This window comes from Pyrus communis, chromosome 3 (genome assembly GCF_041283825.1).
Source record: "Pyrus communis isolate YQ-2024b chromosome 3, ASM4128382v1, whole genome shotgun sequence".
Taxonomy (NCBI): Eukaryota; Viridiplantae; Streptophyta; class Magnoliopsida; order Rosales; family Rosaceae; genus Pyrus; species Pyrus communis.
The window spans coordinates 22,433,868-22,505,956 of NC_142567.1; the positions used below are offsets into that span (position 1 = coordinate 22,433,868).

A 72,089-nucleotide genomic window follows, 5' to 3' on the forward strand; every position below is an offset into this window, starting at 1 on the left:
AGGTGGGGTATTAAGATGAGTATATCATTTACGGCAAGGAAGTTTTTGAGTTTAACAAATTCACCACCCTCATCAGAATATAAAGATACAATTTTTGTTTTGAAGTAATTTTCAACTAGGACTTTGAATTTAGTGAAAATAGAAAAGACATCAGACTTAAGTTTAATTGGATAAAGCCAAATATATTTGGAATAATAATCAACAAAAATAACGTAATAACATAATTACGAAACCCATCAATAGAAGAATAGGGAGTATGACCCCAAATGTCACTATAAATGATATCGAGAGGACCCTGACTAATGAGAAAAGAGACACCAAATGGAAGCCTATGACTTTTATTACATTGACAAGAAACATAAGTGGACTCGACATGCGACTTGGAGGACACATTTAAGGAATTATAACTGATGTTGTGTTGGAGAGTGCGATGATTGGGATGACCGAGACTACGATGCCATAGAGGTTGAGAGGCCGCCACACCCACCATAGCATGAGGTTGAACTGTTGAATGGAAGGAGGAGTGTGGCCATACATATTCATCATCCTTATTCGGGCCTCGAAGAAGGCTTGCCCTCGTGCTCAGATCCTTCACAAGGAAAAAAATCAGGAAACAATTTAATAGAGGTTTTGTTTTGTCTATTGAATTTGGAAATATAAATTAAATCCTTCTGAATTGAAGGAACGCACAAAACATCAGATAAGGAAAAGTTTGAGGGCAAAGGGGAGGGAAGGGTCGTAGAACCAACATGGGTAATATGGAAACCTGTACCATTACCAATTATGAATTCATCAGGTCCTTCGTAGCGTGAAGGAAAAGACAGGTTATTGACGTCCGATGTAACATGATGCGAGGCCTTTGAGTTAAGTATCCAATTAGGGGTACGAGTGTAGTTGGCAACCGGTTTGTACTGTTGAGGCAATTGAGAGCAGAATTTAGATCTATGACCCTATTGGGCACACCACTAACAAGTCACACGGTACCCTATGCCAGGAGGATTGGGGTGACGAGAGGTGGAACCGTTTGAAGAACCCCGACTTAAGGAACTAAAACCAGAAATATCTTGAAACTTATTATTGTTGTGTGGACAGAGGATGATCAGGGCTGATAATTGTTGCCGTTGCGAGAGCCACAATAGAAAGAATGGGAAATGACAGAGTGTTATGTAGTGTTGGCAGTGGTAGGACTGGATGAGCCAATATGGTATTTGCGTTCACAAGCAATTTCACACTCAATAAGTTTATCATGGAGGTCCTCAAAGGAAATAGGGTTGTCATAGGCACGAACAGCAGCTGCAAGTTCTTTGAACTCAGGTCCAACACAGTTTAAGAAGTGTATGACGAGGTCATCATCACTGATGGGAGCATTAATAAGAGCGAGTTCATCGGCAATGGCTTTGACGACCTGGAGATATTTAGAAATGGGCTTGGAGTCACGACGCATGAGAGTAATGCGTTCTTTAAGACCCATGACATGAGATTGAGCTCGATTGGCATAAAGTTGTTTAAGTTTGTCCCAGGCAACCTTGGAGGTTGGGGCAGAGGCAATAAAAGAGATAACTTGTTCAGAAACAAATACGAGGATGGCATGGAGCAACAGCTGATCTTAGTGTAGCCAAAAATTATACGCCGATGCGACGACGAGGTGTTCGATTTTTCTGGGCAGGTATATGTTCCATTGACATATCTCAAGAGATCATACCCTATAAGGAGACCAATAAATTGAGCACGCCAAGATGAATAGTTCATGGGTGTGAGTTTGACAGGTAATTGGGCAACGGCGTTGATCATAATCAACGATTTGGAGTTGTCAATTGAAAGCAAAGAGTTGGATGGGTGGGCAACGGAACTGGAGTTGGTTGATTGCTCGTTTGACATTGTGATCGCACATGGAAAAAAATTGAGAAACAACTCGTTAGAGCTTAGGGCTCGATGATACCATATAATGTTTTGAGTCTAGCTGAATAGCTTTCATTGATATGTTTACAAGGAATAATACAAGATGATATACTAGTCTAGGAGTGACTTTACACAGAAAGTAATAAATGAAAACTTGTAATTAGCAGTAGCTATATATACAAATTAACAATTAGAGATTATGTAAAAGTCAGCGGTTGATTTGCCTAGCTGGGATGCTTGATATCTGGAAGAGCTGGTGTCATCATGGCTGGTGTGGGAGTGATAGATGGAGATGATGAGACTTCCCTTTTATTGGTCACGTACATGCTATTTTCTTACGTCAAATCCTTGTGGTCATGTACATGCTATTTTAGTAAGCAACTTTTCGTCTCTTTTGGAATCTCAATTGAATCCTGGAAAGCTCATTTTATAGTTCTTGTTCTTTGGCATCCCCTTCAAGTTCCTTGGGTCAAATTGAAGATGGATGGCCTTGTGAAAAGTAACTCGGGTCATGCAACTTGTGGTGGGGTTTTCTGAGATTATACGGGTTATTTTCTTAGTGGTTTCTCCTTGAGCTTGGGGCATCATACTTCTTTCTATGCAGAGCTTCATGTTGTCACCCTTGTTGTAGAGTTGGCTCACGTTCATGGTTGACAAAATTTATGGCTTGAAAGTGACTCTTCTAGTGTGGTATCTTGTTTTGCTTTTGGCTCTTTTTCCTCTCCTTGGTCACTCCGAACTCGTTAAAAAAATTGTGTTTCCTAAATGTAGCACATGGTTTTCCGTTGCTCTCATGTATTTTGAGAAGGGAATGTTGTTGTTGACAAATTAGTCAATTTAGGGCTTGTTTAGTCTTCACTTGTTTGGCATGCCGCTCCTCCTATAAAGATTCTTCCTTTTCTGCTTTCATATTTTCTGGGCATGCCGGCCTACAAGTTTATTTCCCCTTCTTGATGTGTGATTTTAGTTTTTACCTAATCCTTTCGGATTTTTCCTTTTTGTTTTGCATCTTTGCAGTTTCTTACCTTTTGGGTTTTATTTTAGAGGAGTTTGGTCCTATATCATCCCATCCCCCTTTTTCTTGTAGGTTTTTGTAAGAGTGGGAAGGTTTTATGCTCCCTCTCTTTTTCTTGTATTTTCGTTTGAAAGAAGGGTAAGGTTTATACCATCCCTCCGCTTTTTCTATATTTTGATTTTCTTGCTTTATAAAACGTAAGGTTATGCCTCCTTGATTAGTTGTAACTTCATTTTTTATATCAATACAATTCTCTCATACTAACGAGGTTCTGAATGAAAACTTGTTTTATTTTATTTTTTTTTCTATATCAAGCGGTAAAGGTTTATACCACATAATTAATCGGACCAAATCCATTTCCCTCAATATTTTTTTCCAAGATTAATTTCTCTTTTCCAGCTGACCATTCTTATCAAGATGTTCATTAGAAATTAAAGACAGTTAACCCTATAATGTTATATGATACAATCAAATTTAATTATAAAAATACTTCGCATGTCAACAATATGGGACCATATATGTGCATCGATTTTACATAATTTCTACCACCTATATATTATTAATGACTGAATGCTGTTTTTCAAATTTCACATGATTTCTTTTCCTCTTGTATCTTTCCGGGAAGTAATCTGAAATTGAAAGTGTGACATTGTTAGGACTATGTATATGAACATGGCCTACGAGTCAATGTTAATAAGAAATCCTATCCCCTGACTGTGCCCGCTTGGAACTTGGCAGCAGACACGATTTTGCATGGATGATTTGAATCTTAATGGATCATTCATAAGTTCATACCATACACACACTGTGAAGAACTTGTATTGCTTTTCACCTTTCTAACCCCTTTTTTAAAAAGGAAAACTAATGAAAAAGACTTGAAAATTTTGAGTTTTAATGATAAGGACAAAATAAAGGGTAAAGTGAATAGTATCATGATTGACTTTTTAGTGTAAAAATGTGGGTTTTCATTAAACTGAACAGTATCGTGGGCTTTTCGTTAAAATTCCCTTTTTAAAATGACTAAATTGGCTTTTCGTTAAACTTTCACTCTAATTTATATTTGGTTGCTAGAACAATATAACCTCTAATTTATATATATTGATTGAGGTTATTACCCTTAATATCAAGAATAACAACTTCGCAACTAATTTATTCTTCCACTATTGTATTGTAAATATATATTTGCATTAAAAAAATGCTAGTTTGATGATGTGGCACACGTGTGTATATCACATATCCAATTCTAAATATGTATTTAAAGACTAAATTTAGACTAATTAAAGTGAAAGTTTAGGAGCCAAATCAAAATTAGGGTGAAAATTCATGACTGGTTGTGGATTTTATGCCCTAACGCGTAATTAAATCAATGAAAAATCTCACAAAGGGACCAATAGTGCACATTTTGTTATATTTAGAGATCTCAATTAATGAATTTTTGGTTTAAAAATTTGCGATGTTTTACTAAGTAAGGGACATCGCTCTTAAACAGTTGACAATGACAAAATCTAACTTGCATGTTAACAAATTTTTTTGTTTTAATACAACCGATATTACTATTTTAATGGACACTAAAATGTGGAGATTTTACTCGGAACACAGTAAATAGAAAAAGAATGCTCTAACTAACATGACGGTCCACCACCTGCACATGTTAACAAACTTTGTTATCTAAACCGGCCGGCAACAAACGTGTGAGCCAAAACTTTTCACAAGCTGCACGGCATATGATTGCGATACTCTTGTTGATGGATTTAAACTTGAACATATCAGCTTCAACACATTAAATGGTTCTTTGACATTGAAAAGCTACGGTCCCAAAGGATTTTCATTTAAACCGGATCTTTTATCGGTGTAGGCTTGCTTAATTTCTTGGTCCAGTGGCTTAATTATATTGAGATGCCTTGTGAGATAGGGTACGTGGTATTAATTTTGGAAAGATCAAACACGTAGACTTTTTTCTTGTTTGATACGCCCGAAAACACAAAAAGGACTCAGAATTCATAGTTTCATAAACTGATGAGATTTCGTGTAACTTGATTAATTAGTGGAGCACTTTCTTCCATGGTCAGAGTTTGACTCTTATGATCCTACTTTTTTCCGATGTATATAGTAGACTACTACCCCATATGGAAAGATGCATTGGAAACTAGTTGAATTGAGAAAAACCAAGAGAAATACTATCTTGTTTGAAAAAGCAAAATGCTAAATCTAACTAACCAGGACTTGATGGGTTAATGGGAAATCAACCGAAAACGTGCTCTGTGCTCTAGAAAAGAAAAAAACAGTGAAAGAGAACGCGTGAAATGCTGTTCAAAAGTGGCTTGTATGGTGGTCCAGTTGGACCACCTATGGTGGTTCAGCTGTAGACGGCATTCATACGAGAAATTATAGTGTAATATAGTAGTACCACGTATGCATGCCCTCTAGGCTGGGTGACATTTTCATTCTATATGCTTTGAGTTATACTTGTTCTCACTTATGACTTATATAAGATTGTGTGATTAAATCCTGCATGTAATTGAGTTGGGAACGGAATAATAACCCTACCATGGTACTATATTATCCGCGATATTTCTGTTATAGTTCTTTTTTATTAGTCAGAAAGATAGCATTTTATTCAATTAGCAAGAATCGGTTACATCACTGGCAAGAATGGTACTCATTTTTCATACACCATTATCCACCAATGTAAACCAGCATTTTTATTAACAAAAGAAGCCACCGAGCCACTTTATTGCATTCCCGCGAAGCATGAGAGAACTTGACTGAAGATATATCAAATGGTACTCAACCAACTGCCATACATCAAATATCATCACTCTGTCAATGGTACTCAGCCAACTTCCATTTTTCACAAGGTAGAGAAGTTGAGAGAGGGAAGAAACTCTTTAGTTATATTTGTTCGAATGAAATGAATGTCTTACAAAACCTGTTTACAATGGTATATATACATATAATATTAAGCTAACTAATCTAATAAAGCGCACTGATCAAGCTCCTAATTATCAGGCCCTAATCCTTACGCACATCAGCTTATATAGCTGATTGACACTATGGCGGAGCCACGATTTTATGTGGGGAGGGGCCTTTTACAAATGTAAAAAAAAATGATGGATAGCAATTACAAAACGGGTAGTGTTATCCACATACTCATTTTTACTTCTCACACACATCTCTCAAATTTTAGTCGTTGGATCGAATGAATTACAGAAAATCAATGGCTAAATATTAACAAGAGTGTTGAGAGATAAAAATAGGGGTGTGATATCCACACATCCCATTTTACTTCTCATACACCTTTTTAATTTTCGGCCATCGGATGAATTGAAAAAGATCAATGGACAAAAATTATCAAAGAATGTGTGAGAAGTGAAATAAGATGTGTGGATAGCACATCTCTAAAAATAAATGTATGAATAGCAATTTCCTTACAAACTACTAACCAAAACATCATAAGTCACAATAATCATCATTGCCTCTGACAAGTTAAGTAACTTAAGTAAGAGGTAAGATAGTGGATAAATAATAAAAAAGTATAGAAAAAAAGATAGATTTTATAAATTATATTGTTCTTTGTTGAATTTGTTTGAATTCTGGAACGACAATATATATGAAATTTCAAGAAATGGGAAGAATAGTTTTGTCGACTTCTACTCCTAGGTTGCACCGCGAAAGCGGAAGATCAATGATGAACTTTAAAAAAATAAATAAATAAATAAAAATGTTAACCGGTTTAATGTTATTGTTTTTTTAATCATACTGTTAAAGATTATTGATTATAGAGTTTTTATCACAAATGGCTTTTAAGATTGATCAAATTCATCATTTTGGTCCATCACTTTCAATTCAATCAATATCGTCCTTAACATTCATTAGCGCACATCAATTTGGTCATTCCATTAAGATTATGTCAACTATTCTGTTAGTTTGTATGTGGAACCCACAAATCCAATCAAATAGTGACACATGGATTACACAAAATGAGGCTTTTATCGCAAATGGTCCTTAACATTGATCCAACTCCTCATTTTGGTCCCTAAGTTTCAAAAATCGATAAATCTGGTCCCTGACTTTCAATACCATACATCAATTTAATCATTCCATTAAAGTTTCGTCAATATTTTTTGTCACACTAATCCAATTATATGGCACCACATGGATTAACTATAAGAAACTTTTTGTTAAGATTTAAAACTAAAAGTAAAATAAGAAACTAAAAACCAAAACTAAAAGAAGCAAAAAAAAAAAAAAAAAAAAAGTCATCGCCGTCTTCATCAGGGCATACTCAAAAGGAAAAGGAATGCACCATGACACCACTAAAGTATTTGGCCTCTTGAACTCACTCTTCATTCTTTCTAGTTGGTTATAATTCTAAATCCAATCAAATTTGAATTGAATTTGGATTTGATTTTTTTGAATTTAGATTGAATTTTTTTTTTTTTTCCAATTGGGGTTGTGGGATGCGAGAAAAATGTTAGCACGGAATACTCTTTTTTTGGTTCACTCTTAAACAAATAGTTTCTTATCATTAATCCACGTTGAGCCATATAATTGGATTAGTGGGACCACATTAACGGATGGAATAAATCCATGTGCGGTAGTGAAAGTCAGGGACCAAATTTATCAATTTTTGAAACTTAGGGACCAAAATGAGGAATTTGATCAATGTCAGGGACCATTTGCGATAAAAACCCTTATTTTGTGTAATCTACATGTCACCATTTGATTGGATTTGTGGGCTCCACATACAAACTAACAAAATAGTTGACGAAATTTTGATGGAAGGACCAAATTGATGTGAGGTAGTGAATGTCAGGGACGACATTGATTGATTTTGAAAGTGAGGGACCAAATTGATGAGTTTGGTCAATCTCAGGGACCATTTGTGATAAAAACCCTTGAATTTATGTTATATAAAGATAATAAATATTAGAATTAGTGTCAATAAGGAATTAGACCTGGAAGTTAAAACTTAAAATAGGAAAAAAGGGTTGTGGCTTATGTTATCTGAGGGGGAGACGGGGTGTGGAAGGAGAGAGAGAAAGAAGAAATTGTATGATGCTTAGGGATTGTGTGATTCTCCTTATTCTAATGCCTTTATTTACAGTAAACCAAGAGGAGAGGATTAACTTGTTCTCCAAGTACAATCCTATATGAAAAGAATCACTAGAATAATGGATAATCTAGAAACTTAAATCTATCTAGGATTTACACAATCAAATATTAGATAATATTTCATAACACTCCCCATAAAATGTGTAAATACTCAAGTTAATGTAACATCAGGTTCGGCAAAGTTGAAGAAGTCGACTTGTCGCACTGATCTGGAAACACGCTAGTCTCAGACATAGAACTTGCATATGGACATAAGTCTCACAAAGCCCAGCTTCGACAAAACCTAATATGGGACAAAAACATAGTATAAGGAAAACGGTGAGTTGGATGCAAGGCCAATTTAAAAGACTACGAGACGTATATAAGGGTATGACCAGTCTAAGATGGGTGCCTTGTTAAAACGTAGTCAAGTAGCAAAAACCCAAGGGCAAAAATGCAAAATACATTAGGACAAGTGAGTATAATTTGGAATACTCCCCTGAGTTTGACATAATTTCAAAGAGCGTGCTAATAACGTTGTGGCCTATGGAAAGGGTGAGGCAGCAGAGAGAGAAAGGATAAATTGTAGAATGTTTAGCGATTGTGTGATTCTTCCTATGTCTATGCCTTTTTTTATAGTAAACCAAGAGGATATGATCAACTTGTCTTCCAAGTAAGTATAATGCTATACAAAAATAACCACTAGAATAATGAATAGTCTAGAAACTAAATTTATTTAAGATTTATACAATTACAAATTAGATAATATTCAGAACAAAAAGATAGTTTGCAATTCGTTTTGTATTGTTGACCAACATGCGGAGGGTTGTAAAGAAAGAATAATGAAAGAATAATACTAATAGGAGGATGGTTGTAAAAAAATGTCAGGATGGGTCTTGGCCTATCCCTAGTCCTTTCATCCCTCCGGCACTACTACAATATATGCTATCACCGGCGGAGGACAAACCGACGAGAAATCAAATTTCTGTCGAAAATTTGGCACAAATCCGACATTAAACAATGTAATGTCGCTTTTCAATAGCGACACTATTGCTAGCGTCGCGAAAGGGCTTCAGTGTCGCTTTTTGAGCTTAATCCGCCACTACACAGTGTCGCTTTAAAGCGACACTAACCTTAACGTCGGTTTAAAGCGACGCATACTTACACGTGCATCAGCTATTTAATTATAAAGTATGCAGTCTACTGTCGCTTTAAAGCGACATTATATTAAAATTAAATAAATAAAATATTCCTTAAACCGACGTTAGATAACAATTAAATAAATAAAATATAAAATCTAGTAACGGTCTTAACCGACACTATATTTGTTAATAATAATAAAAATAGATGGACAATTGCATGCAATTTCAATTAATTCCAACTAAAGTAAATTATATAATCAAAATTATAAATTTTAAGATCTAAATAAATAACAAAAACAATAATGCCAAACTGTACATCTAACATTTCACATAAAATCCAAAAAGTCGTCCGTCGTAACAAACATTAAATCCGACATTACAAACATAACATAAAAAAACAAAAAGATAGACCAATTATACTGTCGTATTTAACCGACAAGAAAAAGAAGCAATTAAACTACCCAACCGAATCTGCGCCTGAACGTCGTCCAGATCCTTCTGCTTGAGAACCTTCTGCTTGAGATCCTCCTCCTTGAGATCCTCCATCTGATCCAAAAATCCTCGACAAGTCCACATCAAATCCAACACCTGCAAGCATTCCAGAAAACCCCCCAATTGGAACTTCAGGAAAAGATCCACTAGGAGCAGCCATCTCAGGTCGATATACTGGCACTTGACAAAGTGGCTGCTGCATGTATGGCATGGGCGGCTGCTGCATGTATGGCATGGGCTGCGCAGGCATCGGAAACACAGGATATGGAGGTTGCTGATTATGGCCAGCATACGAATATGCAGGGGGAGGCTGACTTTGGCCCGACTGTTGAGGAGGTTGACTGTGGCCTGATTGTTGAGTTCCCGGGCTATACGGTGGTTGTGGCTGAAATCTTTGAAAAAACCATGCAAACAACTGATTTTGCTTGTTCTCTAGTTCCGAAATCCGTTTATTATTATTTTCGTCCCTCATTTTCAACTCATTATTTTGAGTCATCAGCAACGCCATTGAACTCTTAGATGATCTCCTGGAGGAAATTGATGTAGAAGATGAAGAAGATGCATAAGACACCATATCAGGAGTCACACCATGACCGTATCCTCTGACTCTATTATACCTCTCAGGACCCATAGTATCAACATAAACTTGGGTCCTAAGATCTTCATTATCGTCTTGGCCCGACTCAATCAATGTTTGCAGGTTGCTCTCCATTGTTGACTTGCATTACAATTTTTAAAAACAAAAATTCAATCGTAAAACAGAAATATAAGCTATAGATAATAAATACTAATAAAATCAAATACTAACACGAAAAAATCAATTACCCCTGTATGCTCCGATGTTTCATCAATCCATGTTTTATCTTTTCGTGTATGACATTCACGAAAAAAGGTTACAGGATCTGCTTCTTTCCCATGCTTCTTCCGCTTTATCAAAAATAAAATTTCACACAAACAAATTAAGCAAACCTCATACTAAAAATAAATATAATTATTTAAAATTCATCATCTCTTCAAAATGTACAATCCATACATATTCTTCCCGCACTCTTGCAAAGGATTTTGTACCAGTAGTATGGTTCATTGATTTTAATCCCCGATTAATCTTATTTTTTTCAGCAACCTCCTGAAAAAAAACGAACGAAAAAAAAAGAGATTATATTAGGCAACTTTAAAGTTATAACGAAATAAATCGTGTAAGGTTTACCTTTGTTTTGTCTCTATTCCAATATGCCAACAAATCATCCCACTGGGCAGGAATCACATCAGGAGGAGGCTCGCTGCGCACCTCTTCTGCTCTTTTAGTATAATACTTTTTTTTTAACTTATTTCTAAACTCTTTGTGCGCATGCTCTGCAATCTTAAGCGTCATATGACGGATCAAAGGCATTTTTACTATATCTGCATCTTCAAAAAAAATATTTCCCTACATACATAAAAACAAAAAACAAAAAAAATCACGCTAGTCAAATATTAATACAATCATTGACCTATTATTCTATTTTCAACTAAAAATAAAAACATCTATATATACCTTTATTCTATTCCAGAAAGCTTCCTTATCTTCTTCCGTAACCTTACGCCAATCTTTCTCCAACGGCAGATTTCTATAGTCCCTAACCTCCGCTGCTACATGTTTTGAAAAAGCACTAGCATTATCACTAATGCATTTTCCGGACGAATCAAACGAACAAAGCTGTTTCGTCCATTTAGGAATTGAGGGTCCACGCCTCCGTTGAGATGTACCTTGTTAATACAAACACACAATTAAAAACCAGGAAACAAATGTATATTTTCAGTTTAGCAATAATAATAGTTCAAACACACACACAAAAAAATAAAAATAAAAACTGAGATTAATAACAATTAAAAAAAAAACCAGCATCACCCTCGTCCTCTTCCAAGTGACGTTCTTCAGAACGTTGATCTTCACGAGAACTATCCATAGCAAAATTTAATGGAAGGAGAAGGAATATGGCTGAAATGGGGGAAAGAGACGAGAGACAGAACTGGAAGGAATATGGCTGAAGTGGGGGATAGAGATGAGAGACAGAAGTGGGGATAGAGATGGGGAAGTGGGTGGGGAAGTGGGGGATAGAGACGAGAGACAGAGATAGGAAATCAAGAAGATTAAATGTGGATAATTGCATAGCGTCGAAATATAAACACTTTGCGTCGGTTAAAACCGACACAACGTCTGACTTTGACAGCAAGCCTACACAGACCTGACATACTTTGGGCAGAAAGCCTGACATAATTTTCAGACCATTGCGTCGGTTAAAACCGACGTTATGTGGCATAGTGTCGAAATAAGGAAGCATTGCGTCGAAATAAGGACCCATTGCGTCGAAATAAGGACCCATTGTGTCGCTTAAAACCGACACTATGTCTTATAGCTTTTGACTGAGGACAGTACCGTCTGACTGAACCATCATTATAGGCTGACATACTACTGTCTGACTGAACCATCATTATAGGCTGACATACTATGTCAGTACCGTCGAAATTAGGCCACATTGCGTCGGTTAAAACCGACGTTAGACTGACAGATTTTTATAACATCGAAATAAGAACAAGTTTGTGTCGAAATAAGATAAAATTTGCGTCGAAAAAAGAACAAATTTGTGTAGTGTCTCTGACAGAAAATCCATTGTAGCAGATACTCTCGAAATTGTATAATTTTGCATCGGTTAAAGCCACTATAAGCATAATTTGATATGATAATGACTGACAAAGTCTTCCAACCCATTCCCCCGTGCAAAAAAAACCAGGAAAATTCCCTCCCAACATAAAAAAAAAAGTTTTAAGTTACAAAAAAAAGAGAAGAAGGATAAAAATAGAAACAAAAAAATTAAAAAATTTTAATCCAAAATTAAAAAGTAATCAGTTATCTCATATAATATTTTAATAAATAAATTTATTAAGTTGAATCAATTTTTTTTGCACTGTAATTGTTATTTTAATTTGTTTTTATTTTGATAATTTTTTGTTGTTATTTACTAGAATGGATTAGATGAACATAATTTGAGTTGTTTTGAGAAAATGGAATGAATAATATTTATAAGCATTTATGTTAAATTAACAATATTAAATATAACATAAACTTATAATATTTAGTAATATAAGTATATATTATGGATTAGATGAGCATTTCTCAAAAGTTTAACTTTGATAACATTTGGTTGTTATTTACTATAATGGATTAGATGACTTTGATAACATTTAATTTGTTGTTATTTTGATAATTTGATAACATTTGGTTGTTATTTACTATAATGGATTAGATGAGCATTTCTCAAAAGTTTAAACCTTGCCAATGTAATTCAAAGCTTGCATTTTATTCCTTTTACAAAATCATCAATTTTCATTGATCATCACACTTTCATTAAGTATAACGTAAGATTTTGTGGTATCCACTAGTATAAATATTTTAATTTGAAGATCGAATTCATTCATTGTATTCATATAGGTTCAAGGAGTGTAGCTGTAAAAAATCATCAAAATCAGGCTTACAATAACCGTTAAATCGTCATTTTTAGTTGATAACCGTCGATCATGCATGGCCCGTTACTTCATCCCAGAATGTTTGTTTTTTGCGATTTTTTTCGTACACGATCTCGAATTATATACAAACATGTTTGACGGTTGGATCGTTGAAATTAGTTTCGTAGAATGCGTATCCCATCAAAACGATAGATTCACTAAGACTTAAGAGTTTATTCACACTTTCATTAAGTATAACGTAAGATTTTGTGGTATCCACTAGTATAAATATTTTAATTTGAAGATCGAATTCATTCATTGTATTCATATAGGTTCAAGGAGTGTAGCTGAAAAAAATCATCAAAATCGGACTTAAAATAACCTTTAAATCGTCATTTTTCGTTGATAACCGTTGAAATTTTTTGTCCCGTTACTTCATCCCAGAATGTTTGTTTTTTGCGATTTTTTTCGTATACGATCTCGAATTATATACAAACATGTTTGACGGTTGGATCGTTGAAATTAGTTTCGTAGAATGCGTATCCCATCAAAACGATAGATTCACTAAGACTTAAGAGTTTATTCACACTTTCATTAAGTATAACGTAAGATTTTGTGGTATCCACTAGTATAAATATTTTAATTTGAAGATCGAATTATTCATTGTATTCATATAGGTTCAAGGAGTGTAGCTGAAAAAAATCATCAAAATCGGACTTAAAATAACCGTTAAATCGTCATTTTTCGTTGATAACCGTTGAAATTTTTTGTCCCGTTACTTCATCCCAGAATGTTTGTTTTTTGCGATTTTTTTCGTATACGATCTCGAATTATATACAAACATGTTTGACGGTTGGATCGTTGAAATTAGTTTCGTAGAATGCGTATCCCATCAAAACGATAGATTCACTAAGACTTAAGAGTTTACTCACACTTTCATTAAGTATAACGTAAGATTTTGTGGTATCCACTAGTATAAATATTTTAATTTGAAGATCGAATTCATTCATTGTATTCATATAGGTTCAAGGAGTGTAGCTGCAAAAAATCATCAAAATCGGACTTAAAATAACCGTTAAATCGTCATTTTTCGTTGATAACCGTTGAAATTTTTTGTCCTGTTACTTCATCCCAGAATGTTTTTTTTTTGCGATTTTTTTCGTATACGATCTCGAATTATATACAAACATTTTTTACGGTTGGATCGTTGAAATTAGTTTCGTAGAATGCGTATCTCGAGACATATTATTACATGCATGTTATAAAGGCGTGCGTATATTGATCAAGTGCAATGTAACATTCAGGAAACGCAGCCTATTCATTTGTACTAATTATGTTATTGTTAATTATTTTATAAGATATATGTAAGATAAGATGTCTACCTAAAGCACATGTTTACCTTATAGAACTCGACTGATCATAAAATACTTGTTGTATCAGTTTTTAATCAAGTCAATTAATTAACAGTTTGGGTGTTTTACGACTTGAAATTTATGGCGTACAATACTAGCATGCCTTAAATGATATTATTCACAACATTCGTAAAGTTCATGTCATAATACTTGCACATAATCTAGGATTCACGGCATCACTTTTGTGCAAGTTATTAAATAAAAATATTTATGGCGAAAACATTGTGTGTCGTATTTAACAATTTACACGACGTACTTTCCTTCTCTTTTAAGGCATCGTGTTATGTTGTAAAGTGAATTTTATATATATTTAGGTCCCTACCTTTTATGGCACGAATCATCCATTCTGCCAAAACTCATATCGACACCTAAATCTTCCACTCCCAGACACATGAGACAGCCGTTTTTCTCCTAATGTACCTTGCGTCGAAATAGGCTACGATTGCGTCGGTTAAAACCGACGCCAAGGCTGACACACATGTCGTATTGCGTCGAAATAGGCTAGGGTTGCGTCGGTTAAAACCGACGCCAAGTCTGACACATCATATTGCGTTGGTTAAAAGCGACAGAAACCAAGAAAAAAAAAAAAAAAAAAAAAAAACAGAATAAAACAAAGTCTAATTAGATGAACATAATAAAACAGAATAATAAAAAAAAAACAGAATAAAACAAAGCCAAAAGGATTATATGTTATGATACGATATCATAGCATACAAAATAAAACAAAGTCTAATTAATACAAAAAATAATTAATATATTTATTCCCTGTCATCATCTGTTAGCTCTTCATCGGTATTGGCATGATTAACGAACCCGGTAGGCAATGCTAATGATTCAAGAAAGGGAGTCTCTTCCACGCCAACCCTTGTATGGAAATTTTCATTATCAAAAATTCGATCATCCAAGTTCGGCGTGGCATAATCATCAATAGCATCACTATCCTCTAATACGTCAAATAAATCTCTTGGCTGAGTTCGAACAACTACGTGCCAATCTTTTTCAATCGTGTCCTCCACGTAAAATGTCTGTAATGCTTGTGATGCTAGTATGAAAGGATCCTCTTTAAATCCCAATTGATTGAAATTCACCATAGTAAATCCATATTGATCAATCTTCATTCCTCGTGGACTTTCACTATTAACCCATTCGCACTTAAATAACATCACAGCTCGACCCCTATCTCCTGCTTCAGTAGGACCGCAATATTTGACCTCAAACATATCTACAACTCTGCCATAGCAATTTACTTGCCCAATTGCTCCAGGAACATTTGCAGGTACAAAGACACCACAATTTTGATTCTTATGCTTATCATCCACAGATTTTATACGAAATCTAAATCCATGAACAATGTGACTTTTGTATCTACTCACAACCCTACTAGGATAATTAGCTAGCCAATGCAAGTCTTGAGATATCAATGTGTCATTAGCATCATATCTTGAATTCATCTGTAATAAGTATGAAGATAAAAATTGACAGAATAACTATAAACATGTTATAATTAAAATGCAAAACAATAAATAAATAATATGATTGTTATATCAACTCACATGTTGCTTGAACCATTCTGGAAATTCTTTCTTGCTTAGCTCCTTAATTTGTCGCATAGTTAACCTTTCTCGACGATGTTTAGTTTTCAAGAATTCTTCATGTTGCCTACACAATTATGTCCAATTTAGATAATTATTTTTTCAAAGTTAAGAAAACCAATAAAACATTAAGACGTATGATTAAACGTTCTTACCTTCTAAATGGGCTAACTTCATCACAATTATTTAGAATGTATCTATGGCACTGATCAAGAACATTTAGATCGAGCTCCACATTTTCTCCTGAACCCATATAACATCCTTTCGAGTCAAAAATTGATAACCCACCAGATACTCCACGTCCATTACCATCTTCATTTCGGCCTCTACGGGTACGACGAGACTCAACGTCTGTAAGATACATGGAACAAAATGACAAGCACTCATCCACCAAATATGCTTCAGCAATAGAACCTTCAGGACGACCCTTATTACGAACATAGCGCTTCAATGTTTGCAAATACCTACAATTATAAAACGAAATACAAATTATTATAATTATTAATTAAAGTTAAGACTACAATTGTAAAAAAATTATAAAAATTTATTCATTACCGTTCAATTGGATACATCCATCTATATTGAACAGGCCCTGCAAGAGCTACTTCATCTGCCAAGTGAACTGGGAGGTGCACCATTATATCAAAAAATGCAGGAGGGAATATTTTCTCAAGTTGACATAATGTCAAGGCAATTCTTGAATTCAGTTGCTTAAATCCTTCCTCAGACTCCTTCTTACTACATAACTGTCTGAAAATTGCACTCAACTCTAATAAAACCATAGTAACAGCTTTAGGCAAAACCGGACGTATTGCAAGCGGGAGTAACTGCTGCATTAAAACATGGAAATCATGACTTTTCAACCCATGTATTTTTCGTTCATTCACGTGCACACATCGCGACAGATTTGATGAATATCCATCTGGGACCCGAATAGTAGACAATACTTTACAAAACGCAGTTTTTTCTTCTCTTTTCAATGTGAACAATGCTGGAGGTCGAAATGTTCTATTTCCTTCTCTACGTGGGTGTTGACTATGTCTTATGTTCAAGAATTCAAGATCTGCACGTGCCGCCAATCCATCTTTAGACTTTTCTATATCTAGCAATGTTCCCACCACACTGTCACATATATTCTTCTCGATATGCATAACATCAAGATTGTGTCTAATCAACAGATGCCTCCAATAAGGTAGTTCATAAAAAATCGATTTCTTCTTCCACTGACTGTTACTACTTGTATTGCTCGAAGCTCTTCTTCTGCGTTGGCCAACTGAAGCATCTTTGTTTGGTTTTCCAAAAGTAAATCTCAATGTAGAAAGTTCTTCGAGACATTGTAAACCAGTCCACTGCCTTGGTGCACTACGATGCTCTCGACGACCATTAAAAGTGATGGTTTGCCTTCGAAACCTATGATTATCTTCAAGAAAACGTCGATGCCCCATATAACAAATCTTGCGACTCGCTGGCAAGTAAATAGATTCTTTATCATGCATGCAATGTGGACAAGCTTTATAGCCATGTGTACTCCATCCTGACAACATTCCATAAGCCGGAAAATCACTTATAGTCCATAACACGGCAGCCTTCATCGTAAAACTTTGGTTGGAACACGCATCATAAGTGGGAATGCCCACCTCCCACAACTCATTCAGCTCGTCAATCAATGGACGCATGTATACATCAATCTCTTTACCAGGACTGCGCGGTCCTGGTATTAACAAAGACAATAACAAATTTGGTTGCTTCATGCACATCCAAGGTGGCAAATTATAAACAGAAAACACCACAGGCCATGTGCTATGATCATTCCTCATTTTCCCAAAAGGATTAAATCCATCACTGGCCAACCCTAATCGGACATTTCGAATTTCTGACGCAAAATCCGGATATAAATTATCCAAATGCTTCCATGCGGGAGAATCTGAAGGATGTCTCATAAACTCATCCTTAGGACATTCAGTTGCATGCCATCTCATATGTTCAGCCATATGCTTCGACATAAAAAATCGTTGCAATCGTGGTTTTAAAGGAAAATACCACATAACCTTAGCTGCGACCTTTTTCCTCGAGCTTTTTCCTCAGGCAAACAATCCCCTTCAGGCAACATTCTTTTAATTAACTCCAGTAAAGTGGTGAAGATCTCGTCAGGCATTCCCGCTAAACACTTGATCTGATACAATCTTACAACTGCTTCCAATTTCTTAAACTCCTTACAACCTGGCCACAAATCTTGATCTGCCTCTTCAAGCAACTTAAAAAAAGTCTGCACCTCTTCTGGACGCCCTTCCCCAATAGGGGGTTCAGTAGATGGCCCAACACCTTCTTCTGTTAATGGTTGGACAAATACATCATTAAGAAAATCATGCATGCCAATCATCTCATCTCCTGTTTCTTCTTCTCCAATTCCCACATTTTGCTCTCCAATGTTTTGCTCGCCATGATGTCGCCAACAAGCGTTTTTATAATCTTTATCCATATCATACAATATGAGATGTTCAACAATGGTGTTCCTAACAAAAGTATATCGATTACAACATCTTTTGCAAGGACATCTAAACTTATCAGGACCAACACCATTTGCAACTGCTTGATCCAAAAACAAATTAATTCCAGTTGTATACGCTTCAAAATTGCGGGGTATTGTCAACCAACTCTTGTCCATATTTTACCACTTTACGAAGGTAAAATATTACGTTGACACTAAGATGCCTACAATCTTTCAATCCCTATCATGTAGGCATAACTATCAAAATTTTCAATTTCTATCTTTCACCCCTCGAATTCTATCACGATTGCAATCTTTTAATTTTCAACACCTATTATAGTAAAAACAAATTAAAATAACAACAAAAAGTTATCAAAATTATGCTCATCTAATCCATTCTAATAAATAACAACCAAAAGTTATCAAACTTATCAAAATAACAACAAATTCAAATAACAATTAGAGTGCAAAAAAAATTAATTAATATATTCTTATATTCCTAAATATTATAAATTTAGGTTATATTCTTATATGAAAGGTTATATTCTTATATGAAAGGATATTCTTATATTATAAGTTTAGGTTATATTCTTATGAAGGGTTATATTCTTATATTCTTATATTCCTAAATATTAGAAGTTTAGGTTATATTCTTATGAAGGGTTATATTCTTATATTCCTAAATATTATAAGTATAGGTTATATTCTTATTAGAGTGCAAAAAAAAAAAAAATTAACATAATATATTCTTATATTACTCAATATTATAAGTTTATGTTATATTTAATATTGTTAATTTAACATAAATGCTTATAAATATTATTCATTCCATTTTCTCATAACAATTCAAATTATGTTCATCTAATCCATTCTAGTAAATAACAACAAAAAATTATCAAAATAACAACAAATTAAAATAACAATTAGAGTGCAAAAAAAAAAAAAATTAACATAATATATTCTTATATTACTCAATATTATAAGTTTATGTTATATTTAATATTGTTAATTTAACATAAATGCTTATAAATATTATTCATTCCATTTTCTCATAACAATTCAAATTATGTTCATCTAATCCATTCTAGTAATTACCAACAAAAAATTATCAAAATAACAACAAATTAAAATAACAATTAGAGTGCAAAAAAAAAAAAAAAAATTAACATAATATATTCTCTCAATATTATAAGTTTATGTTATATTTAATATTGTTAATTTAACATAAATGCTTATAAATATTATTCATTCCATTTTCTCATAACAATTCAAATTATGTTCATCTAATCCATTCTAGTAAATAACAACAAAAAATTATCAAAATAACAACAAATTAAAATAACAATTAGAGTGCAAAAAAAAAAAAAATTAACATAATATATTCTCTCAATATTATAAGTTTATGTTATATTTAATATTGTTAATTTAACATAAATGCTTATAAATATTATTCATTCCATTTTCTCATAACAATTCAAATTATGTTCATCTAATCCATTCTAGTAAATAACAACAAAAAATTATCAAAATAACAACAAATTAAAATAACAATTAGAGTGACAAAATTAATTAATTCGACTAAATTTTTATTAATTTAACAAAAATAGTAGAATTTTATCTAAGTGCTTAAATTATAATTTTTAAATAAATAAACTTGTGTATTATACAATTTAAAAATTAAAGAAGTTAGTGATACATACCTGATTTGTTGAAGAATTTGGACGTCAACAATTCTTTATGTACTCAACCAACTCAAATAAATTTCCTACAAAAATAAATTGTAACTAAAAATTAAACATAAGAGGAGAAAATAAAATTATTATAAGCAAGAAAAACTTACTGTTGTGAAGAGGAACAAATGAAGTGTGAAAACCAAAGGAGAAAGCTGAAAGAGAGAACACGGGAGACTTTGTAAAAATTGGAAGAACGAACAAGAGTGCAAGAGAAGAAAAAGAAAACACGGGGGAGAGGATATAAAGACCATCAATGTGTCGCTCACAAGCGACACTGGTTTTCAAAATATACGTCGCTCGAAACCGACGCAGGATTTAAAATATTAAAAACAATAATTAGTGTCGCCTAGAAGCGACACCCATATATTAAAAATAATAATTAGTGTCGCCTAGAAGCGACACCCATAGTTCATGTCGCTTAAAAGCGACACTGTTTTATTTAAAGCGACGCCAGTACTTAAAAATATTAAAATATATGTCGGTTATAAGCGACACTAAATTTTTACGTCTGTTTAAAAGCGACAGAGAAATTTTATGGCGCTTATAAGCGACAGTAAATACGACGTCATCTTCAGTGAGTGTCGCAAATCTCTTTTTCGCCACTATATAATATTAAACCGACGCAACAACTGACACTATTAGGTCCTTTTGTAGTAGTGCGGCACTGGTGGCACTGATATTAGCTACTTATGGTTACAAAATTTCTGATCCCAACTTGAGCCAGTAATAAATAGAAATAAATTCCACATTGTACTAAGTCATAATTTTTTAGATCTCATCTTAAAGAAGTTTACCTCCACATAGTAATAATTGTTAATAAGTAAAAATTATGCAATGTCACAAATAAAATTTTAACATAAACTAAAATATTTCTCTAAAGTTGTTGGGACAATGCCTTTTTTGTTAGAGTTGATGTCACGTCTTTAAGTTTGCAGGTACGTAATACCTTCTTAAGATTGACTGAGACACCTTCCTATTGAAGCCAAAGTATTTATAACTTCTCAAGCATGTTTATAAACTTCTAGGCGTGAAATTTTTGTATGCTTTTAGAGATTAAGTGTCTATCTTTTTCCATTGTTACATTTTAAAATTTTGCATGCTTCTTTTGCGTCTGTTTACTTTCCAGGATAACTAGTTCAAAAAATTATATTTTTAAAACTACACCTCTACAAAGTAATAACCTCCTTATAATAATAAAATTACGGGGGACTGAGTTAGGTATTCAAGTAGGAAACAGTTTAGAAATATAAATGTTTTCTTTTTTTCTTTTCTTTTTTTCATACCAGCAAGGATATTTTATCTAAGCTAATTCAACGTGTGAGTAAGAGATTCAAACTCATATCCATAAGAGATAGCACATTTATTCTAGCCACTATGATTATGCACAAGTTTGCTACATTTCCTATTTTGAAGAAGAATGATTTTAATATATGTAAGTTGTGGTAGCAAAAATTCACTGCCTTCAATTTTGACAAATTTGTACCTGCAAGACAAAGTCATGCCGCCCACGAGGTGGGGGTGGTTTGGCCAATTGATTCCCAACGCCTAAGTCAGTTTCTCTAACAATAGAGAATTTAATTGTGTATCAGAAATTGGTGGAGATGTGGTATTTATAAGAGTTAGGTTTACCACATGTGTCAACATCCGATTCACTAAGATGAGTTATCCATAGGATGGATGAGGAAAGAATTATCAAATATACTATTTAATAAATAACTATCGGGATTATCTTAGAAATATTCTTGATTAGATGTGACTGTGATTCCTTGTTTGATGAAGTCTTCAATTAGGAAGGCATAAAAATAAGATTTAGTAATTAATTCTATCTTTAATACCTTTGACTTTTTCTCCCTTGCCATGGGTCGGAGAACTTGATGAGGTTGTAGTCAGCTACTCTTGTTTTCAGGAGGGTTGAACTGCTCGTGGAGCGGAAATGAGCCTTGCCAATTTAATGAGAGCATTCTTGTCTTCTTCGAGAAAAAACCCACATAGCAAGTCCATAATTTTTCGGATTATTTTTTGCCCCGTACAAGTGTAAATTTTTTTTTCCCATCAACTGTATGGTTCTTTTTTCCCTGGTTTAATTATTTTTACTTTTAGTTGCCTCATATACCTAATTATGTACAGTTCTTATATATAGCTTGTATATTTTTTTGGTGTTATTATATATCATGCCTGGCTTCCTGGAAGCTCGAAAAGAAGACATGGCAATCATCAAGTCGCCGTTAGGAGAAGCCTAATGCATAAACGGTCAAATGGTCAAATGGGCTAAAATTCTAAATCAGTGTGCTTTCGACACGGTCATTATTTTGCATGGCATTTTCTAAAATTCTAGTACCAGACGTATGGGACAATGCTAATCATTCGTCTAAATGAACCTAGACAAACTTGGTTAGAGACTTCAGTTTCTTTCCTGCAACCTTATGTTTGTCGGAGCTTCTTTCCACCCATATGTTCGTAGACTAAAACCAACCAGCTTCAAAGGCAACCAAATTGGCACTATGAGATCAGTACTGTAATAGGATACGAGAGGGAGAGGCTCTCCAAATTTCTATTAACGTTGTCAATTATAATTTGTTATACTTAGTATTTATGGCGATATTCCATTCTGATTAATACCTGCATTCTTCCAGGAAGGGAATCAATATATTTTATGCCTTATGAAAGACGCATTCTCACCTTTTTCTTTTTTTTAGTCAAATGATAGATTTATTAGATTAGATGTTAGAACCGTTCAATTTCTTAACTTCATTTGAAGATCATCCCTAGAAAAAATTATTTAGTCATCCAAATGTATCAAATAAATAAACAATTCATATGAATATATGTTAATCGGTACTCACACCATCGATTTGTTCTATACATTTGGATGTATAAATTGTCACATCTCGGCCCGGGATGGATCACTTTCCGGGCCTGCTCCACCACCGTAGCACGATATTGTCCGCTTTGGGTTTACTATTCCCTCACGGTTTTGTTTTTGGGAACTCACGAGCAACTTCCCAATGGGTCACCCATCATGGGATTGCTCTAGCCCCCTTCTCGCTTAACTTCGGAGTTCCTACGGAACCTGAAGCCAGTGAGCTCCCAAAAGGCCTCGTGCTAGGTAGGGATGAGAATATACATATAAGGATCACTCCCCTGGACGATGTGGGATGTCACATAAACGATGCTCGATTCGAAATATTTTTTTTGTTAGAATGATCTTAGAATCCAAGATCGTGAAACAAACAATTTTCTCTGATTGTTAAGTGGAGGGGCTGGTTTGGCAAAAATACATTTTAAAAGGTAGTCACGTGGCCGCTCACATAACAATTTAACGAGGATATTGACAGATTTTTTCACAAAAATACCAAAATAATTTATGATGAATAAATTCAAGGACCATTTTTATCGGTTTTCAATGTTAGAGACCAAAGTAAGGGGTCATAACAATTTCATAAAGCATTTTGGCTAATAAGCCCTAAAATAAGGGGCCTCGTTGGAGGAAGGTTTTAAAAGTGTGGTGAGTTAAAATGGCCACACAAGAGTTTGTAATGGTGAAATTAAGAATGCGTCTTTTGGTTTGTGTGATTTCTTGGGTACGTTTAGTATGTTTGACTTATATACACACGTTATTGATGTTTTTATTAAAAAATTAATCTTAGAAAAGTAATACCCAAGCTAATTATCACACTGTTGTATTCCAGTATCACCCAATAATTTTTCTTTTACTTAGATTAAAAAATTAAAAATTTACTCAAAGTTTTCGTCATGCATACGTTGGAAACTGTTGACTTCCGTTATATGGAAAGAGAGCTTCTCGATGCATATTTAGATTAAAAAATTAAAAGAATTTAAGGTTATCTCCGACAGCACAGAGCATGCACAATGAGAAAACCAGTGAGCTACATTTTCCACTTTTATTGTTGATTTACTGCAAGAAGTAGAATCAATCACTATGTATGAACTGTGGATAAAGAAAAATATTATTGTAGGTATATGCAGAAAATATTCAGGACATACCAAGTCAATAAATGTAGACAATAATTTTAAAATTATTTACTTATATATGCTTCATTGACTTGGCACTTGTTCTTTGATTTGTTAACCCCCCCCGTCAGCCTCATCAATCAGTCAATTAACATATACGACATAGGAACCATACATTTCTATGGAAAAGGATCCGGCTTTGAAATTATTTACATATATATATGCTTCATTGACTTGGCACTTGTTCTTTGATTTGTTAACCCCGGTCAGCATCATCAATCGGTCAACTAACATATACGACATAGGAACCATACATTTATATGGAAAAAAGGATCCCTTTCTACAGGATCCTCGCCATATTATTTTTCATGAGATCCTAGAGATTATGTGATGGTAATCGTCCATCGTACATCGTACGGTTAGAAATTATTTTAAAATTTAAAATTTAAAATTAAGAATAAATAATATCTAACAAAAACTAACCGTATAATATACGATGAACAATCACGATCACGAAATTCCTAAGATTCCAAGAAAAGGATCGCGGATCCTTTTTCCATTTCTATTTCGTTTGTTCTGTAAATATAGTATATTATCTTAATTCGTCAGGAGGCCAGAAATGTCATCTACATGTCGTCAGTTTTGGACCCTTGGATTGGGATCCAAAGGTTTGGAAACAAAATGAATTACCAAATTCCTCATATTAAAGAAATTTAAGCTGGGGGTTGACTGGGGGAGTGATTAACGGTGTTTGTCAATATTGGAACTAACTTTTTTTTTTTTTAATTTTTAAACAAACGATATTATCTACATTAAAATGATAGAAAAATGGGTTAAACCTCATAATGAATTAGCAATAATGTGGTTCAAATTCATCTTTGGTGTGAATCGTTTTTTATAAAAATAAAAAATAAAAAATTTACTATTATTAGGAAGAGGGAGAGTTCAAAACTATTATAATTTAAGAGAGGGAAGTTTTGAACCGACGACGCGCAGGTAGAACCTAACACTTTATTCCCTTGGATATTGGACCACATGCATATTGTAGCCAAATTTTAAGTTAAAGTTAATGAGGGTACGATACTACTTAGTATTATGATTTAGTAGCATTTTCCTTTACTTGTAAGTAAGAAATCTTAAGTTTCGTCTCCTATTATGAATTTGATACTAAATTATCAGGAATGAATCATTGCGTAACGGAACCCAAACTCATACTCTTTCGTGTACAAATACAGCTATATGCTAAGAAACAAACATTTCAAAACAAAATATGTTAAGAAAAAAAAAATGAAGGGAGCGAGTATTAATCAGTCAAAGGAATCTGTATTTGATTTTTGTATCAGGTCAAGGACTCATTCAAGTCACTCTCTCTCTCTCTCTCTCTCTCTCTCTCTCTCTCTCTCTCTCTCTCTAACGCGTCCAAAAGTCCAAAACCATCCGCTGCACTCGCTTCTATTTTTCTTTCTTTAGGATCATTTCAACTGCACCCGCAACCTCTATATTACCTTCATCTGTTCATTTCACATCTTTCATGATATTTGATCACTTGGATTTTTCCAGTCCATTGTTCATTGTCAATTGGGCAACTTAATTCAGAAGCATGGCAGGGGCAACGTCAGGAAGGTCATTAGAGCAAACGCCAACATGGGCTGTTGCCGTAGTCTGTTTTGTTTTGGTCTTAATTTCTATAATCATTGAACATATAATCGAACTTATAGCAAAGGTAAAATCATACTATAAATGAAAGTTCATTAATTCGGGTTTTCGGACAGACTTTCTGTTCTTCAATTAGTTAATTCTCCTGGGTTTTAATTTCAATATTACATATATTCTTTCACCATTTTTGCAGTGGTTAAAGAAGAAGCACAAAAGAGCTCTTTATGAAGCACTGGAAAAGATCAAATCAGGTAACACATGTCGAATCATAGACTAACTGATTACGGAAAATGATTTATGGACACCACTTTTTTCTTTCTGCACATATGCGGTCCATTTTTCGTTTCTTGATTCTTTGATTTTTTTTTTTTTTTCTCCATCAAAAGGCTATAAATAATCCGAGTTGTCCAAGAGGAGAAAATTGGTGTTGAAATCATTTCCCGCTCATTAATTTAGTGAGAGTTAATATTAAGAATATTGAGCTAATACATATGTTTTGTTTGTGTTTTTGTTTGTGGTGTAAATAGAGCTTATGCTATTGGGGTTCATATCCTTGCTCTTAACTGTGGGACAAGGACCAATATCAAACATATGCATATCACAGAAAATTGGCAACACTTGGCATCCATGCGGCAAGAAGCAAGAAAACAAATTGAATAAGAAAGAGAATGCGGAGTATGAGGATGAAATCCCGGGTAGGAGATTGCTCTCACTGTTTAACGAGACTGGCGGTGGCGCACGCCGTGTTCTGGCGGCTGCTAGCACCGATAAATGTGCAGCAAAGGTAGGAACTATACGAATGTCCATCGCTTATATATTTTAATCTACAAATTTTCTATGATTACAAAGAAAATACAATTATGAGGATTGCAAACCAAAGAGGAGTGTATTCAATTGAGATTTTGAGAAATTTTAATTTTTTTAATGAATCTAGGGGTATTGAATCAGGATTTTAAGTTATTCTATGAAATTCAATGTGTATTTAATTAGAATATATAAAATAGTTTATTACAATCCTTAAAAATCCAGATATATTCAATTAAGATTTTAAAGAAGTTTATAACATTCTAGGTGTATTCAATTAGAAATTGATTTTAAAGAATTTGAGAAAGTTTAAGAATTAGAGGGAATTAGAAAATTTTCATAGTGTATTTTAAGCATCCACAAATCTCACCTCTTCCCATGAGATTTCGAGGGAATTGAATCTAAATTTTATACGGAATCTCTACAAATCAATTAAGGGAGGTGTATTCAATTGAGAATTTGAGAGACTTTAATGGATTTATAAATCTATGAATTTTTATAGAGTTTAATTGATTTGTAGAGATTCCATATAAAATTTTGATTCAATTTCCTCGAAATCTCATGGAAAGAGGTAAGATTTGTGGATGCTTAAAATACACTACGAAATCTCTCCAATTCCCTCTAATTCCTCAACTTTCTCAAATTCTTTAAAATCAAGTTCTAATTGAATACATATGAAATGTTATAAACTTATTTAAAACGCTAATTGAAATACACCCATATTTCTAAGGATTTTAATAAACTATCTTAAAATTCTAATTGAATACACCTTAAATTTTAGAGAATCACTTAAAATCCTGATTGAATACCCATAGATTCATCAAAATAATTAAAATCCCTCAAAATCTCAATTGAATACACCCCTCCTAAACTTCATAAAAATCAATGGATTTATAAATCCATTAAAGTCTCTCAAATTCTTAATTGAATACATCTCTTTAAAATTTTCGAAATACCAATAACAGTTTTCAATGCAGATTAGAAACTAATTAGGAATGAAGTAAACACATTAATATTGTTTTTTTATAGTTTAAATATCGATATTGGTTTATAATATAGGAATTAAGGCTCATAGAATGTCAACTCAAATTTTGCAGGGTAAAGTATCTTTTATATCTGCGGATGGTATTCATCAACTGCACATTTTTATCTTTGTGTTGGCTGTTTTCCATGTCCTTTATTGCATCCTCACCATGGCTTTAGGAAGAGCCAAGGTACGTAATTTCTCATCAATTCATTCACGAATAATTAACTATTTCTCTTTCTCTTTTTAATAATTCTTTAATGGTTAATCAATTGATGATGACTACGTGTGAGTTCAGATGAGACGTTGGAAGCGGTGGGAAAAGGAAACAAGGACAGATGAATATCAATTTTCGCATGGTTAGTACTGCAAAATAATAATATTTGAGAGCCAAATTCTAAACAGCAAATTAATTAAATAATTAATTATTTAATTCTTGTAGTTCTCTAAGACCATCTCTAATAGTTGGATTAAAAGTTAAATATTTTAGTATGGAAAATTTAGCTTTTAGCCCGGAAACAACTTTTCTACTCCAACCGTTCTGGCCTAAAATTTTAGTCCGGGATTATTAAAGAATAAACTTTGGCTATTTTTTTCTTAAATTAAATTTAAAAAAAAATAAATATGTAGATTATCGTAAATTAATTTTATGAACATCTTAATCTAAAAAAATTTAAATTCCGATAAATATTGAAAAATCACTAAATTTTCCACAAAGCAAGCCAACTTTTACTAATTTTTCAACCCTGGGCTAACTTTCAATTCACCAACTTTTCAACATCAAATTTTCAATTCACCAACCATTCAACACCAAAGTTTCAACTTTCACCAACTACAATACATGAAATCATTCAGAGTCAGTGAGTTATTTAATTATTTGATATTTGTTTCGTTTGTTGCGTGTATGACAGACCCAGAGAGATTCAGGTTTGCAAGGGACACATCTTTTGGGAGGAGGCATATGAGTTACTGGACTAAAACACCTTTCCTTATGTGGATGGTAAGGGCTCTCTCTAATTCCTTTTTCCTTTATGAAAAATGAAAGTATAGTACTTATCACTTTGCATTTTTTGCATGCATGAAATGCATTATTTTTTCCATATCAGATTTGTCTGCGAAATGATATTACGAACATATTTTTACGTACTTACAAAAAATTGTTACGTTGAAGTGTTTCAAATCATGAATCTATCTAGTCCTAACTTTTATTTTGTCCACCTTCACAACTAGACTAATCCTAGTGGCTTACGTACTTACCGTTCTTGTTTATTGCAGCATGTTACTTTTTTTTTTTTGTTTTTTGGGTGAAAAAGTTAGCATTCGCCACCAGCTTGACTTCGACATTGACATATTTTTATTCATTTTCTCATCAAACACTACACAATCCAAATACTTAATAATTGTTAGATACGTGCAAACTTATGTTAATCTTATGATTTGATCAGTGGTAGTCAATTGAACAATCCTTTTCACACGACATAAAAATAAAAACAATCCTTTTTCAATTTTCATATGTGCACAAGATAATAATATAATAATCTGAGTTTTTTTTTTTTTGTTTTTTTAACAAAAAATAATATCTACATTAAGGGAGTGGAGGGAGTGGGCTAATCTTTAAATGGTATTGCCATAATAATATGGTTCAACTTCACATTTGGCTAGAATTGAGCTTAAGACCTCTCACTTACAAGTGAAGATGAATACTACTAGCCTATAATTTGTGTCTCTAGTATCACAAATAGGCTTATTTTAAAAAATTACAAAACAAAAGATTTATCATCGAAGGCGTCTGAATGTACAAGGGGCTCATTTGAAAGTGTTTATAAAATGACTGAAAACGTTTTTGGTGAAATTAATTTTGGGCTTCAAAACTATTTTCACCAAAATCAATTTTAATCATTTTAAAAACACTTTAAAAACGAGTCCTAAATTGACATGGAGGTTTTCAGTTTAGTAATAAAAAATTTGCAACAACGAAAGGTCAACTGATCTCGCTCTCAAGATATACAAAATATAGTACTGTACACCTCTTCAAATTTAACTTTGATAATGTGCATTTCTATAAAATAAACGTAGTAATATGTAATGCACGTCAGAATTTTAACACATTTTTAAAGAGTGGTTAAGACTATATAGGATGTCGATTATTTGTTCTACTTTCCTGTTTTTGTTTTTGCCTGATTGTTTCAGTACATCTTCAACCATACAAACCCTAATTCACTATAATACTTCTCTTTTCTAAATTTAAATTTTAAGAAAAGAATTCGCGCTGCCTACCTAATTTTGATCAAGTGATTTGGAGATGGGAACATCACTATACAAATGTTTTCTCTTATAAATAACATGTCATTTAATAAGGAAATTAAAGCTGCCAATGAAAGTGACCGTGGCATGGCCATTGGAAATTAATAGAAGTTTGATTGGTTAGGAAATTAGGTGAGTCGTGACCCTACCCCTTCAATAATATTTTATGGAAATTTTGTCCAAGCCACTTGTCCTTATGAGAGTAAAGGCGTGCCATTATATATATAATTATATAAGCGATAACAAACGGAAAGAAAAAGTTAAACTAAGAACCTCTTATACATAGATAATATTTTTAACTAACTGAGTTACAAGTAAGATAATATCATTGTAATTAAGTACTAGTAAAATAAATTTAGATGCAACGGGTGTATACACTAATTCTCTTTCTCATGTACGCTATTAATAGGCAATACTTTATAGCATTCACATTTTTATAATGTACCATTTCACATTTGGTATGTTATCAAACATACAAAAGTATAAAAATATTGTAGGTGTACTGTGTAGTGGTGTCCTAGCGTGCAGAAGATCTCTTCTAAAATTATTTTAACATGCAAGAGACATTCACAAAAGACAAACACCAAGATTAGCTGTCTCTTGAAGTGGTTTTATATAAATGAGTGGTGTGAAGGCGCTTTTTGATGCTTTTGTGGGGTGCCACGAATGTGAGAGATGATTTCAAATCTCAATATCGTTCTGGCTTTTGAATTCAATATAAGGATGCAGACCCTTCTAGATATTCGGAAGTAAACGGAAACTAAGATCTTAATAAGTGTTTCTGGATACAACCTCCCCCGTAAAATCCTGCATTATATATCAGTCAAAAGGCAAAAAAAAAATCTTCAGACCCTTCAAGGTTGTAAATTTCACAAGGTGCATGTGATTTGCTACCTGTCTACCCGCGTGTTGGCGGTGGGGCATGCCCTATTAATCTGAGGGCGTAGGGTTTCCGAACTTGAGAACTTAAGACGTACTTAAATAAAAAGAATAAAATTGTACAGTTTTTTTTTTCTTATAAGATATATGGGTATAGTCATGTTGGTACTCTGATTCAATATTTTTTTCTTGCACTCTGAATCGAGCGTACTTCAATTCTTATAAGTACATTATGAATTGAGTATTTTATAAATAAATTGTTTACTTCTAAAGTTAAAACTCTCAAACACTTTCAAAATCGCTACACTAAGATAATCCACTAGGGTTTAGAATAGATTAGCATTTTAATTAGATGCCAAATATTTGATAATAGATCATCCTATTACGAAATCCATAATAATATTATTCTTCTTTTAATAATGAGATTGTATAAGAAACCTTTGGCTATACAAATTGGCTTCTTTTTTCTAATAGTTTGACTTTTACAAGGGACACCTATATTTGATTTTGTTCATATTTCACGAAATTGTGACCTATAGAAGATCATCTTCTTTTTTGTTAAATATATATTTAGTTTATTAAAGGGATTTTTATTTTGAAATGGGTTTATTTAAGTATTGACTTTAGACTAACTCCAACTGTGGGAGTAAAACTTAAATGGTAGGTTCTAAACTTATCCAAACTTGCTCTAACCCTTGGGGCAAATATGAGTTTTAACTCATAACTCATTTCAGGAGCAAATTTAGCTCAGGATTTCTCATGGGTTAGTGGAGTTGGCCTACCATATATGTGTATTTTTTTTTAGTTTTATATTTATAAATTCATTGAATCCAAGCGTTAAAATCTAATATGATCAAATTCAACGGTAAAAAAAAATAAAAAAATCTAACAGTCCAAATTTAAATCCAATGGCTAAAGTAATTACAAAAAAAAAAAAATTCTTTTATGTGTTTCATAATCTTTTTATACTACTGTTCCAGGAGTTTTATGGTGTCGGTTTAGTGATTTTTCAATATTTATCGGAATCTAAATATTTTGAGGTTAAAATGTTCATAAAATTAAATTATGATAGTCTATATATATATATATATATATATATATTAAAAGGTTACTTTAAGAAGAAGAAAAAAACTATCCTAAATACATTCTTTAATAATTTCGGGTTAAAAGTTTAACTCAGAAGGGTTGGAGGAGAAAAAATATTTCTAGGTTAAAACCTAAATTTTCTAGGTTAAAAAATTTAGGTTTTAACCCAAGGGTTAGAGATGGTCTTAGGGTATTTAAATATTTTTCACACGTTATTTTGCCTTACCCTCCATTTATTTTATACTATTGCAGGTTTGTTTTTTCAGACAATTTGTTAGGTCGGTTCCGAAAGTGGATTACTTAACCTTGCGGCACGGGTTTATCATGGTAAGTGCTTTATTAATGTTATTAGACAGAACAATAGTGATGAAATTCCAAAAGTTCTACACAAATTGAAAAGCAACTATATTGTATGGTACATAGACAATCGTACAATATGTGAAGAAAAATGATGGTGCTACGTTTTGCCATGGGATAATATAAAGTTGTGACAGATAATAATAAAACATGACATACATTAGTTTCGATAAATTGTAAGCCGCAACCAATAACATTGTAAAACAATATTTCAGGCACATCTGGCACCCCAGAGCCATAAGAAGTTCAATTTCCAAAAGTACATAAACAGATCACTTGAAGAGGATTTCAAGGTGGTTGTGGGAATCAGGTTAGTGATTTGGTGTTTTCTTCTAGTTTTTATCCTTTTTATTTCACTGTGAAAGACTCGATCATGTTTCAGATTGGGATTTGTTGAAGTAAACTTTAATTTTCTTAATTTGTTTCAAATTGCAGTCCTCCAATTTGGTTCTTTGCTGTGATATTCCTACTCTTTAATACACACGGTGAGGAAACATATATAATATTTCTCATATATTTCATCACGTCTTCACCTACTAAAATGTATATGTTCACTTTAAATTCTAAATTAATGTTTCAAATTAATTACATCATTTGTCACTGAATACTACGGTCTACTAGTATTCATCTTTACTTGTTCACTTATAAGTGAGAAGTTTTAAATTTGATTCTCGCCAAGACGAATTTGAACCACTTTATTACTAGTTCACTCTCCTACAAATAATATTGTTTGTTAAATAAAAAAAAATTAATTACATTATTTGATTAAGCTTTCTTGAATTTCTTTTGGACAGGCTGGTTTTCTTATCTTTGGCTACCGTTTGTCCCGTTGATTGTAAGTAAAATCTCTCCCCTCATCATAATCTACCAAGTAATTGTAATATAATAGTGGGACCACAAGATGGATAGATAGATCTAACGGTTTAAAATGCACTTGAACTTTCAGATCATTCTTTTGGTGGGGACCAAGCTACAGGTGATCATCACAAAAATGGGTCTTCGAATTCAAGAAAGAGGAGAGGTTGTGAAGGGGCTTCTTGTGGTTCAACCTGGTGATGATCTCTTTTGGTTTAACCGCCCCCGTCTCATTCTCTATCTCATCAACTTTGTTCTCTTTCAGGTACGTGCCTTAACAATTTTAACAGTGTTTTCTTTTTTGAACTAATGACAGCGTTAGTGAGTTTCCATCTGCAATTTTATGAGAGTTTTAAGTACTCAAATTTATATTAACATGAACTTAATTCATTTCCAAGGTTACATGATATATTGAATACATTTGATGAAGTAATTACTTATAATTGATTCATTTCCCTATACTACTTACTAAACTAAACTCGATGTAGAGAATTGTAGAGTAATTACAATTGATCCATTTTCCGATTTCAACTTACTAAATTTAACTCAATCTAGAGATTTGTGGAGATGAGAGAATCTCGCTAACATATACTGACCCCTTTTGCATCATCTTTTTGTCAATTTCAGAATGCCTTCCAGCTTGCTTTCTTTGCATGGAGTTGGGTAAGCTACATCGTCCAAATTCTTAATTAATTTGAGATTTATTAGATAAGTAAATAAAAAAAGTGAAGCAGTATACTAATTATCTGATGAATCTCTTACTTTTTGTCATTTCAGTATGAATTTACCTTGAAATCTTGTTTTCACGAACACACTGAGGACGTGATCATCAGAGTTTCAATGGGGTGAGTCTCACTTCTTCCTTGGCCTTAACTCTTAATTAATTCTTAGTTTCCTAACCGTTTAAATTGTTCTAACACACAACCAATGGTGGTGATTTTCAGGGTCCTCATACAAATTCTCTGCAGTTATGTCACTCTCCCCCTCTATGCCCTTGTCACACAGGTAATGATCTAATTACATGACATGAACATCAATTCATAGATTTAATTGAGCAACCCTGTAGTTTTAATGAGAACCTAATTGATGTAATCTGTGAATTTGCATGATAAAATGACTATTTAGTCGTAATGACATTCAACTTCACTTTATTAGAACAATCCTGAATTCTAGTCGTATGATCATGAATGATTTGTCAATATATGACACTCGTTCTTATGTATTATTGCCCAATTGAATCTGAATCGCACATATAAACCTGTTTTCCCTATATCAATGACTGAATTAAATAAATCTTGAAATTAATATTGACTCTATATGTTGATTTGTGCAGATGGGCTCAACCATGAAACCAACCATATTCAATGAAAGAGTAGCCGCAGCATTACGGAACTGGCATCACACGGCCAGGAAGCACATAAAGCAGAACAAAGGCGCCGTAACCCCAATGTCTAGCAGACCAGCCACTCCATCCCACCACACGTCCCCCGTCCACCTCCTCCGGAACTATCGGAGCGAAGTGGATAGTTTCCATACATCACCAAGAAAATCAAATTTGGAGGGTGAACGTTGGGCCAACGAATCGCCCTCCCCCTCACACCACATCCATGTAGATGACACTTCATCCTCTTACCACCACCATGAGAGGGTTGATGTCAATGAAAAAATCTCGGTTCATGGGGAAGCTACTACAACTAATACTAGTACTACTACCATGGAACCTGCTCAAACACATGTAATTAACATGGGACGGTCGAAAGACTTCTCATTTGACAAGAGGGAAAGTATATAATAGGATGCAAATTTTAATGCATTGTGTATCATCATTAGAGATCGACATTGATTGGTGATAATATATGATGATAGCAAGGACGATGGCGCAATGATTGGAGAAAATGGAGATACTTGAAGCCATAGATTTTGCATCCTACTTTTTATAATAATGTTATATACATATATGTATATATGTATGTATTACTACTTCGTCTATCTTCTTTGATTTGCTTCATATTTGGCAGGGATAGAGATACACATACAGTACATTGTTTCCATTGTTGTTACTGTACTATGTTGTAGCATGTTTTCTGTAAAATAGCAAAAATAAAGTAAGGAAAATTTTCACACAAGTAATGAGTAAATGAAAGGGAAGAGAAAAAGCAGAAGCCAAAAGCAAAAAGAAAAGAAAATAAGTCAGCAAACGTGCAGGAAAGAAAAGAGAAATAAAAGTGAATAGAGCTTACAAACATACATTGCTTTATCACATTTTTTTTTAATATTTCTTTTGTCCTACCATTAATTTTTCCTGCCATAAGTTGCTTATTAATATTTTTTTGTCCTGCCACCAATTTTATTATCTTTTTCTGGACCAAAAGAAAGACTTGTCGTGCCACGCAGGGTTTAACTCACATTTTTTTAGATTTTTTTACCTTACCATCAGTTGTTTTATCACATTTTTTTAATATTTTTTTTTGTAAGAATTCTCATAAAAGCAGTGCAGGTTATGCCAGGTGTACCTCACATTTTTTAACATTTTGTTTGTCTTACCAGCAGTTGCTTTAAAAACAGTTTTAAACGGAAAATTATAATCTGAGTTGTTTTCTTTTTGTAAGAATTCTCATAACCCTGAACAAATATAAAAGTTTACTGCAAGCTTACAGCGAATCGGGTCACATTCTCCTTCCTCTGCAAATAAACAAATCAAAATTCGATGCCGAAAACTATTTTAAAAAATATATATAATTGTTGTTTTGCTTTTCTTTTAAAAAATATGTATACAATTTTACACATTTTCAAATCTGCATATTTTTAAGATCATGTAATTTTTCAATAAATTTATTAGTTTGGCATTCTCAATCTAGGCTTTCAATCCAAAAAGACTAAAATCGTTATCTTCACAAAATCAAAGATTGCTGGTTGTCGTCGCCATAGCGTTTCCAATCATATTGTCATTTTGGATAATTGTACAACTTTATTAATTGCAATGTAAATATTATTCAATCACTCACAACACACCATTTCCATTTTTCACAAAAAGCAGAGACCCATTTTTCATTATTTATTGAGAAAAACTATTTGCAAATGGCCAAAACTGAAATATCCAAACAAAAACCACAAAAAACTCATATGCAAACAAAACATGGTCCCTCCGAAAAAAGAAAACGAAAAACGATTCCATCCAACAAAAGATTCAGGAAAAAGGAAAAAAATGATATACCTTGATGAAGGAAAAAAATGATATACCTTGATGATAAAGAGCTTGCAAAGCCGCAGAGAAAAACTGGAAATTTGAGCAACAACTTTTGCTGCAACTAAAAATTAAAGCAGATCAGAAAAGTACACCAAAAGCTTGAAAAAAATTAAATCACACACAATAAAAAAAATAGAAACTCACCGGTAAACGTTTGATCGTATCCTTAACTTTTTCTGAAATAAAAAATCAAAACACATTAGAGAACCACACATAAACTACGGAAAAAAAAAATAAATTGAAATCCCATGTGGCAAGAAAACCAAATAACTCACCAAGACCCACAGCACTAACCCACAAAATCAGCCAAAAGATACAAAATAGGGAAAAAAGCTAAATCTAGGAAAGAGAGAGAGGAAGAGAGAGCGGACAATAGGGGAAAAAAGCTAAATCTAGAAGAGAGAGGACGAGAGAGCAGACGGGTGGAAAAGAAGAGAACCAAACGTAATGGGGTAAAAATTCGATTAAAAGCAGTCAAAAGGAACTGAAAAACGAAGAGAAAGCAAAAAGCGGCGATCAAAGATGCGTGGAAGTGAAGGGCACAACCGTCCTTTAACTATGGAAAGCAGGAAAGATAACTAACAAAAGGAAAAATTTTAAGGGCAATTTCGCCATTTCACTGTTAATGAACAGTGTTAAGAAACTAAGTTTAAGTGTATATAATTTAGTGCAAAAGTGTAAGAGATTATTTTTTAGGAAAACTAATGAAAATAGTTTAAAAACTTTGAGTTTTAACGATAAGGACAAAATAAAAGGTAAAATGAATAGTATCAGGTTTGACTTTTTAGTGTAAAAATATGGTTTTTCGTTAAAGTGAACAGTACCGTGAATTTTTCGTTAAAACTCCCTTGTTTTTTATGTGAACTGTGCAATGGATTGAACCAGAACTTTCTTTACACATATAATATAAAACTTTTGTTCTTCATTCTTTCAGCTTTTCTTAGTAAGAAAACAACATCAAATACTAAAAGTTAACATGATATTAGAGCAAGTTGACTCATGTGTGAAGTCAAACGGTCATACGTGATTCACGTTACCTGATTTGTAACGTGTTTGACTTAAAAATTCATCATAGTGAGAAGGCGTGCGAAGATACGAAGGTAAAAGAATCATACGTCGGTAAACAGAAAAATCCTTGTGGGCTAAGGATTATGATTTTTTGCTCATCAAGTATAAGATTTATTATTCGCTAGGGATTAGTTTTTATTTTTATTTTTTTTTTCTCTTTTGCTCCAATGAATAAGAGTCTTGTATTGGTTATTTTATAAGTCAGTCACATTGTAGTAGACGGATTATGTAGTTATCTCACCAAATTTATAGGTATTATATGTAGTTTTATATTTTGTTTGTTTGTCGTGCTGAATATAACATCCCACCAATGCCTGAATTCCACCTCAAAGACGACTACATTTGGAAACTAGCACAAAGGCTAATCCTCAATAACCCTAGTGTCAGTTTGTGTTCACACCCCAAGACACCAATTTTGCCGTCGTGGTGACATCCAAAACAAAGTCCGCGCAAAACGACAGTCACAGCTGCCTTAAAACGTTTTAAACCAAACAACCCCTGGTTTTTCATTGTTTCCAGCGGCTAGCTGCTGCTTCTTCCACACCTTTCTGCCCCTTGTTTCTTTCCTCTCTCTTTATATAAGCTACATCCAGTGAACTTTTGAGTTTAAAAAAAAAAAAAAAAAAGAGTAAATATTGAGTTAGGAATATGGAGGTAGCTGAGGGACTTTTGGGAAGGTTGGGCAGGCAGTGCTATGCAGTCTTGTGTTTGGGAGTTGTACTTGTGATGGTCACGCTGTTTCACTACGTCGGCGCTGAGGAGGAATCGAAGGACCCGAAAGAGCGCACCAGGCGGCGTCTTCGTGCCGCTCACGGTCCATTTTTTCGTCCCAGCAACCTGCATATATAGCTTACTTAGGGGTTTTTTTTTTCGGCAAATCAAGCAGTGAATCACTGAATCAGATCTTCATAGGTATTTATATGTTATATATATAAAATATATGATGGCTTTTTGTTCTTGTAATTTTGTAGGAACAAGTCTGTATAGTTTTAACTTTTTCGTTGGTGGTAGTGTAACTATAATTATTGGGTCCTATGAGTAAGTTTTTGTTAACAGAGTTTGTAATATTCCGGTTTAAGTATTGATTTGGTTATGATAAAATCATCATTGAAGCTCTTTTTATGCAGTTACCTGTTACTGTACTCAGTCCCAAGGTCGTTGAAGTTCTTTTTTGGTCCAGAGAAGTTTCATTACAAGAAACAAAATATTACATAAGCCCAAAGAAAATACAGAAGCACCTAATTAGTCAAAGCTCAATAACAATAATTACAATCTAACTCAGGCCCATAAAGATTATAAAAAAAAAATAAAAAATAAAAAAACCCAAACCAAAAGAAAACCTACATCTCTCCAGCAAAATATTATCCAGTCTCCGCCACCAGAACACCAGGATGAAAAGAGACTCGGAGAGACCAATAGGCAAGGATAGGGGCGAAAGCCCAACATACACATTTGGTCAAACGATGGATCCGAAAGGATCCTCAACTCCCACATTCGTGCAACCCAAATTCATCTACCATCCATCGGGTGATGGGGGACGAGCCTGAAAGGGGAAGAAGTAGTGGGTAACTCTGCAGTGAGAGGGGAGATGAAAGTAGAGGTGTATTAGTGTCTCGCTCACCAATCCGAGAACGTTAAACATTTGTCGTGAGTTCGACATTTAGTTTTTGTCAATCATGACTCTAATTCAAAATGTCTTTCGTGCGTACAAAAAAGGAAGTGAAATATTGCATATCAAGAGGTCATAATAGATTGAGAGTCACGTGGATAGCTTAATTTAAAGGGGAGAACGAAGTCTTCAAAGTTGAGAGTTTAATTCATCCATAAAATGGTAAAAAGGTTTCTAACATGCCAAGTTAAGTGAACACCTTTGTAGTGAGTGTGTCGTCTCTTGACACCCCCTCTCACATGTGTTGTTGAGCACGAATGAACCTTGGACCATAAATCAAATACGGATTAAATTGGCATGATTGACAAGGCATCGACCCAACCCAACAAATAATCGTGTAAAACTCATATCAAAATCTGTTTAATTTTTTCTTAATTATAAACCATGCGTTCGAATTTAAAAACTAATTAAACCTCATTCCTACATACTTTTATTTGGTTTCACTGATCGTAATTTAATTGAATCCATATTCAATAAAATAATAAGGATAAATTATATTTTAATCTTTCAAGTTTCGGTGCAATTGCAACCGTATACAATATTTTTAAAACATTTTAATCTAATACGTTTTTTATTATTTCATTTCAATTTCATATCTGTTAAAAATTTTGTTAAGTAAACGTTAAGTAATGACATTACAAATGTGAGGTCCTCATTAATGTTGACGTAGCTGCCAAACTTGTGTCACGTGGACAAATAACTAATAAAAAAATTAAAATTTAATTAGGACATTAAAATATTAAAATAATTAATTTAAAAAAAAAAAACAAAAATGGTTCATCTTCCCACCCCAAGCACCTTTTTTCCATCACCACCAAATTATCTGTCAATCTGCAAACCTCGACCTCGATTGATAAATCTCATTCTACCCTTCCATATCCAGACCCTATTCTTCTTCCTCCTTAGGCCATCTCTAACCGAAGTTAGCCAGATGGCTCGTTTTAGCCATCTGGCCCTCTAAGATATTAATATTTTAATGAACAGTACAAGGCCATATTTGCCTCCATCTCCAACCGAGGGCTAAAGGGCCATAAATCTCGTTTTAGCCCTATCACAAAAAACCGTCTCTAACCGAGGGTCAAAGTGTCATAGGGCCAAACATAATTTATTATTTAAAAACTACAACTTAAATTAAAATCCAATGGCTAAATAACGTCAGCTAGCCATTGGATTTGATTTTTTTTTTGGGCTATAAATAGGGTGGATATTGGGTTATAATTCACACAACTTTGAATTCAATCTATTTCAATTCAAGTTTGCAATGAATTCCAACTTTGGATCCTTTTTGGATTCCAATTGGGGGTCCTCATCCAATTCCAAATTGGAAGAAAAATGGGCGTAAATGAGACGAGAAAATGAGGAGTCTGATGAAGAAGATAAAGCATAGCGCAACGAACAAAACATAGCAACAGCCATGGCTACAACCATGGTGTGTCAGCCAACTGCGCAACAACCTGAATGGGGTGGCTCTGTTGCTGGTCGCTCTTACAAACCACGAAACAGAGCGATGATGCATGCCAATCTGATGAACAACTACTTCAACCCCAATTTGGTATACATAGAAGAGGATTTTAGACATCATTTCCGGATGAGGCGTCATGTCTTTAAGCGTGTACTTAGTGATGTCCAGCAGGTCAATCCATACTTTTGACAGAAATGGGACAGAGCAGGCCGCCCTGGTTTCTCACCTCATCAAAAGGTTATTGTTGCACTCCAAATGATGGCCTATGGCTCCCTAGCTGATTTGATGGATAAAACCCATGGTATGTCTGAGTCTACATGCCTTGAAACTCTTCAACAATTTTGTGTCATAATTGTTCAGGTTTACAAAGATGAGTACCTTCGCAAGCCAAATCAAGAAGATCTAGATCGGCTCCCTCGCAAAGCTAAAAACCGTGGGTTTCCGGGCATGATAGGGTCATTAGACAGCATGCATTGAGATTAGAAGAACTGTCTCACCAAATGGCAAGGAGGCTTCTGTGGAAGGTCGAGAAAGCCAATTGTTGTGTTAGAGGCGGTTGTCTCGTATGACACATGGATCTGGCCTACTTTCTTTGGAGTCCCTGGATCCCAAAATGACATTACAGTTCTTGGGCATTCACCTCTCTTCAATACCCTGACAAAAGGTAAAGCACCTCAACTTGACTACTACATCAACGGTCATCAGTACAATATGGGGTATTACTTGGCATATAACATCTACCCAAAGTGGGTGACACTTGTCCAAGCAATTCCAAACCCTAGGAATGACGCCGAAAATTTGTTTACCTTACACCAAGAGGCATACCAGAAAGATGTTGAGAGGGTTTTCAGTATTCTACAAGTATGGTGGAAGATCATCAGCGAACCGGTAAGAGGGTAAAGTCGAGAAAATTTGGACTCCATCATGATGTCTTGCATCATATTACACAATATGATTGTGGAGGATGAGTGAGATGGGTATATAGATGGAGAGTCCGATGACGACCAAGAGGATCTAAATAGGTCAAGATGGCTTGTGCAAAAATATATGATGGGCCTGATTTGCCTTTCAATCCATGAACTTGTAGTATCTCTATAAATGAGTACATGAGGCTATAGAATGATACGTTCTCGTGCCATAAACAAGTACCTACAACAAGATCTTGTTGCACATCTTTGGCCCAAAAATAGCATGGAGTAGGAGTTTAAGTTTTATATTGTTAAATGTTTTTCAAAATATTGTTTAAGTTTCATGTTGTTAAATGTTTTTTTTTATGTTGTGTAATTTTTATGTTATTTAATGTTGTTTAATATTGTTTAATATTATATAATGTTATTGAAAAAATTGACGGAAAGATTATTGCAAGAGGTAAGAAAATATAATGTGAAGAATTGAAATAGAATGAAGAGAGATAGTATGAAATCGTAAAAATTATGTGAGAAATGATGTAGGAATGGCTTAGGTATTGCTTGAAAAAAAAAAAAAAAAAAAAAAAAGGGAATTTTTAAATTTCATAAACCAAGGTATAATATAAAATTTTAAAAGATGTAGGAATGGCTTAGGTGTTTATGAATGGCTTAGGAAGAAAAAAAAAAAAAAAAGGAATATTTAAATTTCATAAACAAAAATTTGGCCCAATAAAAAAAACAAAAAAAACATTTGAATCCAATGGTAACTAGCCGTTGAATGTCAAATTTTGGCAACCTTTCCTGTCGGTTATATCCAACAAGAATAAGTATTATTATTGTCAGTTATATCCGACAGGATTAATCACAATGGCTCAGCCCAGGGCGGGCTGGCTGGATTGGGCCAGCCAGTTGGCCCTTTGGCCCTTTGGCCCTTTCAGATTCTATGAGGCCCACGAGCTATCTAGCCTAGCCATTGGTTGGAGTGGGTTTTCGGGCAATTTTCGACCCTTTAACCCTTTGGACCCTTTGGTTGGAGATAGCCTTACCTTTAGCTTCTCCGCATTTACAAACTCCGTCAATCCTTGGATTTATCGTAATAATTAAAGATAAACCCTAAAAATCTACCCACCTCCATCAATAACCAATCTCTTCTCTCTCTATCTCTGTAAGTTTTTTGATAAATTGCTCGCCATCTTCCGCCGGTCTATTGCTCAACGGCTCGAACAACCCTAACAGGTTCGGCTTGGCCGAGAACGAAATCAAATCGAACGCGTTCAAGGTCGTCATGCCCTTTGCTCCTCGTCATCGTTGCCAATTTTGGCATCGTCCATAAAAAAATCATTGTCTGAATCACCTGTCTTTGTAACTACTTTAGATTTGACGACATCCATCTGTAGCTGGAAAAGTAAAAGTATTGAGTTGCGTTTCACTCCAGCTCGATCCTGTTAGACCAAGTCATAGTCTACGCGCGTCTTCAAAAGTTTGTGATCAAGTCAAAGTGTTATCCAACAAGAGTTAGTTTAGTTTAAGACTTTTTCAAATATTTCTTTACGGGTAATTCAAAGTTTAATCTTTTTGTTGTATCTTTGAATTTCAAATAGCCTTGTAAATAGGGATTTCAGGTTTCTAATGTAATCTGGAATACAACATAAATACATGCAGCCCATCATTGAAGGGGTAATGCAATTGAAGTGAAACCTTGAGTGTACTTAAGTTTTACATGGTATACGAGCCTTAGCAGTCTAACGACACATTTCTTTTTTATTTTTTTTCTTTTTTTCCATGGAAGATTCTAGCAACGGTGCTGCAACCCCAACCACCAACTCCAATCCCACAAATTCTACTATGAACCCCTTCTTTTCCTTTACTACTGTTATGAACATTAAGCTGGATTAGACCAACTATCCTTTATGGTTGGCTCAGGTTTTACTTATTCTCAAGAGTCGAGACCTGATGGGTTACGTCGATGGGACTATTGTTTGCCCTCCCAAACAACTTTCTGGAAGTGCAACTACCAATCATGCATACACAACATGGGTGCAACACGATCAAATGATACTAAGCTGGATTAATGGCTCTCTCATGCCGTCTGTGCTCTCGATCGTGGCCAGCAAGATGACCTCTCGTGCTACTTGGGAGGTTCTCGAGCAACGTTATGCCTCTACGTCCCAGAATCTCATCTTGTTTCTGCGGAATGAACTTATGCAAACAAAAAAAAGGTGATTTGTCGATTGTTGTTTATCTTGATAAGATGAATGCTATTTCTTATAACCTTGCCCTAGCTGACAAACCTGTGGATAATGATGAACTTCTCTAGATTATCTTGAACAATCTTGGGTCTACTTATGAGATGACAGTCAACGCTGCTCAGGCACGTGATACTTCAATCATGTACCCTACGCTTGAGACGCTCTTACTGACAACAGAGAGGAGAATGACTGAGCACACTGCTCCACTTATGGAGGCTGCTCCTGTTAATGTGTTTGTCACTGCAAAAGGTCATGGTGGACAACGTCGTGGAAATGGATGAGGAATGTTTTCGTCTGGTTGTGGTGGTGCTGCTGGAAACCAGCGAGTTTTCAATCCCCGCAACAATAATAACAACAACAATGTGAGACCTAATTTTGCATGCAATGGTGAAATGTTCAATAGTGTAGGAGAAATGATTACATGCCAAATTTGTGGAAAACAAGGGCATCCTGCTCTAGATTGCTACTAGAGAATGAATGATGCATATGAATGAAGGATCCCAGCCAAGAGACTCACTGCCATGGCCACATCTCCAATCACTCTTCACCGACAAAACAATGGGCAGTGGTTGCTCAATACTGGTGCCAATGCACATGTCACTCCAGACATTTAGAATTTGGTTAATCCAGAGGAGTATAACGGTAATAAGAATGTTGGTGGAGTAGGTAATGATTATGGAATTTCTATTTCTCATCTTGGTTCAAATAAATTACAAACTAAATCTTGCTTATATGAATTGAAAGATATCCTAAGATGTCCCACTGCCTCCACAAATATTATTTATGCCCATAGATTTACCCTAGACAATCACTATTGCATACTTATTTTTCCTCATTTTTTCATTGTGAAGGACCTCAAGACCCGAAAGACTCTTTTCCACAAGAGATGTGAGAATGGCTTATACCCATTTTTAGGTGGCGGTGGACAGTTTAATTACCCTATTTCAGTGTGTGTAGGCATTCGAGTCTCAGCTCAAAAATGGCATTCACGCCTTGGTCATCCTGCCTCGTCTATTGTCAAGTTTTTAATTTCGAATAAGAAAGTACCAATTTTGGCACTTCCAATGTAACGTGTTGTCAGTCATGTCCCTTAGGAAAGAGTACTAAATTACCTTTCAGTATTTCGGAGTCTGTTTCTCAATTTCCTTTGCAACTTTTGCATTACGATGTTTGGTTTTCTCCAGTTAATTCAATTGAAGGTTTTCGTGATTATGTGTTGTTTGTGGATGATTATTCTAGATATTCCTGGATTTTTCCAATGAAAAATAAATTTGAAGTATTTAAAATATTTGTGAGGTTTAAAGCACAAGTCAAAAACATGTTTAATAGTTCAATCAAAACTCTTCAATGTGATGAAGGAGGTGAGTATAAAAGTCATGTCTTTCAAAATTGTCATGCAACTCACGACATTTCACAAAGATTTTTGTGTCCAAAACACCCTGAACAAAATGGTATTGCGCAAAGAAAACATCGTCACATTGTTGAGACTAGTATTGTCATGCTTTCTCATGATATATTCCAAATAAATATTGGGTGGATGCTTGTTTAACAGCAACTTATTTAATCAATAGGTTGCCAAATTGTGCTTTGTCCCATAAGTCACCATATGAAAAATTGTTTGACAAAGTTCCAAAATATGAAAATCTTAAAGTGTTTGGTTGTCAATGTTATCCTTGATTAGTGCCTTATGCGCAAAATAAATTCAACAAAAGTCAAAACCATGTGTGTTTTTAGGTTACTCACTAAATCATCAAGGGTACAAATGCTTGGACTTGTCCATGAGAAAAATATATTTGTCTCGCCATGTCCTATTTGATGAGGATACTTTTCCATTTAAGGAACTCACATCTTCCTGGAGAGCGTTGGACACACAAGTAGTATTACTTCCCCTGACTTATTGTTTACTTTTCCAATTTTATCTCCATCAACACAGGCCAATCCGTTACCTCTTAGTCAGCCTTTAGAGTCCCTAACTTAACCAAATAACATCACATCCAATATTCCTAATCCTAATTCAAATCACCTACTCGCAGCCACTACCTTACCTAATCCTTTAGACACGCCACCCATTATGCCTTTACAAAACTCTAGGCCTACCAACCCATCTTCAAATGAGCAAGAGGTGGTACAATCTCTTGATATGCACCAATCCATGTTAGTTGATAATCACGGTGCTACTTCCTCAAATCAACAACCAGTGCAACCACAAAGAATGACTACTCGCTCACTATTTGGCATTCAAAAACGTAATCCTAAATATGCTTTGCATGTTAACACTGATCATTCTCAAGTTGAACCAACCTGTTTTAGTCAGGCCATCAAGCAATAGTAATGGAGGAATGCTATGGTTCAAGAGTTCAATGTATTGCAGCAATGTGGTACCTGGAAACTTGTTCCGTATCATATGTGAATGAACTTGTTGCCTAACAAATGAGTATTCAAGATTAAAAAACGTGTAGATGGCTCAGTTGAAAGGCATAAGACAAGACTCGTTGCAAATGGGTTTCATCAGAAGCCTGGTATTGATTATACAGAAACATTCAGTCTTGTGGTGAAGCACAGCACCATAAAGCTTGTTCTCAGTCTTGTAGTTTCAAAAAAGTGGCACATCAGACAATTGGATGTACAAAATGTGTTCTTGCATGGATTTTTGAATGAGGAAGTGTATATGCGACAACCTGCAGGTTTTGTTGATAAGTAGTACCCTAACCATGTTTGCAAATTGCAAAAGAGTATATATGGCTTGAAACAAGCTCCCCACGCTTGGTTTCATCGATTTTCGAATTTTTTTGCTCCAATTAGGGTTTTAAGCATCCACTTGTGATTACATTTTATTTTTTTACAATCATAGAGGTATTTACTTGATACTTTTGATATATGTGGACGATATTTTGTTGACAGGAAATAGTTCACGACAAATGGCTTGCTTAAGTAAAAAGTTGGGAACTTTGTTTTCCATGAAGGATTTGGGTCCACTTAATTATTTTCTAGGAGTTGAGGTAAAATATGTGGATGATCAGATGCATTTAAGTCAAGCTAAGTATGCATTGGATTTGTTGCAAGGTACCAAATTCTTGGATGCCAAACCAATTTCAACTCCAGTTCTTTGCGCTCAGAAATTGAGTGCGTATGATGGTGAGCCATATAACAGTCCCGACTTGTATCGAAGTGTTGTTGGAGCACTTCAGTATCTTACCATCACGAGACCCAATCTTTCTTACGCTGTGAATCAGGTATGCCAGTTCATGCACTCTCCAAAGAATACACATTGGACGGCCGTCAAAAGGATACTTCGTTATGTTAAGGCCACGTACAAGCATGGCCTTCTGTATAAACCTGGTACTGCACATCTGACAGCATTTTTAGATGCTGATTATGCTGGGAATCCTGACACTCGGCATTGCACTGGTGGTTTCTGCATTTACTTAGGCTCTAACTTGTGACCTGGAGCTAAGAAACAAAAAATTGTGTCTCGCTCGAGTTCAGAAGCTGAGTACAGTTAGCTAGCTTACATAGCTATAGAACTATCATGGATAAGGTTTCTTTTTTTGTGACTTACATTTACGTCCTGGTTTAGTAATGAGGTGCTTTTATAAAAAATGGGTATAAAAAAAAGCTGAGCTCAAAAAGGTGTTTGGTAAACTTAAAAACAGCTTATTTTCACAGTTTTGGGTGAAAAAAGCTGAAAACGTTAAGTAGCAAAAATGAGCTTATTCTCACACCATAGCAGAAACAGTTTTTTTTCCAAAGCACGGCAATACCAAACCAGCCTTACATCTTGTCTGTCCAACAATTTGGTGCGACAATATATCGTCCATTACCCTAGCTTCGAACCCTATGTTTCATTCAAGAACGAAACATTTGGAAGTTCATTATCATTATGTTCGTGAGAAGGTGGCTCGTGGTCAGTTAGTGGTGAATTATATTTGTTCTCAAGATCAGATTGTTGACTTGTTCACTAAACAACTGTCTTCTACGCAATTCAAACTCCTAGTCTCCAAGCTTCCAGTTGTCTCTCCGCCTGTCAGCTTACGAGGGGATGTTAGACCAAGTCATAGTTTGCGTGGGTCTTCAAGAGTTTGTGATCAAATCGAAGTGTTATCCAACAAAAGTTAGTTTAGTTTAAGACTCTTTCAAATATTTCTTTACATGTAATTCAAAGTTTAATCTTTCTGTCGTATCTTTGAATTTCAAATAGCCTTGTAAATAGGGATTTCAATCTCCTGATGTAATTTGGAATGCAATATAAATACATGCATCCCATCATTGAAGGGGTAGTGCAATTGAAGTGAAACCTTGAGTTTACTTAAGTTTTACAAATCCCAATTATAGAAAGAGGTGAAGCAAAATTGGATGCGAAAAATGAGGAGTTAGGAATTTCTGGTTAGGGAAAGAGGTGCAGAAGTCATGGTGGAAGGGGGTGGTGATGGGAGAAAAGGGTGTTCGTTGGGGAAGATGAACCATTTTTTTTATTTATATATACTTCCAATTCTTTTAATATTTTAATGTCATAATTAAATTTTAGTTTTTTATTAGTTATTTGTCCACGTGGCACAAGTCTGACAGTCACGTCAGCACTAATGAGGACTCCACATTTGTCATGTTCATTATTCATTATTTAACGGTTTACCTAACAGACTTTTTAACGGATGTATGAAATTGAAATAAAATAATAGTAAATGTATGAAATTGAAATATTTTAAAAATGTTGTATGAGGTTGTAATCGCACCCAAACCTGGAAAAGTAAAATATAATTTATCCAAATAATAATAGCATTTTTTGGCACTTGATCTGGTTCTGTTGATCCAACTGTAGCTGTTTTATTAACTTCACTGGCCTTCCTTAGGCGGTACATATTTATTTTTGACGTCATAGTTTAAGTAAGAGCATCTTTCAAATTAATGTTAAATTCTATTCTTTCAATCGAAGTGTCATTTATTGACTGAATTTGAAGATTTCACAGATCTTATTAATTTTAATGGTAGGTTTCTTATTTCACTAATATTTCAACCAATAAAAATTTTGTTTCAACTAATTTTTATAATAAATACAAAATTTATTTAGAGGAATACAAAATTTGATATAAAACTTCAAGTTATCATGTTTAACCATCCATTATAATTTAAATGTTATAATTTGACGTGTCTAACCCAACTATAAAGAAGTAAACAAAAATAATAATTAAGTATCGTCCACATTAATTATACTCCCTACATTTTCTTCATTTGCTCAGTTGCGCTCTCTCTCTCTCTCTCTCTCTCTCTCTCTCTCTGTGTAACTCACGCCCTCTTCGTGTTGTCCTAACAATGGCTCGAGGTTCATCTCAGTCCCAAGCGTCGTCGTCGTCCTCTGCGACTGCGCGCCCCGGCGTCATGGCTCCGCGGGGCTCGGCCGCCGCGACGGCTGGAATGCGTCGCCGTCGTGTCGGAGGCTCCACCGGCTCCGGAAGCATCGGCGGAGGAGGAGGCGGATCAGGTGCCGGAAACAACATGCTGAGGTTCTACACGGACGACGCTCCTGGCTTGAAGATCACCCCGACTGTTGTCCTCGTCATGAGCCTCTGCTTCATAGGCTTCGTCACGGCTCTTCATGTGTTTGGCAAGCTGTACCTCCACCGATCTGGTGGCGGAGCTTGAGTTCTGAGTCCTGGTTCGGATCGGGTTCGGATTCGGAGCTTAATCGGTAATTCAATGACACGAATGCTTTGTTTCGCTTTGCTCTGTAAATTTTCGCAGAGTTGATGTTGTTAGGGTTTCAATTTTGTTTAAAGTTTGGATCTGTTGACTCTTGGATTGTGTTTGGATCAAAATCGAGTAATATTTATCCCTTCGTTATTTTGCTCTCTAATGTTGAAGTGTTACATAATTACATTGAATGATTGAGAATTTGAGGATCCAATAGTTTTGAATTTGTAGAAATTTAAAAGATTAAAAGGAAAACAGAATTGTGCAAACTTGGGAGATTCATGATGAGAGAAAGCAAGTAGACTTTTGCTAATAAGAACTGGTTGGAAAAAAGGGGATCCAAAGAAAAAGGGTATAGAGATTTTAGAGAAAGATGTTTAATCATTTGCATACAAGCCCTCTTTTGCTGAAATGTTCCTTGTTTTGTGCTTTGTTCTTGACGGAGTTGATAATATCATATAAATCGTTGCATCTCCCTTTTGTTTGCATCTCTTTTGTGCATAAAGCATGCATTCTTTGCTGGTTGCTGGTTCATTAAATGAAAATTATCCTGAAAGATAGTCAGTATCTGTTGTATGATCTCCGCTAATCATTGCTTCTTCCTTAGATAAGTAGGAATGGATGTGCACTTCATTTGTCATTGTTTGTACATTGACTATTGTTGTATGCTCAGAAAACCATGCCCTTGGTCCCTTTTGGGTGAAATCTAATAATTGGAAATACAGAATATGATGAATGATGAACAAATGCAAGGAACTTGATTATAACTGACTGTTTGTCGGCTTGTTCCCTGCGAATGATGGGGACTATAGTTAGAAGGAATAACGTTCGTTATTTACGAGGGCCGGGGTGTTCATAAACTTAAACTTCTTACAAAATGAGTGCCCATTACTCTTGATATCTTTGAATCATTTGATTTCTTGATGACTACTACTATAGTTATGGGAGTGAATGCAGAAACATAAATTTTTGACTGGGGCAGAGTTTATCCACAGAGTTCACCGTCTGACACTCGTCAATCCCCTCGTCATCTCAATAGACAGGCCTTGCTGGCTGAGTACAGAGCAAATAGAATACTTGTTACCACACAAAAGTAAGAAATCTTCAAGATGTCGTCTAATTATATGATAAAATTCTGTTAAGTGTGACGTTAAATGCTCTACTAGTTCTCTTAATTCATTTTAGAATGAGGTGAGCTTTATGCTATGCGAGTTCTGTGAACTCTGTTGGTTTTGTGATCTGCGGCAGACTATGTAAGGTTTGTTAGCTAAGCTCTACTCACCTCACATATAGTTGAGAATTGGAAGATTAACTACTGATTTACAAGACTTTTGGCATAAATCTACATTCTTCCATCGTAGAAAGCAAAGCACGGTTGGTTGTTACGATTTATTGAATAGGGATTACTTGCCCATGGATGAATATAGCAATGGTACTTCCCTTCTGATGTTTCAAAAGCTTAAAAACCAACAGCTTCGGCTCGGTTCATATAGTTTAGTTGTCAAGATTTTGTTATTTGGTTGTGTTTAATATTGTCGGTTTGTATCAGTCGCATATTAGGACCTGTTTGTGTTCCAATTCTTGTGTGTTCGATTCATAATGATTCCTACTTGAGGGGGGACGTGTTAGCATTTATCTATAAGATTAGCTCTTGTTGAGAAAACACTAGAGCTGTACGATCTTTATGCAACTATCTGTTTGTTGTAAGATCTTTTTTTCCACTAGCTTTTCCAGTGAGGAGTTTGGATGGTTACTTCACTAATGTGGAAGTGGAGGAAGTTGGGAAATTGTGTTGCTGTGACTAGCTCTTCAATTGTTTGTTTGTTTTGTTTGTTACTCTTTCCTGTTTGCATGATGTTACGTTTAAAATGGATGCTGACTCCTCAGAATTTGTTAGCGGATGAATATCTTTTTGGATTGCACCCATTATCTCAAGTTTGATTCGAACTAATCCATTGATAAAAATAGTTCATTGTAGAAAGTCGAGTTTGACCCTAGTTTTTGGATACGAGATATCCACCCTATTCACGACGGACGCATTTACCCCTTTGACACTAAGGCTTTTCAAATCACCAACTTCAACTACCAATGGAAAATTATAACTGTGGAGCATCAAAGTCCAATTTTTTGCCAAAGAACAAATGAAAACTTGTTAGTGGATTTTTTTTTATTTTTAAAGTCATCGTGCACTTTTCTTTATCTTATATTTTGTGGATTGTCAAGAATTATTGCAAGAAAAATCTCTAAGTTCGTTATTAAACTCGGATTGAATAATTCCGAGTAGACTAAGTAGCGCATCTCTACTCCATGGTGCATCGTGACGAAGTGTGCCGTTTCATTTGCCGAACTCGGGACCTAAGACCATGAACATGCTTGAAAGGAGCTCCCAAGCTTCAAGGTACAACCAAGGATGTGGAAGATGTCCCAGCTGCAAGTGTTGATGCCATTATTTAAACATAAAACACCTATTTTCAGTCAGATTCAATCGTGATTCGAGGAAAATTCCAGAGTTTGGCAAGGAGACAACCCTCCAAAATCGCTATAACATCGGCTTGTAACGCAGTAGAGGCCTGAACTTGCCTTGTCCTGATTGTTATACATGTTTTGCTCGAATTCTTAGCCATAACCCCTACGTGCCCAATGAAGCCCCTTGGTTTCTAGCTCGCATAGACATTTATTTTTACTATTCGAGGTGAGGGAGGGAATCACGATCACATTCCAGTGATCTGAGGCTCAGAGGTTCATCTTGTTAAATTCAACTCCTCTGCCTTCATGAATAGGGTCCTTGCACACAAGATGGCCTGGATGGTTTGCGTTGGGGATTGGGCTATATGGTTGAAAGCTGCCTTACAATGAGCTTTCCAGATGTGCCAGTAAATAAAAGCAAGTTGAGTCATGATTCTAGCTCTATTTCTAACCAAATTCTCATTGAATGTCTTCGACAGCCAGGCAACAAAGGTGGTTACTGTGTCTCAAATAGCTTTTATTTGAGGAAGATCGATGTATCACGGTTTCGACAATTGTTCCTTAATGTTTGAGGAAGATCGATGTATCATCCACAAAGAGAAGGTGGAGAGATGAGGTCCATTGGCACTCAGCCGGATGCCCTCCACGTTTCCTTGCTTCGAGGCATTTTTATTTGACTCAAATTAAAGTTGATTTAGATCGAAGTTTATGATCCATTTGTGAAATACGGACGGCTATAAGGGAAGAGATTTTCATATTTTATTTTATTTTATAAAAATGAGGATTAATTGTGGGGTTCGTACCACATCAAACTTTAACGATTCGAATCATCTATTTTTTAAGTTGTACCTTATAGATTCATCCTCACAAAATATTTGCCCAATCGGAAATATTTAAGACATCTAATTGGCTTCAAAGAAATGAACGAATACTTTATTATATAAGAAACAATAAATTTTGATATTGATAATTAAATAGGCAAATGGTTTCGGATTGAATTGAATTTTTACAAGGAAGATATATGAATCGAGACTTACAAAATAGACTGTTCGGATCGTTGAAATTCGATATAAAGTGGGCCCCACACCTAATCATAATTTTTTTTTCAAAAAATGGGGATCCCGTTGCATAAAGGCCTGTGTGAATTACTATGTTGCAAATGCAATTCGGGGACATGGGGGTGATTGGGGGTTATGGGAGGGAGAAGAGGGACAGTAGGGCTATTTTTAATTAAATATCTTTAGTTTTTAATTAGTAAATGAATCATTTAATTTTTTTACGGAAGTGACTGACATTGTAAACTTTATAAAATATGGTGACCAAACTTGTTAAATTTAAAACATATTGATCAAAATAAATTTTTGGAATAATATTTCATAATCACTAGCGAGTATTCTATGCACTCACTTTTTTATTTGGCCTAATAAAAAAGTCATGTGTTTCTCGTTTTTAAAGTCCAAGAAAAATTAATAACATGTTCATTATTTTCTAAAACAATAAAACATGTATTGATTTATCTTTGGACAAAATTAAAGGTGTGTAATCACTATTGAGTATAAGTATTGTCCTCTAAAATAATAAAACATGTGTTAATTTATTTTTGGACAAAAGCAAAAGGTGAGTAATCACTATTGAGAATAAGTATTGTCGAATTTTAAGTATAAACAACCAATTGGATGTGTACCCGCGAAAAAGACAGTTAATAATTCCATGCTTTCATGCCCTTCCTTCCTACCTGGTTCTCCAAAATGGAAAAATCATTTGAAAATTCAGGCAGAGAGTTAGAAACAGAAAGGTGCAATGCCTGAACGCGACGATCAACAACCTTCTCTTCTGATTTCGAGAAAAAACGAAGAAAGTGAGCGTGATCAACATTCTCTCCCGAGTCGACTCATTATGCAAGAAATACGACAAGTATGAACTCAAGAAGCACCGCGACCTCAACCCCGCCGGAGAAGATGCCTTTGCCTGTCACTACACTCATGTCGACAGCGAAATAAGAGCCACTCTTATGGTTCATCGTTTCACTTTTGGTTGTCAGGTATTGCTGCTTGTGTTTGGTTGCCGAGACAATGTTTGAGTTATTTGTATTGGAAAAATAGGGTTTAATTGCTATAGTAAATCACATAGGAAATCAAGAAATAATTCATGGAATTATATATCAAAGTGATACATGCACATAAGTAAACAATGTTAAATAACATGACATAATGGATCAGAAAAATTTGGAAATACAGTTGAGGCAAATGTTAGAGATTTTGTCCTTAAGACAAGTTTACGCCCAATTAAGGTGCTCATGGGTGATTGGTGCTTGTCTCCCAAGATACAATGACTTCACCCTTGTAATAGTAGCACTCCAAATCACAAGGCTCCAATGAACCACGATTGTGTTGAATACTCTCTCAAGTGGACTCAATGAGACTATCTAACATTTAGTTCACTCTATGTATGATTATGTAAACAATAAAGGGGGTTTGAATGATTATAGAGGGTCTCTCTATTTAAAAAATTTGAGATACCTTTTTAGAAAACATGTGACTATTATTGAAGAATCAAAAGTAGCAACTCTTCATTTGAAAGACACATCTTTCCACCAAAGGCACGACTTCTAAATTCCATTCAATTAATATAATAATAATTTAAATTTTCGAACAATTTGATTGTGTGTCGGAATGTGAAGAAAGCCAAGAAGAAGGAGAGTAATCGGGCTGTGGCGGTTGCGATGTATGTGGAAATTCGTCGGACCATGGCTCGGTTGATGGAGGAACTTCCTAAGCTGCGCAAGTTGGCTTTTAAGTTTCATGTTTAATTATTAACCAAGACAAAATTAGAAAATATATGTGATTAGATATGATTATTTATTTATTTTTATATAGTAGGATTATATAGGACACAAAGAATCATAAGATATGCTGCATCACATATTATGTTTTCCTTTTCTATTAGTTTTAATCGATTGTGTAAACATAAATTTTGAAGGATGAGCATGTGATTCGAGATTTGGTGGGTCAAAATGTATGGGAATTTTGATTCAGCCAATGGTGATTAGCCAAGATGGAGATGGTGTGTACGGATGAAGTGTGTGAGAATACTTCCAAATTTATGTCACATTCTCATCTAATTGCGGGCTTTCTCTCCAAAGTCGACAGTTTCTTGTGGTCGAAAAAAGTCGGTAGTTTCTTGGTTTTGGAAAAATGGTGTGGATTGAGCCTGACTGTTACTGTTTACTGTGTGTCTATCATCGACGCACGAGATGAAAAACAAGAGTGGTTCTTGTAGCAAAAGGAACAAAACAATCATCGTCAACGAAATTGCAGAAGCTACAAGGAACTAGACTAGGAAGACAGAGTGGAAGCAAACGCGCTTGCCTAGAGGCGAGGCGAAACGAGACAACTGTAACCTCGGTAGATATATTCCATGAGATCTTGCATTTCCTCTTTATAATACAACTTATGTTCCGAGACCATTAGCATAAGAGTTGGGACTCTACGAAGTTATGCGTTACGTTCCTAAGCAGATAGAGAACCCCGTTCACATGAATTCTCAAGGGGTTGTGTGAGAGCGAAATTTCTTACGAGAAGAAATACCTCCACAGATTCGTTGATCACAATCCTCACGTTCACGTTCGCCGAATCCTTTGCAAGAGGCGTCCCCGAACAATCTTCCTCCGTAGCTTGTGTGGGCAGGGTACCTGCAAAAGATACTTCGACGTTCAAGTCAGTTGATTGATTTTTGTTCTCTGGTTTCTCTCTGGGGTCTCCTCTCCTTTTTCCCCCCTTGGCTATTTGGCTGCTCTCCATATTTATAGGATTGCATTCTTATCGAACAAGTACCACGACCTCTCTTCCTCTCCCACTTCCTTAGTGGTCCTCCGTAATATAACCTCATGCTTCGGGAACAAGTACCATGTCATGTCTTTCTTTCCCACGTCCTTAATGGTCTTCTGTAGTGGAGGCAGTTACTTCCTTTCCCACTTCCTCAATGGTCTTCTGTAGTGGAGGCGGTTATCTAGACATGTGCGTATGTATACTCCTTGTAGGCTTTCCTTACAGTTTATCTTGCACCACACAATCTCTGGGTGATTGGTATTGGCCCACGAGTCGAAACCGGATTTTATCCTCCCACAGGTTGCATAGAATCTAACAATCAGCTTCTCTACTCTGATGACTTGTCATGAATTTGCTTCTTTTTTCTTTGGGTTTGCTTCTTGAGTTTCTTAGGTAATTTTTTTCTGTCACGCTTCACCAGCTCCGCATTCTCGGAGAAAATAAGATGTTCTGAAAAGGGCTTCATGTATCTTCTTTTTGTTAATTCCTTCTTGCCTATATTATCATTTCATATCTCATGTTCATGTTTTACACTGAACTGACATAACCTTGTAACATTTATCCCGCTAATGATGTTTATGCTGCACTTTTTGGATACTGATGTGGATTCGCTTTGACAATAAAAAGCAAAAACGTAACCAACGTGACCAAATCCAAAAGCTACATAGTGAGTTGCACAGCGTGAGAATATCATCCCGCAAAGCGAGAGCATGAATTGGCGTCGGCATGGTTCTTCAGATACCATAAGAGTGTGCCCAACATATAGCCTTAGTATATAACATGGCAACCATAGTGTGACTGTGTGTGAACATCTTGGACCTATAGACATGCACACCCACACAAACATAAGGGAATTTGGGTCGTACTCTTTAATATTGATTATTATCACCACTATTATCTCTAAAGACTTGTAACAACAAAGTTGCTTAACTTGTATTCGTATTTTGGTTTAATTACAGGTTAAAGGGCTGTCCCCTGAAGAACTAGCAACACGCAGTGATCTGGTTTTTGCACTGCCTGAGAGGATACCAGATGGGACAGAAACTGCAGCTAAAAAAGCTGGGGAATGGGGAACTTCAACATCTCATAAAAATATCAAATTTGACTCATCAGGTAATCAGTATTTTATATGCTTTTTTATTTTTCTGCTGTTATAGTTTTCAATGAATGTCAAGCCATTTAACCTTAAAATCTAGTCCCCAAATGCTAAGAGCTTATATTTGTGAAATCGGTTTCATGTTCCGGAAAATAACTCATAAGACTGTTTATGCCACATTTATTTCACGGGGTTGTCTAAGAATTGATTTTGCGTGTTCTGAATGCTTTAACATACTTTTCTTTCCTTGAATAAATGAGATGTTCAACTGTTTTCTTTACTACTGCGATGAAGTTACTTTAAAAAGACTTCAGCAGCTTATCGGATCATATCTGATGTGGTATTACATTCTTCCATTTCATAAGGCTTTGCTAGCTTGTATCTCTTTAACATCTTCCGTTCAAGTACAACGTTAATTATCTAATCTGGTTTTGGCTACTTGAAGATGATTATATACAGTTTCTTGCTCATGGTGGTTCTTTCTCCCAACAATGTGGAAAATATGTAGTTTAGATTTTATTTATGTCTGTACTTGTCATTCAATGAATTTATTGAGCATCAATTTGCCTTAAATAGTTTTACAGTGCGTTGTTGATCCAAATCCATATTGTTGAGTGCATTTTAGCTCACCCCAATTTATTGCCGTTAAATTAGTTTGGTGAGCATCACCTTTACTTTAGGGGGTGAGCAAATTAAATTGTACTAGGAAAAGACTATGCTATCGAATGTCAAATTATCTTTTTGTAAATGGAAAGAATTTATAACCCAATGAAATTAAAACAAATTGAACATGTATGATAATTACTCATATTATTTAAGTATTTGACAATACTAATTTACTATTATTACACTGAAAAATGTTTATTTTCTTTCTTTTTTTCCCATCCTTGATCAAGCATGAACTTACACATTCTTTTGAGGGTGGTAATAAATATTCCCAACCAGGAGAGCACTCTCCACATAAACAGAGTTAACTAGCAACAAATGTAGATTATTGAACTGGTTATATGTACTGCCCAGTCTTGGAGGCCAAATCGATATCGTGCTTTGTACACCTTGTTTACACTTCATGCTGTACATCCAGAAACTATGGCCTCCTGAATGTGTTCATTCCTCAAGGGCACATAGCTTTCATCAAAGACTTTATTACGAGGAGTATGTAGCTAGGAAGGCCATTTCATTAAACTCCTCAAAGTTGGCTGAAACAGTTGGATTTGCTTTGGGTATGTCATTTTGCAAGTGGTTTGGAATGTAGCAGTTGACAACATTGCCAGCTGCTAGTTTCTTGCTAGGCAGAACGTTCCCATCTTTGTTCTTGCTTTCTAGATTTATGAGTGGAAAGAGATCTTCTTTCGTATTTTCTTCTCTAATCTTCCTTTTTAGTGTGGAATTAATGCCCGAAGAAGAAATTGATACTGTGGATTTTACCTTGTTATTTGAGCCGACTAGATAGCTATCTTTGCTCCCTTGAAAGCTCGCACTTGAGGTCTCTATCGGTGATGGAGGTTGACCGGCGAGGATGGAAGCTAATACTCGACAGTCTTTGTATAGAAAATCTGTGATTATATCAGCACGATGGATTGGATTTGTAGGCCGTACTGTTGGCCCAGATTTTGGTAGGCACCTCCCAAATTCAGTGTTGTAGATGTCTTGAGCGTTGCATGTGTTCTTTGTTGTGCTTCCTCGCTGTTGAACTCGGCATAGTACCCAATCATCCAACTGTTACAACACGAAGCATTTTTTAATGTATTTCCCTTGATCACATTGCTTTGATCAAAGAAGATGTATGAACTGCATAATTTACCGAGTCAAGTGAAAAAAAACATGAAGACGACGACTTAAGTTAAATCAAAGCATGGTCTGAAGCAATGATTTTTAAGATTTAAAATGTTTAGTACCTCTACCATCTGTGTTTCACTTTTAAAAACACATTAGCTATAGTACAAGGCAAGATTGAGTATGTTGAATTCTGAGGGAACCTAGCTAGCTAGGCTAGCACGAGAGTTTGATAGAGCATGAGCGACTCTAAACAGTTTATGGGTGTGGGGATCAACAGTTATCAGGAAGACACGTGGATGACTGATGCTAGCATTTCTCAAATGTGAAACAAAGTACAGTACGTATTGGTTGATTAGTAAGCTTATGCCTTTAAGTGGTTTGTTCCATTTTTTGAGATACATATATTTAATATGCAAACTCAGTATCTCATTCTATCGACTTACTCTCATAGAACCTTTGCATCTCGAGGGGTTAACCGTACAGTGGAGCAGTCTATACTCGTTCATGATCCATTCAGTCTTAACTCCTTTAGGAGCTCGACCGGTGTAAAAGACCAAAGCCTTCTTCACTCCTATCCGCTTCAATCCACAAGAGGTGAGAATTGGCTTATCACTTCCAGCAGCCTTCCAATAACCCACTGCTGCTGTTCTATTTGGCCTCTCCCCATTCGGATACTTCCGGTGCCTCGGGCTGAAGAAGTACCACTCATCTTCTCCAAACAAAGCCTTGCCTGCAAAAATCAAGTAATAAAACAAACAATTCAAAAACATATACACTCGATTATTACTGTGTAATCCAAATCGAAGGATTAACCATGGAGGAATGAAATGAATGAATGCTTCAGTACTGACTGGGTAGCTCCCACGGATTATACTTATACAGATCGATCTCCGTGATCAACTGAGCTGGAAGCGGATGCGAAATCATTTTGTTTCGCAAGTAGTGAACGATGAGTTCTTCATCTGATGGATGGAATCTGAAACCCGGAGGCAATTGCATAGTTGAATAAGTCGTGAATGCGGGTTCTTTCTCCATGAAAGCGCAGTTTTTCCTTGGACGACGAGGGAATACAATAAGAAGCAACGATAATATCAATCTAAAACAGTTGTAGATGGAAAATGAAATGGTATGAGAGGAAGTATATATGTGCATTTTTCATGCAGATGCGGACATTACGTGAGATAGTTAAACAAAAAAAAGTCTCACGTAATTAAATGCATGTTTCAACTCCAAAGAAAGAGACTTCGTGACGGCTACCTGTTTGGATTATTATGTTGGAATTACATTCTTCGGCCAACCTTCTTGGATAATATTGTACGGTCCTCAGGCCCTGGAGCTAATTAAAATTAATTTAAGGGAGCTTTAACGAAAAGCTCTCAGTACTATTCACTTTAACGAAAAACCACATTTTTATTTTAAAAAGTTAATCTTGGTACTATTCACTTACAACACTTTTTTGTCTTTTTCGTTAAAACTCAAAGTTTTCAAACCATTTTCATTAGTTTTCCTTTAATTTAACTCATCAAAATAAGTTTTGGTTGAGTAGGGGTTTCAGTAAAGTGTAGGTTTCCATGTAATTTACCCTAGTTAAAGACAAAGTTATGACAGGTAATTTGCATGGAAAATTTCTTTTGAATAACTCTTTAGATTAATCATAAGAAGGAGAGTTCTCCTGGATTTTACTGAGTTTTGGTAATTATATGTCTCAAGTGTATAGGTGAATAATGTAGCATATTTTGATTCGCTTTTGGAACAAAATCTAATGGTTGGCTGAGGCTCAATTTATAACAGCTTAAGCTATTAGGATCAACGCGTTTGGTGTATAAGCTGCAACTGTAGTAAGCTGAATTTAACTTGTTAAACCCTAGTGGTCAAAATGCAATCACACTCCCATATTTAAAATAAGTAAATAATGGTTGGCTTACGTCCAAACAACTAGTTTCTTATCTCTCACTCTGAGAGGGCGAGTCTTCAGTACGGCTGACGCATATGACAACACACACTTACATCCAACTCATATTATGAATGTTGTCTTATGAGACAACCGTAATCAAACGAATATCACCATGTTAGTGGTTGTTTAATCACTCTCTTGGAATAACTTGTTGAGATTCTTTGTTTATTGCTTGGGGTTACGGCGGTGAAAACACTATTTCCCATATGTTTCAAACCCAATTGTGCTCCAAATTGGCTGGACTCTGGCTGGACTTGATCGGATTATGACAAAACATTATTAGATTGCCAATGCATGCAACATTGTGTGGTTCTAAATCTTTTGAATCGGATTATGAATAGATTCTCTTAACACTTCTATGCTTTTAACAACATAGTTTTCTCCGTATCAAGCTTTATGGAGACGTGTCCACTTTATGTCAAAGACATAGTAATGCCACCAGCATAAACACTAAACAGTATGTTTCTGCCAGTAAAATATATTCCTTGTTCGTGGATGTGATTTGAGCGTCTTACTCTCCAGCCTATATTCATAGAGTACGTGGTGATGTTGATCACGAGTGCGAGATAATGTAAATTATAATTCAGTATAAATATGTGTAGATAATAGATATATCCAACATATTTAGTGGGTGGAGCTGTAAAGCATGAAAACATTTTATAGTATATGAAATTTATCCATAAGGTAGGGAATTGTCGTTTTATTCAAATTTTCTCTTGGTATTTATTTGATAAAGTATCGTTAGTACATACAGAGACAAGTTTTGGTTATGCATTATATGGATGGAAAGAATGTGATGAAACCTAGCTCACTTGCACAGAGGATCACACAAAAGTTGATATGTCGTTCGGCTTAATTGAAAATTTTGAAAATGAGAGTTTCCCCATTAAAACTTTTTTTTTTTTTTTTTTTTTTTTTTTTGGAAAAAACTTTCCGAAGAAAGGAGACAATTTTATTCCAAACTCTAGATTACAAACAGAAGCCCACATACAAACCAGATACATACACACAGATGGGCCTCCCAACAAACCCACCAAAGCTCAAAAAAGAGCCCAGCCCTACAAACGAAACAAAGGAAGCTTCAAGACCCCAGCATCCACCACCTTCAAAGTTTTCCGGATTAACCCAGAAGAAATCCTTCAGCCAACGCCAAATCCAATCAAGCAGCTCCGTAGAACCCAGCCACAGAAGCTGTACCGAGCGCCCCAATCTCAGCCAGAAAGTAGAAGAAGTCTGTGGGATCACCCTGAATGACACTGCCAACGAAGGTAGACAGAGAGAAGGAGAAGGAGGTGGTGTGTTAAACACCCGAGTCGATGAGTCCACCGGAGCGCTACGCACCCTCTCAAAAGATCACAACCATGTGCTTTGAAGTCTGAATGTAGATCGAGTTGAAAGTATGTGGGGAAGACAGGCATTGGGTAGAGACATTTTGGGTAAATCAGGAAGAACCGGGAGGAAAATTAACTAAAAAACTGAGAAACAGAAAGCAAAACAAAAACCTTTCCTCTGACTCGATGAGGGAATCACTCACACACAGAAGGTGGAAAAGACTCTCAAGAAAAGAGAAGGAACTCTCACATTATTTTCTCTCACATAAAACCCATTCTCTTTATTTTTTCATACTTAAACCCTATTTACTAGAGTGCAACTAAGCAAATTTCCTTAAAAAAGCTTGGTATGTTAGTTTTTATAATTCTCGTGTTCCTAAAATACCCTTATAGAGTGTAACATGGGTTAGGTTTGATTTATGATTAATAATAAATTTTGTATTTTATTGTTTTCAATACAATTAAATATCAATTAACCTATTATTTGATTAGGCTTTCTTTTCTCAATTTTTTTTTTACCAAAAATTGTTTTATCGTGAAACTAACTTACCTTATTAGCATGCAATATATAACATAAATATAAATATAAATATTATGGTGTTTTACGTTGCAATATATAATATAAATATAAATATTATGCAAAATAATGGTTGTATTTTTTTTTCTTTTCATAGGAAATAATTTACCTATCTCTATGTTAGTACCCACTTAGAATAGAAATACCATAAAAATAATTTACCTACCCCATAGGCGTGATATTGTAAAGAAAAAATGTATATGATTACTTTGGATTGGACTTGATCCCACCAAATTGAGGCATGACCCGTGCTCAGGAATTTAACCTTCGCACACCACCTTGGATAGTTCTTTCCGTCCTCTTAGCTTTATTGGAGCAGGTGCCCAAGCTTCTTTGGCTAAAACACATCTCCTGTTTGAACCCTTGACCTATTTGAAAATGATAGTATTATTTGTATAGGTAAATTAATAAGTAGATTGGTGAATTAGTATGTACTACAAAAATGCAGATAAATTAGCTTGTAACAAAAGAATATAGGTAAATTAGTGATTTTTTTTAAATATAGGTAAATAGTTTGTATCAAAAGAATGTAGGTTAATTAGTTTCTTTGTAAATTAGTGAATTTTTAAAATATAGGTAAATAGTTTGTAATACGTGGTTTTAAAACAAGAGCTCATTGCTCATTGCTAGCATAATTGAAGGTGAGTATTAATAGTATTTATTGACATATTTAGGTCATTGTGGCATAAGTTGTAAATATTTTATAAGGATGGGTTATTTATTTGCCAACATGGCAAGCTATTTGAATTTTGGGTTTTATTTGAATGTTCAATATGAAGTGGGTTTTTGTCTAGACAATAACAATTACAAGGACCTATATCTAAACAACCCTTGAAAATTCGATGGTATCATGAATCACGATGACTATTAATAATATAGGTATCACATTTATCACAAAAGTTGATATGTCGATTGGCTTAATTTTTTTTTCTTTTATTTTTTTAAAGGAGGACAACTGATGGAAAACTACAATTATCCACCTTTTCCAAGCCCGGAAAGGCTATGAGAAATTTCACCCTGCCCGTGACCACAGTTAAGCAGACTCACCAGTTTGAAGCATCGAACCCGGGACCTCCCACATTTTTTTATTTATTGGGGAGCGCGTCCTTACCATTGGGCCATTGTTGTGGTTGTAAAATCTAAGTTGAGTTTTGATGTGGTTTTAAAATTCAAGTCGGGTTATGAAAATTCAATTGTATCATGAATCACGATGACAATTAATAATTAAAGTATCACATTCTATGATAAATGATCTTTTATATTGTACAAGAATTTACACGTAAAAAAAAAAACTAACTTTGAGAAGACAAATATTACTGGACTAAGAGTAAGTAAATAATGAAAGTTGTTATTAGAACATTTCTAAGAGTATCTCAATGGATGAAAAATGCCTTGAAATTGACATTTTATATATTTCTTATCTTGGCCAGAAAGCTCTCCAATGGCAGAATGTAAACTATTCATCTCGTCGGAAGATATAAACAAAAATATATATTTGCATTTGTTTTTAAATCTTTATGAGGTAGGCTTTGCTAGTCAAAGAGAGAAAAAAAGTAAACAAGATTCCATATTTACATCTCTCCCATGCAATGAGTTATAACTCATATTTACATTATGTAAAGTGAAATGGGGATTTACATCTCAAATTTGCATCTCTAAGGAAGATGCAAAGACATAAATTATTTATATTTTCTAGTTAAGATGGATATTTTGAAGAAGATTTGGGGGGGGGGGGGGGGGGTGTGGAAGCTTGAAGAAGAAGATTCATGGGGAAAGTTTGCTAACCATCCTACATGGCCCACTAAAATTTTAACACATGTCAAATAATTTTTTTTCCCAAACTCCTACTATCTTCATAAACAAACACCATCCATAATCTTTCTCCCTTCTTGCCTATGTGCAAAAAAACCCTCAATCCCCCTTTCGTCTATAGTGAGACCAACCCTCAATCCCTCACTTCTCCGACAAGCCTACCCCCAACCCCTCTCTTCTCATGTGAGTCCAACCCAACCCCTTTTCTTCAGTGAGACTGCCCCCAATCCCTTCTTTTCTCAGCAACCCCAAATTTGGGGGCCTAATCCCTCACCAGAGAGCAGAGCCGGCCTTAAGGGAGTGCAAGTGGTGCCACCGCACAGGGTCCCGATTTTTTATTTTTACATGCATATATGTATATATATTTAAATGTGTAGGTAGTTGACAAACATGATTTGTTAGCGCTACTCTGTTTCCGCCTGGAGAGAGTTTGAATCTTGCCTTGGTTTATTTTCATTTTTTTTTAATTCTTTATAAATTAAATGCGTGAATTTTTACAAAAATGACACCAAGGTTCGAACCCTAGACCTCTTAAAATCAATGGAAAACACTAATACACAACACCACGTGTTGTTTTTATGAAATTCTTTGTCCTATTATTATTTAAAAAATACAACTAAAAGCCAATTACGATTTTAGCATTATTCAGGGTTTTCGACTTACTTTCGCACATGACCCCTAAAATCTCAAGGCCAACCCTACCAGGGAGTACCCAATCCCCTCCGTTGTTTCCACCCCATATCCTCCGTCGACCCAACTCCGTCACCCTCCGTTGACCCAACTCCGTCACCCTCCGTTGACCTAATCATGTCACCTTCGTCGTTCCCACCCCGTCTATGGTTCCATGAAAGGTTTTGTTTTAATTGACACGAAAGAAAATAAGGATGATCAAATTTTCAACCGCACGAGTAAGAGAAAATTGAAAAAGGGAATGTTTGGTTATGAGTATAAAGTGGGATTGGTGTTTGGTTACGAACTTATGAATATTAAATGGACAAGTGTTGAGATATTATTGGTTCATGTAAGGTCAATATATTTTAAATTCTGAATGGTGTGCACCCAACAATCATACTCTTTGAAATTAAACACTACACCTTTTCCTATTTGGCAAAAAGACATGATGCATTGTGAACAAATGTATTCCTTTTCTTAACCGATATCATCTTTGGGTATTTGGTTCTTTGCATCATGTATACCCATTGAAATACCTTTTAGATAACGCATTGTATATGTTCCAACAGATGTGACCTCTTTGAACCAATATGACTTCAAAAGTTATGTACTTTCGATTAACTTAAACATGAGCAATTCTCTCTATATATTGATAACATTGAAAGAAGAGAAGATTCATTCAAAAATTTATTATCTACACAATTTTCTTGCTCTCTCTTCTCTTTCTATCACATTCATACAATTCATTTCTAGTTATTTCTAAGGAAATATAATTTGGTTTTGCTAATCAAATGTTCCATACTTTGTTGTATCCTGGAAGTGATTTGCCAAGAATCCTGTAGCAAACTCATTCTAGTGGGGGAAAATAACACTTTAAAGAAACGATTCAAGTTGTACCTCAAAGTCATTTTTTATGATTATTCTCTATATTTCTACATTTACTCAAACAATATTTGTAACATCCCACATCAACCAATGGAGAGGGGGTGATGTGCCTTATATGTACATGCCCACCTCCCTATAGTAGGAGGCCTTTTGGGAACTCACTGGCTTCGGATTCCATTGGAACTCCGAAGTTAAGTGAGCTTAGGCGAGAGCAATCCCAGGATGGGTGACCCACTGGGAAGTTGCTCGTGAGTTCCCAGAAACAAAACCATGAGGGAATGGTGAGCCCAAAGCAGACAATATCATGTTATGGCGGAGCCGGTCTGGAATGTGACAATTTGGCATCATAGCCACTCTGCTGTTCAATGCGAGTGTGCTGACGAGGACGTCGGGCCCCTAAGAGGAGTGGATTGTAACATCCCACATCGACCAACGGAGGGGGGAGATGTGCCTTATATGTACATGTCCATTTCCCTATAGCACGAGGCATTTTGGGAATTCACTAGCTTCGGATTCCATTGGAATTCCGAAGTTAAGCGAGTTTGAGCGAGAGCATTCCTAGGATGGGTGACCCACTGGGAAGTTTTCATGTGAGTTCTCATAAACAAAACCGTTAGAGTGTGGCCCAAAGCGGACAATATCGTGCTACGGCGGAGTCAGTTTGGGATGTGACAATTTTGTCCTAATTTCATCATTACAAATGACATTAAACTATACAAAAAATCATGAGTTGACAAAAAAGAAAAAAGTTGAGCGAGGATAAATTGGCACAGTAAAATACCAATTACAATGCTTAAATCTAGGTTACTAAAAGATGTTTATAGTATTGATTTTTTATCCAATTTTTTGAGGGATTGGTTTTGTACATAATCTAAAAATGTTGTTCTTTTATTACATTGCTCTTGTATGATATTGGGTTTCTCCAATCCACTGTACAAGAGAGTCATAGGTTCAAATTTTAAGAAATGATGAGTTCAATACCAATTAATTTCCTCACTATTTAGTGTGCATATATATATATATATATATATATATATATATATATATATATCATTGAATCAAAATATGCTACGCACCATATTGATTATTTATAGTACCATATATATTTAATTACTATTTACCAATCATGCATAGGTAATTTTACACAACTTAACAATAAAGGAAGGTAACTTGCTCATATATGTCGACCCCTTCCTTACGTGCGAATGTATCACGTACTGTCTCCCTTACCCTCTTCTTAATAGTAATTTGAGCCCTGTACGTGCATTGGCATGAGGTTCATAATGCTAGTCATTCAGTTGGAAAATAATTAAACTCATGATACCCATTTGGGCTGTCAGAGTTAAACAGAAGACTTTATGCATCAAAAAATAATTCGGAAAAGCTTAGCTTTTGTAATCTTCGATGAGAAGAGCCCGGTGAAACCCAGAGTCTAAATTTGTTTCGATGTATACATGAATTCTCGAATTTCATCTGCTGTTGTATATTGGAATTATCCCTCGTGCATATATACACACATAGGATGATGACCCTTGTTCAAATCGATTAATAAATTATGCAATGTAAGGCGAATCCTAGGTGGGTTTGTCCTTTTATGTCTGAACCAAGGTCTAAGCTTATCTTGTTGATTTTCCAGGTAAATGCATATCATATATATCCACGGTCAATCTGACAATATATTATACAATAATAATTAAATACACACACACACGTGTACACACACACACACACAAACAAATTTAGCTTATCTAATTGTTGTTATAAACGTGCATGTAGCGACACTCTGACAATATATTATACAATAATAATTAAATACACACACACACGTGTACACACACACACACACAAACAAATTTAGCTTATCTAATTGTTGTTCTAATTGTTGTTATAAACGTGCATGTAGCGACACTCTGACAATATATTATACAATAATAATTAAATACACACACACACGTGTACACACACACACACACACAAACAAATTTAGCTTATCTAATTGTTGTTATAAACGTGCATGTAGCGACACTTAAGTTGATAAAAAATGGTAAAATAAGATTACATTGCTAATTCGCCTAAAAAAAGATTACATTGCTAATGAAGATCAATATACAGTTAAATGTTTTATAAATTAATAGCTTTTAGGACCAAGGAATTCTATTAATTTAGTTGAATATTAATAATTTATTAGTTTATTGATTAAATCACTTATATTCTCGATTAAATAATAACTTTTTTTTAATATTGCACATTGTATTTTGTTTCTCGTTTTATGAATTAACAATTCTATATATTTGTTTAACTAAGTAAAATTTATGAATCTACTTGTTTTTTTTTTCAAAAAATATTGTATTGTTTAATGTACTACAATATTCCATTTTATGAACATTTAACCAAGGAAAAGATCGATTTTAATAAACAAAAGCCTTAGTAACACAACCTATCACACATACAACAATGGTTTCTCACCCCAAAGGTGTAAAGAAATCGACAATGACGAATGAAATGGATAAAGCATTGTGCGAGTATAATAAAGAATATCTAAAATAGCACTAAAAACAATTGCAACAGTGAGTGTTTTTAGAAAATTCAACTTACAAATGAGTCAAGGGATGATATCAAATACGATCAAGCGATGATGATATTGAAAATTTTTTGTTGCAGAATGAGAAAATCACACTAGAACTTCTTATCATGTTACGAAATGTTAGAGATGAGATCCAAGGTGACATCAATTTCAGGAAGAAACAACCAATGATTGAATCATATTTTAGAAATGCCTCATAATCGAACCATAAGTAGTATGTATCAAAAAATTATTAATTTATATATTATGTGAGACTTATATGAATTTTCTGTAATGTCTTATCTTATAAATTAGCTAAATATTAATTTAGCATGTTATCCTTAAGGAAAAGATCGATTTAAATAAACAAAAGCCTTAGTAACACACATCACACATAAGCATTGTGCGAGTATAATAAAGAGTATCTAAAATAGCACTAAAAGAACAATTGCAACAGTGATTGTTAGAAAAATCAACTTACAAGTGAGTCAAGGGACGATATCAAATACGATCAAGCGATGATGACATTGAATAATTTTTGTTGTAGTATGAGAAAATCATACCAGAATTTCTTATCATGTTAAGAAAAGGTAGAGATGAGATCCAATGTGACATCAATTTCACAATGAACAATGATTGAGTCATATTTTAGAAAGGCATCATAATCGAATCATAAGTAGTATGCATTAGAAATTACTAATTTATATTATGTGGGACTTATATGAATTTTTTCTAATGTCTTATTTTATATAAATTAGCGAATTATTAATTTAGCATGCAATTCTCAAGCTAGGCCCAACCAAAAATATTTCTTAACTAAGATTATGGATTGATCAGATATTAAATTATCGAAGTTCTACTATATATGCTTATACGGATAGCTAATGATAATAGAAGTTAACTGAAACTTGTTGGGATTTCATCTCTGGAAGCCATAGTTTAAAATGCTGAAGAAGGTGAAATGATGGAAGCTAGAGCTATTGAATTGGTTGGTTATCCCTGTTCAACCTGATCGATCGGAGGCACTATTATTAGGGTGTGTTTGGTACACATTATTGACCTGGATAGGAATAGCTTTTAGGATTAGCTTGGACAGGCTTGGTTAAGACTTAATCCTATTTATTATGTTTGGTGTATCTTGGACTAAGGGGCAGAATTCTATTGGCTCGTTAGTAGGAATGGGCAATGGTTATGGCGGACGGGTAACCGCGGTTATTTACCCATAACCGTTTGTGCTCATACCCACATAACCATTTATCTGTTGGGTACCTAAACGGTTATACCCATACCCATAACCGTTTATAAATGGTTAACCATACCCATAACCACGTACCCATTTACCCGTAACTGTTGACCCATTTATCCATTGAGCCATTTTTTTACCCATTTACCCCTTCTTCTTTTTTACCGTTTACCGATTTATTAGTTGGTAAAGTTAATTTGAAGGGATTGTTAAGGGACCATAGTGTATATGGACAAATCCACAGGGAAAATACTACGCAAGGGGCTATGTGGAGCTGGTTACTATCCTATACCATTCAACATTCCACATAAGTTGTCACCTACACCACCTGCATCGCATTCATGTTTCCTTCCAAAACCAGTTAATTTAAGCATATGGCACAAAAGGATAGGGCACATATCAAATGCAATTACTTCTGCAATTCTACATCAAACTCAAGTCCCTGCATCACTAGACACATACTCAATTCTACATCAAACTCAAGTCCCTGCATCACTAGACACATACTCATCAATATGCACACCATGTTTAGAGGGAAAGTTCACCAAGTTACCATTTACTTTTCCTATAACCAAATATGTATAACCTTTAAAGAAAATAAACAGTGATGTATGGGGACCTGCCCCTTTACTATCCTACAAAGGGCTTAGGTATTATGTAACCTTCATAGATGATTGTACTCAATACACATGGAATTTTCCATTAAGAAATAAAACAGAAGTTTTTGCAACTTTTGTCCATTTTCATGCTTACTTGTGTACACAGTTTTCTACCATAGTCAAAATATTCCAAAGTGATGGTGGAGGTGAATATACAAGCACTAAGTTTCAACATTTTTGTCACAACATGATATTTTCATCACAAATCATGTCCCTATACACCTGAACAGAATGGCTTGGCAGAAAGAAAACATAGGCATCTTGTAGAAATAGTAATTACACTTCTCCAAACTGCAAAATTAGCTAACTAATTTTGGTTTCATGCATGTGCCACTGCTTCTTATCTGATAAATAGGATGCCCTGTGCTTCTTTACATATGCAGTCACCATTTCAAAAGCTATATAACACAATTCCTAAGATTAAACACCTCAGGGTCTTTGGTTGTGCATGTTTTCCCCTCTTAAACCCTATAACACTTCTAAACTTCAGCCTAAAACAGCAACTTATATGTTTTTGGGATATGTAGGCCAATATAAGGGGTTTATATGCCTAGATATTGCTATTGGTAAAATTCATGTGTCTAGACATGTTTTGTTTGATGAATCTAGTTTTCCATATTCAAACCCCAGTTTACTTCAACATTCAAAATTGTCTTCTACATCATCTCAATTACATTCATCAAACACTTCAGTAAATTCACCTCAATTAACTTCAATCATCACATTAACAAATCAAGAATTATCACCTTCATCTCATTCATTCACCTTTATCACATTCATTATCATCTAAGACCATAGACACTTTGACTATGCATTCATCTAGTGCCTTGTAATCCTTGTCTGCGTCTAGAGCCTCAGATTCTTTGAAAATAGTTGCATCTAGTGCTCCAGAGTTTGTTTCTTTACTTACAAATGATAACACTACATCACATATACCCTGTGATTCTTCACTACATTATTTATCCCCAATAAGTTCCAGTACACAACACCCTATCCATGTGGATCCTGATTTCCAACATGAGCACCTAAGTGTTGTTTTGTCAATACCAATGAATGTACATCCCATGCAAATAAGGTCTAAGAATGGGGTGTTCAAAAATAAGGCTTTCTCAGCTATTGTCACTTCAGAACCTAAAACATTCAAAGCTACATCACAAGTTTTAGAGAAGACTTGGTCTTTAGTCCCATTACCACCTGATAAGAATTTAGTTGGATACAAATGGATCTACAAAATATAAAAAAAATACAAATGGGTTTGTGGCAAGGTATAAGGCAAGACTTGTGGCACAAGGGTATAGCCAAGAAAAAGGTGTTAATTATTTAGAAACATTTAGCCCTGTGGTAAAACCTACAACTATAAGGCTGATATTTGCCTTAGCTGCTAAATTCAAATGGTCACTTTGGCAACTAGATGTCAAAAATGCATTTCTACATGGTATCCTTCAAGAGGAAGTCTATATGGCACAACCTTCGGGGTTTGAGAGTGCAACACATCCCTCAAACTATGTCTACAAAATTCAGAAAGCATTATATGGTTTAAAACAAGCTCATCGAGCCTGGAATGAAAGATTCACTAGTTTTTTTTACCAAGTTTGGGGTTTTAAGTTTCACATGTTGATCCTTTTTTGTTTGTGCAACGGTCTTCAATGG

General features: G+C 34.9%; 6 protein-coding genes and 1 long non-coding RNA gene across 7 annotated transcripts; 3 read left to right on the forward strand and 4 right to left on the reverse strand.

The window, feature by feature from the left end:
- Positions 1–15,295: 15,295 nt before the first annotated feature.
- On the reverse strand, positions 15,296–16,147 carry LOC148698146 (uncharacterized). Its single transcript, XM_088690262.1, has 2 exons — positions 16,091–16,147; positions 15,296–15,988 (listed from the first exon to the last, which is right to left on the reverse strand). The coding sequence occupies exons 1-2, from the start codon at positions 16,145–16,147 to the stop codon at positions 15,296–15,298; spliced, it is 750 nt and encodes a 249-aa protein (XP_088546388.1).
- Positions 16,148–16,280: 133 nt separating this feature from the next.
- On the reverse strand, positions 16,281–18,794 carry LOC148698147 (uncharacterized). Its single transcript, XM_088690387.1, has 3 exons — positions 18,170–18,794; positions 16,685–18,053; positions 16,281–16,593 (listed from the first exon to the last, which is right to left on the reverse strand). Exons 1-3 carry the CDS (start codon positions 18,792–18,794, stop codon positions 16,281–16,283), a joined length of 2,307 nt encoding a protein of 768 aa, XP_088546513.1.
- Positions 18,795–25,658: 6,864 nt separating this feature from the next.
- LOC137715421 (MLO-like protein 6) lies at positions 25,659–35,413 on the forward strand. Its single transcript, XM_068454751.2, has 15 exons — positions 25,659–26,045; positions 26,172–26,229; positions 26,506–26,762; positions 27,880–27,996; positions 28,105–28,165; positions 28,718–28,806; positions 32,328–32,402; positions 32,648–32,742; positions 32,868–32,917; positions 33,227–33,267; positions 33,379–33,552; positions 33,915–33,950; positions 34,065–34,132; positions 34,232–34,292; positions 34,621–35,413. The coding sequence occupies exons 1-15, from the start codon at positions 25,923–25,925 to the stop codon at positions 35,077–35,079; spliced, it is 1,764 nt and encodes a 587-aa protein (XP_068310852.2). The 5' UTR covers positions 25,659–25,922; the 3' UTR covers positions 35,080–35,413.
- Positions 35,235–36,942, reverse strand: LOC148698148 (uncharacterized). The gene is made up of 4 exons (XR_015960886.1): positions 36,810–36,942; positions 36,679–36,710; positions 36,528–36,595; positions 35,235–35,371 (listed from the first exon to the last, which is right to left on the reverse strand). It is a non-coding gene; the product is annotated as an uncharacterized LOC148698148 (long non-coding RNA).
- Positions 36,943–49,078: 12,136 nt separating this feature from the next.
- On the forward strand, positions 49,079–49,738 carry LOC137715779 (uncharacterized). Its single transcript, XM_068455127.2, has one exon. It carries the CDS (start codon positions 49,198–49,200, stop codon positions 49,525–49,527), a length of 330 nt encoding a protein of 109 aa, XP_068311228.1. The 5' UTR covers positions 49,079–49,197; the 3' UTR covers positions 49,528–49,738.
- A 3,477-nt stretch (positions 49,739–53,215) lies between these two features.
- Positions 53,216–57,051, forward strand: LOC137714312 (syntaxin-71-like). Its single transcript, XM_068453553.2, has 5 exons — positions 53,216–53,255; positions 53,886–54,055; positions 54,722–54,844; positions 56,828–56,981; positions 57,026–57,051. Exons 1-5 carry the CDS (start codon positions 53,216–53,218, stop codon positions 57,049–57,051), a joined length of 513 nt encoding a protein of 170 aa, XP_068309654.2.
- A 543-nt stretch (positions 57,052–57,594) lies between these two features.
- On the reverse strand, positions 57,595–59,742 carry LOC137714225 (NAC transcription factor 32-like). The gene is made up of 3 exons (XM_068453488.2): positions 59,595–59,742; positions 59,187–59,473; positions 57,595–58,683 (listed from the first exon to the last, which is right to left on the reverse strand). The coding sequence occupies exons 1-3, from the start codon at positions 59,740–59,742 to the stop codon at positions 58,111–58,113; spliced, it is 1,008 nt and encodes a 335-aa protein (XP_068309589.2). The 3' UTR covers positions 57,595–58,110.
- Positions 59,743–72,089: the final 12,347 nt, after the last annotated feature.

Coding starts and splice junctions, on each gene's coding strand:
- LOC148698146 (XM_088690262.1), bottom strand. CDS start 16,147: ATGCGACAAATTAAGGAGCTAAGCAAGAAAGAATTTCCAGAATGGTTC. Junction 15,989..16,090: donor CAGAATGGTTCAAGCAACAT/GTGAGTTGATAT, acceptor TACTTATTACAG/ATGAATTCAAGATATGATGC.
- LOC148698147 (XM_088690387.1), bottom strand. CDS start 18,794: ATGGACAAGAGTTGGTTGACAATACCCCGCAATTTTGAAGCGTATACA. Junction 18,054..18,169: donor GTCGCAGCTAAGGTTATGTG/GTATTTTCCTTT, acceptor GACATCCTTCAG/ATTCTCCCGCATGGAAGCAT. Junction 16,594..16,684: donor TGGATGTATCCAATTGAACG/GTAATGAATAAA, acceptor TTATAATTGTAG/GTATTTGCAAACATTGAAGC.
- LOC137715421 (XM_068454751.2), top strand. CDS start 25,923: ATGGCAGGGGCAACGTCAGGAAGGTCATTAGAGCAAACGCCAACATGG. Junction 26,046..26,171: donor TAATCGAACTTATAGCAAAG/GTAAAATCATAC, acceptor CCATTTTTGCAG/TGGTTAAAGAAGAAGCACAA. Junction 26,763..27,879: donor CCGATAAATGTGCAGCAAAG/GTAGGAACTATA, acceptor CAAATTTTGCAG/GGTAAAGTATCTTTTATATC.
- LOC137715779 (XM_068455127.2), top strand. CDS start 49,198: ATGGCTCGAGGTTCATCTCAGTCCCAAGCGTCGTCGTCGTCCTCTGCG.
- LOC137714312 (XM_068453553.2), top strand. CDS start 53,216: ATGGGGGTGATTGGGGGTTATGGGAGGGAGAAGAGGGACA. Junction 54,845..56,827: donor AGTTGGCTTTTAAGTTTCAT/GTTTAATTATTA, acceptor GTTTAATTACAG/GTTAAAGGGCTGTCCCCTGA. Junction 56,982..57,025: donor TATCAAATTTGACTCATCAG/GTAATCAGTATT, acceptor CTGCTGTTATAG/TTTTCAATGAATGTCAAGCC.
- LOC137714225 (XM_068453488.2), bottom strand. CDS start 59,742: ATGCAATTGCCTCCGGGTTTCAGATTCCATCCATCAGATGAAGAACTC. Junction 59,474..59,594: donor TAATCCGTGGGAGCTACCCA/GTCAGTACTGAA, acceptor TGATTTTTGCAG/GCAAGGCTTTGTTTGGAGAA. Junction 58,684..59,186: donor GATGCAAAGGTTCTATGAGA/GTAAGTCGATAG, acceptor GTGTTGTAACAG/TTGGATGATTGGGTACTATG.